This window comes from Miniopterus natalensis, chromosome 4 (assembly GCF_054644295.1).
Source record: "Miniopterus natalensis isolate mMinNat1 chromosome 4, mMinNat1.hap1, whole genome shotgun sequence".
NCBI classification, from domain to species: Eukaryota; Metazoa; Chordata; class Mammalia; order Chiroptera; family Miniopteridae; genus Miniopterus; species Miniopterus natalensis.
The window spans coordinates 68,988,417-69,056,747 of NC_142084.1; the positions used below are offsets into that span (position 1 = coordinate 68,988,417).

The 68,331-nt window shown below is 53.5% G+C and overlaps 4 protein-coding genes across 4 annotated transcripts; 2 read left to right on the top strand and 2 right to left on the bottom strand.

The window, feature by feature from the left end:
* Positions 1–410: 410 nt before the first annotated feature.
* On the top strand, positions 411–31,788 carry RFX1 (regulatory factor X1). Its single transcript, XM_087816757.1, is given in 24 exon segments — positions 411–511; positions 1,914–1,991; positions 7,430–7,632; positions 7,634–7,805; positions 14,612–14,721; positions 14,943–15,026; positions 15,649–15,756; positions 16,763–16,879; positions 17,910–18,005; positions 18,356–18,733; positions 19,496–19,590; positions 22,595–22,964; positions 25,373–25,554; positions 26,514–26,633; positions 26,727–26,842; positions 27,056–27,174; positions 27,257–27,366; positions 27,720–27,871; positions 27,955–28,052; positions 29,303–29,452; positions 29,555–29,763; positions 30,054–30,207; positions 30,288–30,333; positions 30,467–31,788. Coding segments are annotated over 22 exon segments (3,312 nt in total). The 5' UTR covers positions 411–511; positions 1,914–1,991; positions 7,430–7,476; the 3' UTR covers positions 30,637–31,788.
* Positions 31,789–31,882: 94 nt separating this feature from the next.
* On the bottom strand, positions 31,883–40,484 carry DCAF15 (DDB1 and CUL4 associated factor 15). Its single transcript, XM_016217978.2, has 13 exons — positions 40,347–40,484; positions 38,572–38,669; positions 38,343–38,478; positions 37,566–37,672; positions 37,345–37,484; positions 37,087–37,257; positions 33,845–34,279; positions 33,647–33,738; positions 33,418–33,546; positions 33,240–33,325; positions 32,936–33,040; positions 32,746–32,861; positions 31,883–32,379 (listed from the first exon to the last, which is right to left on the bottom strand). The coding sequence occupies exons 1-13, from the start codon at positions 40,482–40,484 to the stop codon at positions 32,324–32,326; spliced, it is 1,809 nt and encodes a 602-aa protein (XP_016073464.2). The 3' UTR covers positions 31,883–32,323.
* A 7,766-nt stretch (positions 40,485–48,250) lies between these two features.
* Positions 48,251–52,647, top strand: PODNL1 (podocan like 1). Its single transcript, XM_016217968.2, has 9 exons — positions 48,251–48,532; positions 49,002–49,095; positions 49,404–49,468; positions 49,584–49,693; positions 49,944–50,100; positions 50,367–50,482; positions 50,884–51,541; positions 52,206–52,354; positions 52,497–52,647. Exons 1-9 carry the CDS (start codon positions 48,251–48,253, stop codon positions 52,645–52,647), a joined length of 1,782 nt encoding a protein of 593 aa, XP_016073454.2.
* Positions 52,648–53,353: 706 nt separating this feature from the next.
* CC2D1A (coiled-coil and C2 domain containing 1A) lies at positions 53,354–68,318 on the bottom strand. The gene is made up of 29 exons (XM_016217974.2): positions 68,259–68,318; positions 66,793–66,928; positions 65,691–65,806; positions 65,532–65,597; positions 65,122–65,256; positions 64,793–65,027; positions 61,459–61,583; positions 61,061–61,133; positions 60,821–60,892; positions 60,593–60,729; positions 60,441–60,513; positions 59,621–59,754; positions 59,139–59,253; positions 58,885–59,057; positions 58,046–58,168; positions 57,901–57,959; positions 57,694–57,810; positions 56,353–56,426; positions 56,220–56,278; positions 56,050–56,101; positions 55,865–55,964; positions 55,688–55,778; positions 55,246–55,383; positions 55,093–55,154; positions 54,450–54,513; positions 54,227–54,353; positions 54,076–54,152; positions 53,946–53,993; positions 53,354–53,867 (listed from the first exon to the last, which is right to left on the bottom strand). The coding sequence occupies exons 1-29, from the start codon at positions 68,316–68,318 to the stop codon at positions 53,847–53,849; spliced, it is 2,862 nt and encodes a 953-aa protein (XP_016073460.2). The 3' UTR covers positions 53,354–53,846.
* Positions 68,319–68,331: the final 13 nt, after the last annotated feature.

Consider the following 68,331-nt stretch of genomic DNA (forward strand, 5'->3'; position numbering starts at 1 on the left):
GAGAGCAGTTTTACAGCTGCAAACCAATCCCGACCTCACAGACCCACCCCTTTATTCTTAGCTGCAGCTTCCTTGCGGGAGTGACGGGCTCTGCTGCCTTTGAGGGTTCAGTTTCCTTTGATGGACATTGCTGCCGATAAATCAGATCGCCGGGAAGTCGAGAGGGTGTTGAAAAGCGTGCCTTATGACCAATAGCTTAGCGGCAGGGCCCAGCGTCGTCCAATAACTTCTCCTGGCGTCGCCAATCACCGGGACCCGGCCCTGGCCCGTGACGTAAGTAGGGTGGGTAGCAACAGTTGCCCCGGTGAGGGAAACGGAGGCGCCATAGCCACGGTAGTCGTGGCGACCAAGCAACCCGGCAACGCGAGTCAACAACAACAACCGCCCGGCCGACCCCCATCCCCACCCCCACCCCCGGCCCGGGGACCCCGGCACGTTCCGTCCCCCTGCCAACATCGCCTCCGAGACCTCTGAAAAGCCCTTCTGCGAACAGAAGTGGGGAGAAGCCGAGGTAACCGGGACGGCCAGGGTGGCGGGCTGGGGAGGGCGGCGGGGCCCGGGTGGCGGGTGTCGCTGTAATCATAGTCCCGGGGGAAGGGGCGGACGGTCAAAATGGCGGCGACGGTCGGGGCCGTGGGGGAGGGGGCCGGGGCTCGGCTGGGGCGACACCACCCGCCCTAGGCCCCGCGGCCCGGCCCCCGCGAGGGGCGGGCGCTCGCAGGCCCGCGGCGAGTGGAGGTCGGCGGGCCGCGGCGGGGGGCTTTTATATTTCGAGAGGTGTTGAGGGGCGGGTCTGGGGAGGTTGGGCCAATAGGAACTAGGGAGGGGTGAGGCGGGGCCGAGGTTGGTGGGCGGAGCCAGGCCGTAAGGTGTAGGCGGGGCCGTCCTGTGCACCCTGGAAAATCGGGTGGGGCTGCTGTAGTGTGGGTCTTACCGCTCCCCTAAACTATGGTAGGCCACCTGTGCCTCTTCCCTTCAGAAGCCCCCCCCTTCGCTGTCGTCTCCAGGACTCAGTGCCTGCCACAGTTGAGTCCTCAGTTTTTCATCCTGTAAAATGGGGAGAACCATTGTCATACCCCCCCTTTTCTCCATTGCAGGATTTCCTAATTCCTTTCAGGACTCTCTCTAGGGTTTATCTTTGAACTTTTACCCCATTTACTGTTTTTGAATGTGTTTGATAGATTAACTGTTAGCTGGTTTTGATTTCAACTCTGCAGTTCTCTCCTAAATCTGCCTTCTGTCTGAGAGGAGGCAAAAAGAGACTAAGTTTCGTGGAGAAGCTGTGGGCTAGGAATATGGCTTTAGCCTGGAAGATTTGATTTGCAGAAATAGGAGCTGGTGGTAGGGAGGGGTGATCTTGAATGACTTGAGTTAGAGGAACAGAAACTTGATTGCTTCTCGGTGTAGTCGCAGGGCAGGGTACTTGTTACTGGAGACAGGATCATTCCTAGCTGTTCTGCCCATCCAGGTCTCCCTTTCTGGGAATGGGGAGCAAATGGAGCCTAAGGAAGTTTCTTAGATTTATTAAGTTTCTTCCCTTGGCCAGAGACATGTTTTTGTGTCAGTCAAGTTGGTGTCAATTGGGTCACATGTTACTGAAGAGCTACTGGCCTCCAGGGCCACGTGGGCAGGAGGGGGTGATCACCGAGGTCAGAGGGAAGGGGAAGTAAGTGTTCCACATTTGTTAGAGGAGAATCTGAGGGACTGCTTTGCCAGGGGACAAAGATCTGCCAGTTTGGGGAAGAATTAAAAAAAATTTTTTTTTTAAAGCCAGCCAGGCCAAGTCCACTTTCCCTAGTCTCCATCTTGCTTTGGAGCTTGTCATCAGCAGAGCTGAGTGGCTGTGTGCAAACTGCCATTTTTTTTTAAATAAGCTTTTTTAATAGGTTTTTATTGATTTTTTTTTTTAACAGAGGAAGAGAGAAGGAGAGAGAAATCTCAATCAGCTCCTCCTGTACGCACCCCAACTGGGGATCGAACCCGCAACCTAGGTATGTGCCCTGACTGGGAATTGCACCAGTGACCTTTTGATGCACAGGACAACGCTCAGCCAACTGAGCCACACTGACCAAGGCCAAACTGCCACTTTTAAAATCAATCAGACTTCAGGGAGAAGGATCCCATTTCAGGCTCTCCCAAAGCTTTCCCCCAACCATCTAAGATAAGGCTGGGGCAGGGGGTTCACTTCTGCTGGGAATTTTCCTAGGCACAGGACCCCTTGAAAGTTAGAAAATTTTCAGTAAAAATCTAGAAATAACCAAATTGCCAGAAAGATCACCAGGTGTTAGGGGAATTTTGAGCAGAAAGATTATTCCAATTGTCTAGTCTTACTGACTGTCCCCCATCTCCCATAACTTTTACATTTAAAGGGCTCAAGCTCAGAGAGTCCGTTGACTAGGGTAGGAACACTGGCTTGGTTTGCTTGTCTTTGAAACAATCAATTGCTTTCTAGCTTTGTGTGTTTGGGAAAGATACTTAACTTCTCTGGGCTTCAGTTTCCTTCAGTCTAAGCTGGCGGGTAGTGATCATTGGTAATGATTTTAATCTCGTGTTACTGTGCTATGGATTTCATAAGAGAATACAAGTTGGGCATCAGATACATAGTAATTGCTCAAACTATGTTAGCTACTACTGTTATAATGATTGTCACTTCCTGTTCAGCCCTCGGAATTATACCGTTTACATTTATTTTTATCATTTTGAATGGGGTGAGAGCCTAGTGGCTTGAAAGGTTGACTTTCTGGCTGGGCCATGTGGCTGGTGACAGGGATCTCAGGAGCTGGAATCCAGGACTCCAGTGTCTAGTGGGAAAGTGTCACTCTCTTAAGGCCTTTCTCTGGCTTTAGGAAAGTAACCAGAAAGAAAAATTGTCCCTGGGCCCCAGACCCCCACTCAACCCCAAACTTTCCAGGAGCCAGCTGGGTAAGCTGGGGGTGTGGATATCATGAGAAAGGTATCTCTGAACCCTCCCCTCTTCATACACCCCTTAGCATCTTGGAGCTGAGGACAGAGAATGGGCCAGGCAGCATCCCAGGGACATAGCCTGCAGATAGCAACCACAGAGTGCATACTCTTCTTGGCCTTGGGGTCATGGAGGGAAGAAGAATTATGAGTAAGAAAATAAACAAACAAGGAAATACAGGGCTAGGAAGAAAAAAACCAGGAGTATGTGTTCCAGAGTGCTGGGAGGAGGGGCACTCAAAATCCAAGAAGGTGACAAATGAGCTGGGACCTGAATGATAAGAAGGAGCCAGTGATGGAGGGTAGAGGTGGAGGTGAGGAGAGTATGCCTATAGCTAGAAGAGCTGGTGCAAAAGTTTTGAGGCTGGAGGAGGCCTGGAGCATTTTAGGAGTGAGAGATGTTGTGGCTAGAACATCCAGAGTGAGAAAGGCAGGAACTGGAGGGGCCAGATCCCACAGGATGCTCTAGGTCATGGGAAGGACTCTGGACTTTATTTATTCTCTGTGATGCGGAGCCTTGGAGCCTTTTAAATAGTGTTTGTGTTTTCAAAGGATCTTATACATTATAGAGGTAAGAGTGAAGCCAGGAGCCAGTGACAAGGCTGTGGCAGGGGTCCCGGCAAGAGATGATGGCAGCTCAGACTTGCACGGTGTTGATAAAGATGGAAAGAAGTGCCCAGCCTTAGGATCTATTTTGGAGGCATTATCGACAAGTCTTAGAAACTAATGGGATCTAGAGGATGAGGGAAACCCACAACCCATCAGTGTAATTATTTTCCCCATTCCCCTGAAGTTCCTTATTGAAGCCATTCTACAGATGAAGAGGGTGAATTTTCTTTCCTTTTCCTCGGAAGGGCCTCATCTAAGATGTAAACTATTCGGTTATAGGATCTGGTGTCCAAAACAGGCCACCAACTAAGGCCACCACCTATTTTTGTACGCCCCCTGAGCTAAGGATGATTTTTACATTCTTAAATGATTGGGGGGGGATCAAAAGGCAATGGGTAATATGTCATGACATGTGAAAATTATATAAAATTCAATCTCAGTGTCTAGAAATAAAGTTTTATTGGCACAGACCCACACTTACTTGTTTACATATCATCTGTGGTTGCTTTCACACTGCAGTAGCAGAGCTGAGTCATTACAACAGAGACGGCTCACAAAGCCAAAAAAATTGAGTGCCTAGCCCTTTACAGAAGTTTGCCAGCCACTGATCAGTCATTGATTCATTCTCCAAAAACATAACTATTGCCTTTGAAGATAGGTGCGGCCATTGGTGCTTTTCTTCGCAGTTTCATTGCCAAAGAACAGATTTGCTTACTGATTCCCTTAGTGTTTCATGTGCTTTGCTCCATCAAGAAAGGGGTCTTATGTTCAAAGAGATGGAGAATGCCTCATGCTGTATAGAGATCTGTGACTTAATTTCTCTCTAGAGAATACCCTTAAGAACTCTGCTTAACCTGGTCATCCACAAATGGGAGGGAAAAAAATGTTCCCTGGTCAAATAATTACAGGAAACTAGGCATCCTGTATTGCCCCTCCTGGAGACTGACAATGACAGTGCTGAGAAGTCCTCCAATAGAAAAGTTGGTTTAACTGTTTTATCCACCCCCCCTCCCCCCACCTTGGAGCTCAACCTTTCAGCCCTCATGGCCTCCTTCTGCCCCTGAGTGGAAGGGATGAGGTCTGCAGGCTTTGTATCTTGAGTAGGAGAAAGCACCAGGGTGTGTGGGGCTTTTAAAGCCCTTTTCTGGTGGGAAGGGCCATGAGGGGCCAGCTTTCCTAGGGCTGAGAAAGCCCAAGACTAGGGTTCCTCAAAAGGTGCCCCCAGGACCACCTGCCTCAGAATCATCCAGGGGTGGGCAGCTCAAACAACAGACTTCAGGGCCCTCCCAGACTCTGGGCCTGAGAACCTGAATTTAGCTCCAAGTGATGCTGATCACATCAGAATTGGATTCCCCCTCAGTGCCTCCTCCTAAGTGCTCAAGGATGGTGCCTATCTCTTTAACCCTTAATCCCCACATGGCACAGATATTTGTTGAGTGAATAATAATAATAGCAACTTCTACTTCTCAGCATTTATGGGGTGCTGGGCTGATCTCATTGAATTTTTACAGCAGCCCTATGAATCAGCTGTTCTCATCACACCCAGGTGACAGATGAAGAAACTGTGGCCAGTCATGTGTTCATGAATTAAGAGACAGGCCAGGACTCATGTCAAGGTGGATCTGACACCTGGCAGATGGGTGACGATTGGCTACAGTGACTTGAGCACTTGAGCTGTGCCAGAGTTTGGACCTGATGGTGTGAGGAGCCCCTGGGAGGTGACCTCTCTAATGCTGGCAGGAAGGCGTTTGGGGAGGGCAGAGGCTGGAGGAAGATGTCTTTTCCCTGTGTATGACAGACAGCAGCCTCCTGCCTCTCCAGGTGGGCAATCTCCCCCAGCTGCCTGAGTTACCAGGAGGGAAGCACTGAGACTGGCCACCCATCCGCAATGCCTAGTGGACAGCTCCCCATCTGCCTCTGCCCCTCTGTCCCTAATGACCTGTTCTGGTAGGTGAGGTAGCCCCAGGCTTCTGAAAGCGGAGCCCTGTGTCCCCTTCCCGGCCCACCCTGAGCCCAACAAGTGGTCACATCCAAGTACAGACAGAAGCCCCTTTTCTTTTGTATCCTGCTGCCCAGAGGCAGGACTGGCAACTCTGTCCTCTTTCCTGGAACTTTGTTAAAGGACCCTGGGAGATTATGTGAACCTGAGCTATTTCCTAAGTGCTTATCCTGTGCAGGGTGCTTGGCCAAGCTTGCTCACACGACCAGACTGAACTCCTCAGCCACCCTGCATTGTAGGCCTACTGTCCTCCCATTTTATAGACTGAGCTGTGGAGGTCTAGGGAGGGGAGGCTCTTTTCCAAGTCACACAGCTAGGAGATTGCCAAGGTCAAGTCCTGCATCAGCCCGATCCAGGACTTGTTTCTCACCTATCTTTCCCCCTCTGATTCCAACAGCTCTTGGGTCCCAGGAAGGGAGATAAAGGGGAACCATTGTGCTGCCCAGCATCCCTCAGCTGCTTGGGTGGGCTCCCTGCTCACCATTTCCACTGCTTTAACCAGGGCCCAGGGCAGGTGGCTAACCTCTGGGGACAAGGGGTAAAGGGTAAGGGTGGGAGGGAAGGGGGTCCCTCAGGTCTCCTCACCTGAAAGTGTACTGATTGTGAGAAATAAATGAGCCTGGCTGCCTGAGTAGGGCTGTGGGCTAAGAGCACATCTGGAGGTCAGAGAGACCTGGGTTCAAATCCTTCCCTCCCTTGTTGTGCACCCTTCAGCAGCTCACTCCAGAGCCTAGCTTTGCTCATCTGTAAAATGGGCATGGTGGCTCCTCCTTCACCAGGCTGCTGTGAGGAGGCAGTCGCAGCAAAGAGCTCCTGGGGCTTCTCCTCAAGCAGCAGTTGCTCAGGAGCTGGGAATGGGGTGCATTTGCGGGGGGGGCGGGGGAGAAACTATCAGTGCATCCCCTGCTGAGCCAGGGCCTAGCAAGAGGGACACCTTGCATAGCCCAGCACCTAGGAGAGGGACCATGATCATTTAGCAACCAGAAAGGCTGTCTCTGCCTGGTCAGATGGGCCTCAGAAGCAGCAGTGGCTGCTGGGCCTGCCCTGTAGCCCCAGAAGGGCACTCTCCCCATGATAAGCTCACATCTGGGGTGTTCACCTATAACTGCCCCCGGGCAAAGGCCTGGAAGTGTCTGTGGCCATAAGCCTTTTAGAGGAGAGGTTTGGACTCAAACACCTTTCTGGCATCCCACTGGGAATCATACTCAGCCAAGAATCCAAGCCCAGATAGGGGATATATAGGGAGCTAGCACGGGCTGGCTGGCAGACAACTTTTCCCAAGATTTTCCTTTCCAGCAATTAGCTGATTAATCAAGTGCTCAGAGCACCCAGGGTTCCTACTCAGCCTTGCTGCTTCCCTGCTCTGTGACCTGGGGCAAGCTCCTCAACCTCTCTGAGCCTCAGCTCATCATGTGGCAGACTAAACCCAAACCCAGATGTGATTGTTACACAGTTTAAAATGAAATAATGTAAAGTACAATGCCCAGCCTGTAGGAACCTTCGGAGAACTGTACCATTTGTCCCTGGGTGAGAGCCCGACTGAGTCGCTTGCCCCTCTGCCCCCCGGCACAGGAGTCCCCTAGGCACCAGGGGCTGGGACAGAAGAAGTCAGGAGTCCTGGGCAGGGGTGAGTGGAAGAGGTGCAGACCAGCCTTGGTCCATACTCAGTGCCCCTGTAGTGATGGGTTGGTTATATTTGGCCACCAGCCTCAGGATTTAATTAAGTTAGTGATAAACCCAAATGTGTCTCTAGGGAGCCAGGAGCTGTCCCTGGCTTCCTCTGCCTGTAGATTAATTTTTGTTTTTCCTTCTTTTGTTGTTTCTTTTTTCCTCTTCCCCCCTCCCCTTCTTCTTCCCAAGGAAGAAAAAAAAAAGCCTTATTTATTATCATTTTCCCCACTGTTGGCATGGCAACACAGGCGTACGTTACTGAGCTACAGGCAGCCCCGCAACCCTCCCAGCCGCCACAGGCCCAGCCACAGGCCCAGCCCCAGCCACCACCACCACCACCACCACCATCAGCGGCACCTCAGCCCCCCCAGCCACCTGCTACCACCGCTACCCCCCCAGCCCCAGTACGTCACCGAGCTGCAGAGCCCCCAGCCCCAGGCGCAGCCACCGGGCAGCCAGAAGCAGTATGTGACGGAGCTCCCGGCTACTCCCACGCCCTCACAGCCGGCTGGCACACCTGCCCCGTCCTCCGTGTCCCAGCAGTACATCGTGGTCACCGTCTCCGGTAAGTGGACCTGTGTGTGGGGCCAGGGCGCTCTTTGAACAACTCCAAGAGGAGCTTTTAGGAGCATTTTGGTAGTGAGAGCTGTCACTTACTGTGCCTGTCACCAGGATGGCAGCTTTCAAACTCTCCAAGATTCCCAGGTGGGACTTGAGGAGCATCTCTGGGGATAGAGTTTTCAGGACAAACAGGAAGGCCTCTATACCCCCAATTCCTCCCCACCAGGGCAGCTTTTAGAGATGTTTCTGTCTATCCCCAAGTAAGCTATCACTTGAAGAAAGGATTGGGCAGTGAAGTTAAGGTTTAAAGTTCATAAACATCTGGAGAGGAGGGCGAGCACATGGCCACTGCTCAGTAGTCCTGACCTCACTGCTCACCAGCTGCTTGGCTACCGTGCCTCAGTTTCCTCATCCAGAAAGGAATCCTAACGGTTTCATGTGCTCAGGGGATGTGTGTGAGGTGCTCATGAAGGCACTTCAGGGAGATTGGCTGGAGGGCCTGAAGGCATCACCTTCCCTCCCCTCCCGTTTCATTTTTGGCAGGACTTGGGCTAAATGGGGCTCTTGGCTGGACAAGTTCAAGAGTATGTAGCCAAGGGTTCCTGTTTCTCACTGTGACCACCCCTTACAGCCATGGAGCAAATGACCAGGAAACTTGGGTCATGGTGCCCGTGGTTCCTGCCTAAAGCACCTAACCCACGCCCCAGTTCCTCCGAGGACGGCTAGGCTGGGCAGAGGGAACCTGGAGCAGAGGGTTCCGACAGGCAGTCACTACCCTGAGGGAGAGTGTAGGACTGAGTGGTGTTATTGGTTTCCAACGTGCTGTGAGGAGGGGGGAGGATGCAGCAAAACCCTCAGTTGAGGCTGGCCCAGTCCTTTTGGAGTGAAAAAGGAAGTGGCAGGAAGGTCACAATGCTTCCTAGAGGGCTGTGGAAGGGACAGGTCAAGACTGAGTTTAGGACCATAGGTGTTAGTTAAATATGTGGCAATTGACATGGCCCTGTGGGACATGGGCAGATGTAGCCAGCATAGGGGCAGCATCCTGGAGACTCCTGGCACTGTCAGGGTCCCCAGAGAGAGCTAAGGGGTGGGGGCACGCAGAAGCTCAGAGCAGTGACACTTTGTCACACAGATGGTGTGGAGGGATGGTGTGTGAGAGCCATGTCGAGCACACTGGGTTGAGGCCAGGCCATGGGTATGGCCAGGGTTCCCAGGCCACACATCTCTGGTGGGTTCTCAGCCTTGCCCAGAGATCCTGCTACATCTTCTCACTAGCATACCCCCCGCTGTCTGAGAAACCCACTTCCCTTTCCCCCCCTCACCTCTATCACCTCCCTCTCTGTGTTCTTAACCCCTGAACCTGCTGCTGACCTCACTGGGAACAGGCTGTCATTATGTGATAAAGACTCCCATTATCCCCCCCCATCCAGCCTGCCAGCTCTCAGGATCCATCTGCACCCACCAGATTCACCTGTCCCAGCCCACCCCCTCCAGGGCTTGCTCTTGCCATCCCGGCCTCATCCCTCGATCCCTATCTTACATTCTTTCTCACCTGGCCACAAAGATGAAACAGCTCCCATTTTAACCAGGACCCCCCCCCCCAGGCCCTGCACCCCCTCCAGCTGCCATCAGTGTCTTCTCTTCCCTTTAAGTCAGAATTCCTCAAAGGAATGTCCTTTCTTCCTTATCCCAAGCTCTCTCCTCAGCCACTCACACCTTTCCTCCCAGTTGGGGTCACTGTCCTCCCAGAGATACCTTCCTGCCCTGGTCTCCACCCACCTCCCTGCCCCTCCTTCTCTGTCCCCCTTTGCTGCTTCCTCCTCTCTCTGACCTCATCAGTAATGACCTCATCAGACCTGGAGCCTCCTCTTCACTCCAGTGACTCATCCTTCATGGTGGCCTTGTCCAGTGTCTCTGCTTTTAATGCCACCTCTATGCTGACGATACCCACAATGAGGTCTGCATCCTGGACTGCAGCCCTAAAACCCAGGATCCTATGCCCAGCCTCCTGTGACCATCCACTCTGTTGAACAGGCCTCTCAAGCCACCACGGCCAAATGGAACTCTGGATTGCTCCCAATTCAAGTCCACCTTCCTTTGAGGCTTCCTCATCCTCATAAGTACCACCCCCAGGCCCAGGTCAGCCTTGGCCCCTGTCTTACCCATCCTCAAGCAAACAAGGCCTCTTGGCTCCACCTCCTAAATTCAGCCATCTCTCCTGCCTCCATGGCCCCCACCATGGCCCAGCCTCGGTTCTCACTCTTCACAGTTTCCCCCTACGGCAGTTAGGGAGCCTGTTGACAACTGTCATAGGTCCCTTAACATCCCAGCTCAACCCAGCTGATTCCAAGGCAGGTGGCTCTAGGGCATTTTCTGAGAAACTCTGGCCTGGGCTTTCTGGGCCCTAGGACATCTACTCCCTTGTGGCCCCTCCCATAGGAAAGGGCTTTAAACTCTCCCCACTCGCTGTGCCCCTGCTGCTGAACACCCAACCTCCTGTGCCCTCAACCCCCTGCTCCAACCTCACTGTCCTTCCTGCGGCTCTACAAACCCAACAGGCTTGGTCCAGCCTCAGGGCCTTTGCACTCTTGGTGCCCTCTACCTGCAGCACTCCCATCCTAGACCTTCTGGAGTTTCATCCCTCGTGTTTTTCCAATCTCCTCAGATGCTACCTCCCTGACGCCCACAACACCTCACTCTCACTCTCATTCCTTGTCTTCTTACTTTGCTTATTTTTCTTCTTAACATTCATCACCACCTGAAGTGATGACAATGACGACGTCCACCTCCATTATCCATGAGGGTGAGGCTCTGTCTACTGAATCTTTGTGGAATGACTGGTGAACGCCCACATGAATGTTGGCCTGACCCAGTGCAGCCCTCACAATCAGTCAGACTCTGGGCCACCAAGAGCAGGTGGAGGCCTTGTCTGGCACAGCTGGAGGGCTTTGCCCAGTTCTAGGGCATTGATTGGCCCTGGAGCTCGTGGGTGCTGGCTTTAGCTACCTTCTGGTCCAGGGTCTTTAGAGTAAGGGTCTAGAATGGGCACATAACTCTGGGCCCCAGAACTCCCCAAATCCAAGCCCACCTCTTCTCTTTCCTTTTGCTCCTCTAGCTCCTTCTGACACTACCCCAGGGAGGCCCTGTGCTTAGAGGTCAAGGTTATGCGTGGTCTTTTGGGTCTCGGCAGGACTCTTGCTAGCTGTGGGGCCTGGGGAGGTGGCCTTCATTCCTCTACCTCCAGTCCCCCCACCATGCTACAGGGTGCTCTGAGCTATTGGCATGACTCTTGGGATCCCTTCTCTGGTGGTGGCTTAATCATCTTCTACAGTGGTCCTGGGAGATTTCTTTTTCCCTCTGCTCCTGACTCTGGCAGGAGTGAGCCTGTCCCCAGAAGGGTGACTGGGCGATGCTTCCTAGATGTGTTTTGAGGAATGGGAGGTTGACTGCTGCCCTGCAACTGTACTTGCTGCTCTGTCGACCCCTTCTCTATTCCCTTGCAGGGATTTCCTAGGGGGGCCCTCTGTGACCCTCTCCTATGTTAGTGTCTCTTTGTATCTATGGGTGGCCTTTGGGCCATGTGAGCCAGTTCTGGGACGGAGGGGGGGAGATAAGTGACACCAGCAAATGCAGAAGGTACCTGGGGCTCCTCCAGGGCCAGAAGCAATCTGAGCTGACCAGGGACCCAGGGAGTCTCAGGGAGGGGGCAGGGAAGGGCCTGGATCTAGACTTGGAGCCCAGGCTGGCAGCTAGCCAAGGCAGCACTAGAAGATAGGTCATCCAGCTCTCTCCTTGTGGGCTCTGCCCTAAGGTGACTTTGGAGGTGATGGGAAAGCAGCTCAAGTTTCCCTGCTCAGAAACAATCCTCTAGATCCATGAATCCCATCTTCAGAGCCACCAGACTCTTCGCCAGAAACTCAAGGTGGGAGGAGGGCTGTATGGGTCCTGGCAGTGTCCCCAGGACAGTGAAACCAAGCCTGCCTGCCCACCAGGGATGGGGCTAGGCTGAAGGGGGACCATTTCTAGCCTCTCTTCCCTGCTTCTCTCTCACTTGGACTCCTTGGGAGTCCAAAAGACTTGTGTTTGAGAGAGGGACATGGAGGGTAGGGATGCATGGTTTCCCCACAGATGGGGAAACTGAAGTCAGGACAGAAAAGGGACCCAAGATCATGGGGGCAGCAGAGACCCAGAGGTTCTCCCCCCGCCCCCCAAGATCCCCTGACTGAAACCATCCCTGGTAGCAAAGGATTAGTAGGGAGAGGGCCAGACTGTCCAATCTATGGTCCATGGAGAATGAGCCTCTCTCAGCTTCCCCCAAGTAGCTCGTGACATTTGAGGTATGAATAGGTCTTGAAGGGGAAGTGTAGGGCCCAGGGAAGATGAAACACTCATCATATTGAGGGACAGGAAATCAGCTGCCACTTCCTGACTAGAGACTTGAGACAGTGGGGCCCTCCCTGATCTCATGCACATCCTAGAGTGGAGATGGCAGACAGACAGATGCAGACGCTCTCAGACTCCACGTTCCCCACTCCCACACACACATCTTGGGCAAGACACAGGCACACAGGGCGCACAGGAAGCCCCTCACCTGAGGAATAGACTCTGAAACTTTACCTGCTCATCTTCCTGCAGCCCAGCCTGCCTTACTGGCCTGGCAGACATGGGAGGGGATGTCCCAGCCTTGGGGGCCACCCCAGGGCAGAAGATGGGCAAGACAGTTGTCCCAGGCAGATGTCTGATCTTCTGAGGGTCCCGCTCAAGGATCAGCTTTGGCCTTTTTCATCAGAGCCCTGGGCCTAGGAGGTGTCTGGGGCCAGCCCACCCCCACTGCCCACCCTGCGCGAGGCCAAACCTGCCATGGGCCACCTCGGTTGGTGTCATCTCTTGGCCTGGGGCTGGCTCCCTGTGTCCCACAGACACCCAGGTGTGCTGGGCTCCTCATGTGACTCAGGGTTTTCTCAGGTTTCTTCCAGGGGGCTGTCTCAGTAAGGGCCTTCTCCCTCATGGCTCAGGGAAGCCTATGTGGATGCAAGGGAAGATTCCAGCAAAACAGGAATCTGTGCTTTCTGGAACTGGCTGCAGAAGCAGCTGGCTGAGTATGCCTGGGGTTATCCTAACTACTGCCCCACATGTGGCCAATGGGAGGCTTCCCCCAACACTTCCTCCCACATCTGGCCACTACTCCCCACTACCTAACACACACACATTCACGTGCTCTGCTCCAGACTTGGTCCCTGAGGTATTTGCATCTACCTGGGACAGCCCTTTTGCCCTGGCTAGGCCTTTTTCCTGGTATTCCCACATGGCTGAGGCCCAGCTCCTTCCTTTGGAGGCTGAGCCCCACCCTGGGATGCTCTGAACCTTGTGTTGTCCCCATAGGCCCCTGTACCCACAAGCCTGAGTCTGCACACCACTACCCTTGGGGCCTCAGCCCAGGCATGACCTGTGACTCTAGGTTCCATGCATGGTGTGTTCATGTAGGCACAGATATGGGCCTGTGTCCTGGCCTGCCTGTTCCCAGCAGAATGACCTTGGGCAAGTTACTTCCTTTCTTCCAGTCTCTGTAGCTGTATCTGAGATCAGGGGTAATAACGTTCTTTCCATCTCCAGCTATCTAGGAAGACCCTAGTGCATCTCCTGGGGCACCAGAAGCACTATAGATAATCCTAGCCCTCCTTGTCTACCACCCCGCAATCTTGCTAGGGGACCCAGGAAGTGGAGCTGGGACCCTAGCTGCTTGTGGGAGCACACTAGAGAGCAGGCACATGTGTACTCCCAGCCCCACCCCAACCTCTGGAACTGCTGGGAGCAAATCAGGCCACACAAAGGGGCAGGAAAAGTGGTTTCCTGGCTGGGGTGAGTTTCTCTGAACTCGCATCTTTCAGGAACACTCACCCTTCACGTCCTCACCCCCCAGCCCTTGTTAATCACTCAGTGAGATGTGCATGAAACTCTACCTGCACCTGTCTCATAGCATCTCTGGGTACCAGCCTCCCTCCTGACCCTGCAGTGCAGTCCCAGTCCCAGCCCCTAAAAGGCCCTGTTTAGCCACGCCTGCTGGGAGGGGAGTGTTTATTCCAAGAGGGCAGCTGGGAGCTCTGCATCTACTGGGGGGATTAGCTCTCCAAGGTTGTAGGTATAAACCCGCCTTTGTGCCCTGCTGTTCCTGAAGAGATGGGCCAGGAGTGAGAAGCACAGGGCAGGCTCCCCTGGACACAGGAGGTGGGGGGATGGACAGTGAGGTGGGCACCATGTTCTATGACTGCCTCTTCTCGGCTGCCCTTCAGCGTGAGTACGAGCCTGCTCCCATCCCAATGAGGACAGAAAGGCTGGGACAGTGAAGAGGGAGGGGGCTGTCAGCCATTGGCTATAAAGGTTCTGGGGCCACTCCTCTAATCACCGCGGTTCCTGGGAAGCCAGAGGTCATCTCAGCGTAGGTGGCTCCAGCACTTTTGTTCTTCCAGAGCTACCGAGGTAGTAGGCCAGTCACTGCCTGTCTACAAGTCCTGTCTGTTGGGAAAAGGGGGTCTAGTCCTCTGGGCCTCCACTGTATCATGGCTGTCTAGTCACCCCTTTTGGTCTGGCTTTGGGATTAGGAAGGTGGGGGTGGGGTTGCTTCTGGAAGTTAAGGGTCCTCCTGGCCTGCACCCCAGTGGGCATGGGCAGGGCAGGCCAGATGGCAGGCAGTACTCCTGCAGAGGCCTGGTCCCATCATGGATCTGCCTCACACTGCATCATCCCATCCAGATGAGCTCAGGCTTAGGGTGGGAGCAGAGACAGAGCTGACCCTGTGATTCCTCCTCCCAGAAGGTGCCATGCGGGCCAGCGAGACTGTGTCGGAGGCTAGCCCAGGCTCCACGGCCAGCCAGACTGGAGTCCCCACCCAGGTGGTTCAGCAGGTGCAAGGCACCCAGCAGGTAGGGTGCACTCCTTCCCAGGGGCAGGTGGGGAGGGCACGTGAGGGAGGCAGTAGGGGCTGTGGCTGAGGGTACCTGGCCTTCCCTCCCTGATCTGCTGCCAAAGCCATCTGCTTACCTGTCCTTATCAAGATGTTCACTTCAGCTATCCCTCCACCCACCTGGACTGGGCCTCCTGGGGAAATCAGCACAGCTCATGGCCTGCCTTCTTGCCCCCACAGCGGCTGCTGGTCCAGACGAGTGTGCAGGCCAAGCCAGGTCACATGTCACCCCTCCAGCTCACCAACATCCCTGTGCCCCAGCAGGTAAGTTTGCCACATCTGGCCCTGGCCTTCATGGCCTCCCCAGGGTGCAGAACCAACCCTTGATAGCCTTCGGGGATCTGCCCTCACCAGCATCCAGGACATGAGCCCATACAGGGCTGCCCCACCCACAGCTTCCAGCCAGTGAGGCTGTGTCAGTCAGGGCTCATCAGGGAAGGAGGAGCCACACAAGTCACCTTAACAGAAAGAATTATGGATTGGCCATAAGGAAGGTAGCTTGCAGGGCCATTCTGATATCCCCAAGCAGAGAACCCAAGACCAGTTAGGTGCTGACAGCCTGTAGCCAGCACAGGGACTGCAAGGGCTCTGTGCTCTGTCACTTGGAAGGCTACAGGTGTTGTGCCTGCTTCAGCACAGACCAGGACAGCCCTGTCAGGTTCAAGAATGAGGCTCCCTGACATAAACCCTGGCTCTGTTGCTTATGGGCTCCAAGACCTCAGGCAAGGACATTCGCTATGCTGAGATTGTGCTGTCTGGGAGGTTCCGTGAGCTAAGCATGCAGTACTAGGATGTTGCCTGGCTCAGCACAGTTGCTCATTAATCGTCGTTTAAACTGTATAGACTGTCTTCAGTGAACTGTGGTCCTTCTCCCTCCGGGCTCTAGGCTCTCCCCACGCAGCGGCTGGTAGTGCAGAGCACAGCTCCAGGTGTCAAAGCAGGCCAGGTCTCCCTGACGGTGCACAGCACCCAGCAGGTGCACTCACCCCCTGAGGTAGGTGGTGGCCCTGTCAGCTACCTTCCCCACTCCTCTCTCCCCAGGTTAGCTATGTACCCTCATAATATACTTGGAGCTCCTGTCTGCCCCACAAGCCCATTTGCTCCTCCAGAATCCTCCAGTCCTCCCCACTCCCATCTCTGATACCTCTTTGACCCCAGGCAGAGTGGCTTGGCTGCCCCATTCCTGGTCCTGCTACCTTCAGGAGATGGAGTTGGCTCCCTTCCCCATAGCAGGTTGAGATGGGCCTCTCACCTCCAGCTCAAGAATGTATTGTAGGAGGCAAAGTAGTCCTTCCCTCTATAGGGTGGGTAGAGGCTCTTCCTCAGACCATAGGGTGGAATCTAGGAACCCTCAATATCTTCAAGAGTGTTGGAGGCAGGCAGGTGTGCCTTGGGGCTGGAGCATGGGTGTCCACATTAGGAGCTTGAGTTCAGACCCTCCAGCTCAGAGGGCACTCTGAGGCACTCCTGGGGCACTCTGGGAAGGCCTTCAGAGCCTTCTGTGCCCAGAGTTTTCTTCATATAAAATAGCTAATGATACCAGCATGGCCCAGAGCTCAAAGGGGCTCTGTAGCAAACTGGCCTGGGGGCAGTGCCTGGTGCCACCATTCATAGCTATGTAGCTCTGGGGCATGTTCATTGCCATCTGTGCCTCAGCATATCTGGAAATTAGGTATTCCCTTACCTATCTTTCCTCACCTTGGGGCTGCAGATGGCCCCTGAGCTGAGGCTGGAGTCCAGCTATCCTCACTGGGGAAGATGAGTCTGCTTACCAGCACCTCTGGGCTGAAACCCCAGTCTTACCCAGTGGTGACTGCGGCTTGTGGCCAGGACTAGGCATTTGAGTATACAGAATGGATCCCGTTAACAGCTTAGATGGTTGGCACATGCCCCCACTGGCTGTTGCCTTTCCCAACAGCTCTTGGGGATAGTCCTCCTGAGAAGCATTTTGTCAGGGCCCGGATGCCCCAGGCAACACTCCATGTCTTCTTTCCTTGTAGCGGTCGCCAGTGCAGGCCAACAGCTCCTCCAGCAAGACGGCTGGGGCCCCCACGGGCACGGTACCACAGCAGCTGCAGGTCCACGGCATCCAGCAGAGTGTCCCTGTCACCCAAGAGGTGCCAGGCCAAGGCGGGCGGCAGCTGGGGCAAGGGTTCCTGGCCAGGCGGCCTCTGCAGCCTCCTAGGGCTGTGAGAGCTGGGCAGATGGGAGTCCTGCCACCTGGACCTTTGGCAAGCGCTTCTGCCTCTCTCCAGATCCAGCATCCTCATCTAAATAATGTCTTCTGCCCTGGGGCCTGGGGTCAGTGTGGTTGGAGCTGCTGTGAGGATGAAATGTGGTCCTGTGGGAGGCACCTAACACTGAGCAGACACTGGAAGCTTTGAGAAACAACTTGGGCCTCTTTGGGTCCATTTGCCTGGAGGAGCCCCAAGGCCAAGTCCTGGCTCACTCCTAAGAGACTCAGGGAGAGGCCCTAGCCTCTAAATCTATTTCCAGCATTCTGGAGGAGGTGGTGCTCTGAGCCACCAGCCAGGGCACCCAGAGCAGGTTAGGTGAGAGGTGAGGGTTGTCTGTCAACTGTTTGTTACCACTGAAATTGGTGCTTTCCCAACCCTCAGAAAACCAGATAAAAGCCATAGATCCCCTCCCCAGAGGAAAGCAGAACTGTACCCCAAAGGATTCAACAGATGTTCTGTCTGACACCACAGCCCCTCTGAACCTCCAGATCTGGATTTGAATCTGTGCTCTACCACTCACCAACCCCCCACCTACCCACCCCCAGCCTGTCCCTCACTGTGCCCTGAAGGTGATACCTGAATCCCTGCCATAGCATGGAAATGAGGACATTGGGAATCCTGGACATGGAAGTGTGGGATAAGCCTGAAGGGAGTGGAAGTAGAGAGCAGGGACTCCCTGTCAGTTCCTAGTTCAACTCAGCCCTGTCACTTCCCCTCAGCCTTGCCTTGCTGAGCCTGGGTTCCACACCTGTAACTGCCCAGAGTCAATGTTGTAATGAAGCTGGAGAAGGTGGCCTCTTTCTTACCAGGCTGCTCTCAGGCTTACATGAGTGCATGTGGGCAGGGGTGGGTGCTAGGGAGGGGTTTGCCACCATCATTACCGTGGTCTGATTCCCTTTTCCCTCCCCAGAGGTCTGTGGTCCAGGCCACTCCACAGGCACCCAAAGCCAGCCCAGTGCAGCCACTCACAGTGCAGGGGCTCCAGCCAGTCCATGTGGCTCAAGAGGTACATATCTCCCCCACCTGCCTCTGGGCAAACTGGGGCTGGTCCTGGTCTGGGCTGGGGAGGGGTGCAGGCCCCTCAGGCCGCAGGGAGGGAATGGAGCCACCCCTGGGGTCCTCAAGGGTCTAGCCCCACTCTGGGCTCCACCTCTGGCTGTGGGCTTCCCCTTCCCTGGCACCTAGCACATGTCTATTTGCTAAGAGAATAATCTGGAGTCTCATGTCCTTGAGACACGAAGCAGGGATCTTCTGGTCGGGTTGCTGCGTGAGCTCAGCATCCGGTGGGCAGCGGAGGCCTGGAGCCCCGCCCGCAGCAGCCCTGGTTACCCGCCAGTGTCTCTGTTTGTCCTCCAGAGCTCAGGCAGTCAGTTTCCCGCTAGGAAGGCAGAGCAGCGAGAGCCCAGGCCCACGCCGCCGCCGGAGCCGCCACCCCGGCCGCCCACGCCTGGGCCCGGCGCGCTGGCCCAGGAGCCACCGTCGCTCCAGCCCACGTGCAGCGGCGAGGCCCCGCAGCTAGGCAGCCCCGAGCTGCCGACGCCCCATTACGAACCGGGCACCGAGCAGTGGGTGGAGCTGGTGGGCGTGCTGCCCCCACACCTGCTCCTGCCGCAGCAGAAAGTGGTCCTCGAGCCACTGCCCGGGCTCCCGGCCCGAGCCAGCCCAGACCAGAGGGTCAGGATCCAGAGAGTCCCCCAGGTGCTAGTGTTCGGCACGGCTGCCACGGCCCTCAAAGTAGGTCCCCGACACACTGGCGGGGGACAAGGGGCGGGCGGGGGCGGGATCCGCCGGCCCCGGCCTGCGCCCGGCCCCTTAGGCCCTGGACACCCCACCTCTACCAGCCAGTCTGGGGAACCACCTTTGACCCTCTCCCCAAAGCCCATCCCAGGTCCCAGGCTCTGCCCTTACAGACGGGTGGAGGCGGGTAAGGGTGGGGAACGCGAGCCCCGCCCCTAAAGCCCTGTGCGTAGTTCCAGGTTCCGTCCCACAAACCGGGCCCCACGCCTGGACACTGTCTCAGCCCCTAAATCCTCTACATGATTTCCAGGCCCCATCCCTGCAGACTGGGGTTCAGTCCCTGATACAGACTCCATCCACAAGGCACTGTCTATAGTTCCAGGCTCTGGCTTTAGCAACAGCCTTGTCCCAGTGCTTGGCTCTGCACCTGGGGTCCAGCTTTCACATCCACAGTAGAACCCTGTCTGGGCTCCCCCTCTGTCTGCCCCACCTCAGGCCCCACCCTTGCTGTCCCTAATCAGAGCAGAGTCCTAGCTTCTGACACAGCTCTGCCTGATTCCCAGCCCTGGCAGAGGCTGCAGTTCCTGGGCCTCTGACTCCTGGTCCTGTTTACTGTGCATTTAGAGAGCCTAGAAGTGCAGCCTTTCAGCCTGGGAGCCAGGTGTCCAGGAGAGGCGGGGCTGCCACCAGCCCTTTAGAGGCAGAGGCGGAGGAGTGGGCTCACCTCTGACCCTCTCCATGCTCTTTGTCCCATGACAGGTGCAGCAGCTCCAGCAGGTACCTGTCCCACATGTGTACTCCAGCCAAGTGCAGTATGTGGAGGGTGGTGACGCCAGCTATACAACCAGTGCCATGTGAGTGTGTGTGTGTGGGGGGAAGCTGGGGGAAGAGACAGGATTAGGATCATAGGTCTGCTCGGGACTCCCCAGGACTGGAGGGCCCAGTCCCAGCCCCCAGGGGACGAGACAGCCTTCAAGGCTTCTGATGACAGACAGGTGGCAGGTGCTCCAGCAGCCACCAGGCAAAGGTAAAGCAGGGAGGACCCTTATAAGTTGGGAAAGGGATCCAGCATAGCTTAGGGCTTTGGGGTCAGATGGGCCTGGTTTTTAGCCCACCCCCCAAAAAAATTTTTTTAAATTAAAAGTTTTACAAGATAAAAATGTCTAAATAACAGGAAATGTTAAACAGTGAAAAAGAAATTGCCTTCACTCTTTAACCCCCACCCTGCCCCATGGGGGCACTCTGACCTGTTTTTTATTTCCTTCTAGAGAGACTCTGAGAATAGAAACTACCCTTTCTATGTTCAAAAATAGAGGGAGCATGTTCTATCCCTTATTTCTTTCCCCAATATGTATCTCAAACCTCATCCTCTTATTTGCTCAGATGGGTCCCAGTCACTCTCTTTAACACTGTGCAGTACTCCACTGTGTGGACGTAGCATGAATAATAAAGCCAGGCCCCACTCAGCTGACACATAGGTGACTTCCACTCCCTGGTACTGCACATGGCACAGCATTAATACCATGCCCCAGACCTGCCCTAGCCCCAGCCTGGGATCCTCCACATGCCACTTTCCCTCTTCCATCCCCCATAGTAATAATTCCAGGACTGTAGTAACTGTTGTTTCAGTTTTTAGAAGCTTCATTTGGTTTTCTTTGCATTTTTCTGATTTTTCTTATATTTCTGCCACCTTTCCCTGTGGGCGTGACGCTGGTGGTAGGTTGGCTCATGGACCATGCTTAGCTTGGTTCCTGGATCATGATGCTGTGGCTACCTCCAGGGGCATGGCCCCAGCACCTGAGTCATGGTTCATGGTGTCCAGCTACCTCACAGTTCTCTTGATATATTTCTAATGCTGCCAGTCTCCTAGCTGTGCATTTAACCATTGCTGGGAGGGACCACAGAGGGGCATTACAGAGAGGAGACAGGCCCCAAGGACCACTAGGATGTCAGAATCAGAGCTGAGCCATGGACCCAGGCCTGGGGTCCCAGGGTGTCTCCATCTGCTTCCCTTGGTAGCATCTGTCCCTTGCTTTTCTTTGAATTCTCCCCTCTGTGATTATAGTATGTGAGATGCCATGTGGTCCATCGTTACCATCAGATTTTTCTTCTATATGAAGTTCTTAGGGCAATGTATCTTCTCTTTTTTCTTCAAAATGGACTGTTACTATGTTCCCAGCCCTTGGCTGGCCTTGATCCCCACCCTGGCAAAAGCCACAGCCCCTGTGCCTCTGTCCCTGGCCCTGTCCAGGCCAGTATCAAGGATGCATACATTCATTCAGTCAGTCAGTCAACAAGTAGCTGCCAGAGCAACATTCTTTTGGAGCAATTGTTGCATGTGGGGAACTGGGCTGGTCCTGGCTGTGGTCCTTGCCACTGGAAGGGGTAGGCACTTGCTAGTGCCAGTTAGGGTCACACACCCTTGGTGTCAGTCATGTTATAGATGTGAACCTGTGCACAGTGATCGAGATCTGGATTAAGGTGACGGGCAGGGCCACACACCTCCAGTGATCATACCTCTCACTACTCTTGGACCCACCAACTCCCTCTCCTGGCTGCCCCCAGAGGCCCACAAGGCTCCCTCTTCTGCTTCCTCTTCATGAGATGGCTCCAACAGTTCCTTCTGAGCCAGGCTATCCCATACTAGCCTTCCTACCTTTCTGGATTTGTAAAATTTAATATTATTTTTAATCACTAATATGTTAAGAGGGCTCAAAAATCAAAACTATGTCCAGTGATGTCCAGTGAGGCAGCAAGAGAGGTGCCCCTGCCCATCCCCTCTCCACCCCCATAGATGGCATATAGATGGCAGGTGTAGATATGAAATTCTGCTTAGTCTCCCCTCTATTACTAAGACATCATCTGCACCCTTCCTCCCTCTTTTCACCTATTGGAATGTTTTGGAACTTGTTCTTTTGGGACCATGAGACCTTCCTCCTCCTCCCTCTTCCACTCACCCCTATGTAGAATTTCTCCACCTTTTACTTAGCCCCTAAAGATGAACCGACAGTCATTTTTACTTTTTTGCTATGATTTGCAGCCTTGAGCCAGCATCATCTGAGGCAGGTCCTGGGATAGCTGGAGAACTCTCCAGGGCAGAATAGATCGCTGGATCCAAAGAAAATGCATCTGCACTCAGGGTGGCCACTGGATTTAGTAGAGCCTCCCCCTTCCAGTCTTCTCCTTAGGGGCACTTCTGAAGTACTCTCAATTTACCTTTGCAATAGGCTGCTTTTCCAGCTCCCCAATTAGAACATTAACTCCCCCACGCGGGGCCTTTTTTGTCTCACCCAATTGCAAGTGCCTAGTACAGTACCATACCAGCATACAATAAGTGCTCAATAATTTTTTTTTTATTGAGTGAAGTATGTGACCTGTTGCAAGTTACCTAAACTTCCTTTTTAAAAATAATCTTTGGGAGGCAGGTGTTTTTGTTTTGTTTTGTTTTGTTTTATTTTTATCCTCACCTGAGGATATGTTTTTTTTATTGATTTTTTTTTTTTTTTTTTTTAGGGAGAGAGGAAAGGAGAAACATCAATGTGAGAGAGAAACATCAATTGGTTGCCTCCTGTATGCTCCCCAATTGCAAGCCACCCTGCCAGGGCACCTAGTCCTTTTGTCTTAGCTTCCTCACATGTGAGGTAGGGACTCCCATGTCAGGGTGCTGCTTTGAGGATTCAGTGAAAATTTGCCCATCAAGCACTTGGGGTGGTGCCTGGTCTGACACTCAGGCTTGCCTTGTCCAACACTCAGGTTGTGGCTTTCTGCTCCCAGCCACCCCTGTAGGCGCCTCCTCCTTCATGTCCCTTAATTGCCTGGCTCTTGCCCCTGACTCCCCTCCTTTTGCTTCTTTCTCAGCCGTTCTAGCACCTATCCCTACCCCGAGACGCCACTGTACACGCAGACAGCAGGCACCAGCTACTATGAGGCTGCAGGCACGGCCACCCAGGTCAGCACGCCTGCCACCTCCCAGGCAGTGGCCAGCAGCGGCTCCGTGCCCATGTACGTGTCTGGCAGCCAGGTTGTCGCCAGCCCCACCAGCAGCGGGGGCGGGGCCAGCAACAGCAGCAACGGTGGCAGTGGTGGCAATGGAGCCAGCGGTGGGGGCAGTGGTGGTGGCAGCAGTGGCAGCAGCAGCGGAGCAGGCACCTACGTGATCCAAGGTGGCTACATGCTGGGCAGTGCCAGCCAGTCCTACTCCCACACCACCCGTGCCTCACCAGCTACTGTAAGTACGAATCCTGGCCCCTGCAGAGGCAGGTGGTGGAGACCCCTGCAGACACCTAGGTAGCCTGGCACTAGAGTGCTCAGATGAAAATGGCCTGGGATCAAATTCTCACTGTGTGGTCTCAAACAAGTGATTCTGAGCCTCAGCTAATATGGATGAAGCTTTTAGGGTAGTACCCTAAGAAGGGTCACCTACTCTGATTATAATCGATAATAGCAGATAGATAGCGAAGAGAAGGAGAAGCAGGCACCATCATAAGGGGAGCTGCCCTGAGCAATGTTCTTTGTTCATCTGGAAGACATCAAAATAACCTTGTTCTGCTCAGAGACTGCTGCATTTAGTCACTTGGGCAGCCCTGGGTCCCAACCCCAAATGGGCCCCTCATCAGCTCTGTGACCATGGGTCAGGGCCTGGTAGTAATGGGGTGGTCTCTGTCCTCAGAGCATGGGGTCTGGAGCGATGGCTTCCCCACTTTTTTAACTACTGTCCTCTCACATGGTCACCCATTGGGGACCACATAACCAAGATGGACACTTTCTCAGAAGGCAGGACCTCCCCTGTGTACCCATGCAGCCTGGCTTCTAGTCTAGTTTTCTTTTTTCTTTTTAAAATTTTATTTATTGATTTTAGAGATAGAGGAAGGAAGAGACAGAGAAACATTGATTTGTTGTTCCACTTATTTATGCACTCATTGGTTGCTTCTTGTATGTACCCTGACCTGGGATGGAACATGCAATGTTGGTGTATTGGGACAATGCTCTAACCAACTGAGCTACCCAGCAAGGGCTAGTCTAGTTTTTCTTAATGTTGGTGTGACCCACTAACTGATTTCATGATCCCCCTAATGGGTCCGCACTCACAGTTTGCAAACATGCTGTGCTAGAACAGTGCTGTTCAATAGAACATTCTCTGGTGATATGTTTTCTCTGTGATGCTCAGTACAGAGGCCTGTGGCCACATGTGGCTATCAAGCACTTGAAATTTGGCAGGGGTCACCAGGGAACTGAGTTGAGTTGCTTTTTTAAAACTATTTTGATATGATTTTAGAGTCACAGGAAGCTGCAAAAATAGAAGAGAGAGAGATCCCATGGGCCCATTCTCAGGTTACCCCACTAGTTACATTTGGCGTAATTGTAGTATGGTATCCGACCAGCCAGGTAGCATTGGTATAGTGTGGGTGTCTGCTGCTGTGTGTGCAGATTTGGGAAACCACCACTGTAGTCAAGATGCAGAACTGTTTCAGCACCACAAAGGTCTCCCTCCTACTAACCCTTCCTAGTCACCCTGCCCTCCTCCCTCCCAACATCCATAACCCCCTGCAACCACAAATCTGTTCTCCAAATCTGTAACTTGAGAATGTTCTGTGAATGGAATCATATTCCCTGTGACCTTTTGACATTGGCCTTTTTCACTCCGCATAAGTTAATTTAAATTTGTATTTCAATAGCTGTATGTGCCTGGCTGGGCTTGGCTCAGCTGTTGAGCATCGACCTAGGATCCAGGAGATCGTGGTTCGATTCCTGGTCAGGGCACATGCCTGGGTTGGGAGATTGATCCTCGGTGTGCAGGAGGCAGCCGATCAATGACTCTCTCATCATTGATGTTTCAACTCTCTCCCTCTCCCTTCCTCTCTCTGATATCAATGAAGATATATTTTTAAAAATTATTTTAAAAAAAGAATAAATCTCATTTAAAATAAATAAATAAATAAAAAGCTGTATGTGGCTGACAGGACTATATTGGACAATGTGGTTCTAGAGAGTTCCCATGGGTCATTGTAATACGATGTGCCCTACATTGTGGTTGGCAGGATCACAATTGGAAATAGGTACAGAGAGCATTAGCAATGAGTACTACAGCCCCGCCTTATCTGGGGGGGGTATGTTCCAAGACTCCCAGTAGATGCCTGAACCCTATATAAACTGTCATTTTTTCCTATATATACATACATATGATAAAGTTTAATTTATAAGTTAGGCACAGTCAGGGATTCACAACAATAACATCATAAAATAGAACAATTGTAACAATATATTGTAATAAAATTATGTGGATGTGGTCCCTCTCAAAATATCTTATTGTACTGTACTCAACCTTCTTGTGATGATGAGAGCTGATACAATGCCTACATGATGAAGTGGAGTGAAGTGAATGATGTATGAATTGTGACTTAGTGTGTGAGGCTACTACTGACCTTGTGATGTATTACTTCTGTGATCCTGGATCATTGAGCCATGACAATGTCAATGATTGGATATCAGGAGCAGACAGTGTTGATGGCTGGGGAAATTTAATATTTTCACATTGTGACTGAAACTGCAGGAAGCAAAACCATGGATAAGGGGCGATACTGTAGTTGACAAACTGAAGCGATTCTTAGCACTCTTCCATCCCTATTCTGGCCCTAGGTCCAGTGGCTCCTGGACAACTATGAGACGGCCGAGGGCGTGAGCCTACCACGGAGCACCCTCTACTGCCACTACCTGCTGCACTGCCAGGAGCAGAAGCTGGAACCCGTCAATGCTGCCTCCTTTGGCAAGCTCATCCGCTCTGTCTTCATGGGCTTGCGCACCCGCCGTCTAGGCACCAGGTGGGGCCACCTGCCCCTGACAGCCACAAGGACCTTCCCACCCCAAGTTATCCAGCGCCTCAGCTACCCCTATCATGCCCTCACTCACTCCCCTGCAGCCCCCCTGGCCTCTCTACAGCTTCCCCCCCAGGGCCTTTGCTCCAGCTATGACTGATGCCTTGTGTGCTTTCCCCTACATTTTACTCAAACATCCTTTGGCCCCCTTAACTAAAACTGCAGCCTTTCCCTACCTCTCTGACACTCCGCCCCTTCCCCCTTCCTTGCTTGCTTTTTCTCCTTATCACTTCCCATCATCCAACATGCCTTTTATGTTACTTCCCTTGTTTCTTATCTGTCTTCTGATGCTGAAATACACACACCTTGTGAGTACAGGGGCTGCACACAGTCAGTGCTTAATCAAGGGCCTTAAGTCAGTAAATTCACACAGGAAGGAACAGGGAGCCATTCCACAAACCCACCCTTCCCTGCTTTTCTTTTGCAACTCCTACGCCTACACATGCATCTCTCAGTTCGTTTCCACCTTAGGCATCACCTCATAACCTTGGGCAAAGTGCCACATCTCTCTGTGCCTCCATTTCCTTACCTGTCCATTAAGCAGTCTTCATAGGATTGGGATGAGGAGCATGTGGATTTGTATGTGCTCAGATCTCAGAACAGCACCTAACATGTTCTTACGACTAGTAGTCAACAAGTGTTTGCTGCCTCGTGCAAGGATTGGGAGTTGAGGATGCCCCAGACACTGGCCCCGTCTTCACAGAGCTTAGTTGGCACTTGGGGGCCTCTTGGCACCCGCAGCCCCTATGCTACCCCAGCACACATCCCCGGCTCTGTGGAATGTGTCTCCTTGCTGTGGGCTGTGTTTGGTCCCCAAGTAGCAAGGAAACAGGTGTGACGTGAAGCTCCCAGTGGATGACTAGCGGCCTCTGCAACCCAGCCCTCACTTTCCACCTCACTCCCAGGGGCAACTCCAAGTACCACTACTATGGCCTGCGCATCAAGGCCAGCTCGCCCCTGCTGCGGCTGATGGAGGACCAACAGCACATGGCCATGCGAGGCCAGCCCTTCTCACAGAAGCAGAGGTAAAAGGGCAGGCTGGACCCTACACTGATGGGTAGGAGATGGTATTTTGGCTGACCCCCACCCAATTGCCCCACCCACCCCTTCTCCCCCAGGCTCAAACCCATCCAGAAGATGGAGGGCATGACCAATGGTGTGGCCGTGGGGCCACAACAGGCCACCGGGCTGTCAGACATCAGTGCGCAGGTCCAGCAGTACCAGCAATTCCTGGGTGAGAGCCCCCTGGCCTATGGGCTGGGGCCTGGGTCAGGGTTTGTGGTCCCCAGGAGGTTTGCTTGTCTTCTCTGAGCCTTGTCATCCCCCACTACACATGGGGGACTCCTGCTTAGTAGGAAAGTGATGACAATCAGATCCCAGGATGAGGCTCCAAGGGGACAGGCAGGTAGGGGACAAAGGGCCTCATGGTGTCCCTTCCTGCCCCCAGATGCCTCGAGGAGCCTCCCTGACTTCTCAGAGCTCGACATCCAGGGCAAAGTGCTACCCGAGGGCATCGGGCCTGGGGACATCAAGGCCTTCCAGGTCCTGTACCGGGAACACTGTGAGGTAGGGCAGCCTGACTGGTAGGCGGGGTGAGGGAGGGCCATGCTGTCCCCCAACACTCCTGAATGTCCAGCCTCCCCAATAGGCCATCGTTGACGTCATGGTGAACCTGCAGTTCACCCTGGTGGAGACACTGTGGAAAACCTTCTGGAGGTACAACCTCAGCCAGCCCAGTGAGGCACCACCGCTGGCCGTGTGAGTCTAGGAGAGAGCAGGGAGGAGGGGAGAAAGGGGGAGGACTGTGTGAATCAGTACCCAGGGCTGGGGGGGCTGGACCTCAGGCATCCTGCAGTTGGTAGGGTAAACATGGCCTTCTGACCCCCCCTCCATAGTGTGCATGTGTATAGGTCTGACACTGAGTGCATGGGATGGGGTGCCCCACTGAATCATTTCCTCCCTGCAGTGGGTGGGTGGGTACCTGTGTCCCAGTATGCAGAGTATAAGACCCCATCAGACCCTGGAGGCACTGGAGCTGATGTCAGCCTGATCTCAAGGGTCAGCCAGAGGCAGAAAGCACCTGCCTGACCCCAGGGGTGGGGTGCCCACAGGCATGACGAGGCAGAAAAGCGGCTACCCAAGGCCAGCTTGGTGCTGCTATCCAAGTTTGAGCCCGTGCTGCAGTGGACCAAGCACTGTGACAACGTGCTATACCAGGGCCTGGTGGAGATCCTTATCCCCGATGTGCTGCGGCCCATCCCCAGTGAGTGCACTGCTGCTGCCCCCTCAACCCCACTCCCCGCCCACAACCCCTCAGTCCTCATCAGCCCCCACTGCCACCCACAGGTGCCTTGACCCAAGCAATCCGGAACTTTGCCAAGAGCCTGGAAAGCTGGCTCACCCATGCCATGGTGAACATCCCTGAGGAGATGCTGCGGGTGAAGGTGAGGGTGTGGAGGGCCAGCCTGGGTTCAGCCCAGCTCCCCTCTCCCAGCTGCAGGGCCGAGGTCTGGGGGCTGGTGACTGGGTACCTCAGTACCCTGCCCAGTAGAGGCAGTAAGATTTGTCCCCATGCCTGTCCCCTTGGAGCGAGCTTTGGGCGTTTTCTTACAAACCAGCTTCCTCAGTTACCCATTTCTGAAACAATCCCTTTGTAGTTTTTTTGTACACAACACAGCATCTTAAAAATCAACTGCAGCCCTGGCCTGTGTGGCTCAGTTGGTTAGAACATCATCCCATACACCAAAAGGTGGTGGGTCAGATCCCTGGTTGGGGCGCATATGGGAGGCAACCAGTCACTGTTTCTCTCTCACATCTCTTTCCCTCTCTCTCTCCTCCCTACCCCCCTCTCTGAAATCGATGAGCTTGTCCTCCAGTGAGCATTAAAACAAAAAACTGCAAACTTGAAGTAGTTTTCTTCAGACATGCTCAAGAGAAAGTGCTTTAAGTGTTCAGAAATAGATAAAATCTAAAATAAAAAAAAAGACACTGACAAGAAAACAGAACAATAGCCCTCTTCGTCAGTGCTGCATATTCACTAACTAAGAAGTGAGGAATTAGATTGTAAGTGCTTGCTCTTGGGCAAAAAAGGGAAAAAAAGGGTTTTTTAGTCTGTAAACTTCTAACAAGACAACTAAACAGAACTGATGTCTAAAGAATCACCCCTGGGTACACTGGACACAGAGCAGGGCTGGGAGACTGTGGGGAGAGCAGAAGCTGGATCCAGGGGAAAACCCTTCAGAACTGACAAGACTAGTGTATTCACTCATTTATTAAACACACATTCATTGAGTGCTTACTGTGTGCCCACCATGGTTCTTAGTGCTAGCAGCACAGCAATGACCAAGATGAACAAAATTCTCTCTTTGTGGAGCTGACATTCACTAGAGTAATTGAAACAAAATAGAACAAAACTTTATTGGAGCAATGCCCTTTCTGGACAGTGCTCTCTGAGATTTTGTTGTGTCCAATAATAATAATAATGGTTGTCAGACACAAACCATTGATTATTATTATTATTATTTTTTACCCACACTTTGGGTGGTGGACACCCAAAATTTGAAATCTCCAACCCCTTGATCTCCCAACAAAAGCAACAAGGTATACTCCCACCCTTCTTAGGAGAAAGAAAAGGGCTCAGAGAGGTGGTGTGTGGGTTCTGTGGAAGCCGCAAGTTACCCCCAATCGCCCCCAGGTGGCAGCTGCTGGCGCCTTTGCGCAAACCCTGCGGCGCTACACGTCACTTAACCACTTGGCGCAGGCGGCGCGCGCTGTGCTGCAGAATACAGCGCAGATCAATCAGATGCTGAGCGACCTTAACCGTGTGGACTTCGCCAACGTGCAGGTGAGCGCAGGGCGGGGCAGGTGAGCGTAGAGCTAGAGGGGGTGGGCCACCGGGCCTGGGGTGGCGGCTGAGTCAGGGGGGCCTCCTCCCACTGTGCCCCAGGAGCAGGCCTCGTGGGTGTGCCGCTGCGAGGACCGCGTAGTGCAGCGGCTGGAGCAGGACTTCAAGGTGACACTGCAGCAGCAGAACTCACTGGAGCAGTGGGCGGCCTGGCTGGACGGCGTCGTGAGTCAAGTGCTCAAGCCCTACCAGGGCAGCGCCGGCTTTCCCAAGGCCGCCAAGCTGTTCCTCCTCAAGTGGTCCTTCTACAGGTGCCGCCGGCTAGGGGGATCTGGGGTGGGCGGGGCCGAAGGAGGCCCTGCCTCCTTGGAGGGAGTGGGACCAGAGAAGGCCCCGCCATCCTGGAGGGTTAGGTGGCCTTTTATAAAGGTAGATGTCTTGGTGGAGGTGGGGGCCGCGAGAGCCCTCTGCTCTCACTGGCACATCGCACGGAAGCCTGTGCGGTCCGACTTGGGTAGCTGGGCTTGCTGGAGCCTGCCTCGGGAATGGAGGGATGAGGGGCGGAACCCAGCCTTATGCCTTCTCTCCGCTGCTGCCCCAGCTCCATGGTGATTAGGGACCTGACCCTGCGCAGCGCAGCCAGCTTCGGCTCCTTCCACCTCATACGGCTGCTCTACGATGAGTACATGTACTACCTGATCGAGCACCGAGTGGCCCAGGCCAAGGGCGAGACCCCCATTGCTGTCATGGGCGAGGTGCGAGGCGGAGCGCTGAGGGTGTGGGCGGGGCACCCCTTGGCGGGACTCTCACCCTTTCTCCTCTCCCCTTCTTCCAGTTCGCCAACCTGGCCACCTCGCTGAACCCTCTAGACCCGGACAAAGGTAGATGGGGCTTGTCCCTGCCCCTGGCCCAAATCCGGGATAGGGCGGGGCGCAGGCTGGGGTGAGAGGTACCTGCTGCAGGGGGCTGGGGACTCCACGCCCTGCGCTCATGGTACTGACCTGTGTGCCCCAGATGAGGAGGAGGAAGAGGAGGAGGAGAGCGAGGACGAGCTGCCACAGGATATATCGCTGGCGGCCGGTGGCGAGTCTCCCGCGCTGGGCCCGGAGGCCCTGGAGCCTCCAACCAAGCTTGCCCGGACAGACGCGCGAGGCCTCTTCGTGCAGGCGCTGCCTTCCAGCTAACCCCCTGGCCTCCCTTGTCCCGCTCCCCGCCCCCTCCGCTCTCCACTCTAGGGTCCCTCACAGCTTCTATGGCTTCGCTGTCCCCACTCCAGCCTCTGCCAGGGCGGGGAGGGGGCCTCCCAGACAGGGAAGGCAAGGGGGTCCCTGCCCCGGACGGGTCCGGCACAATCACAGGGCCGGGTGAAGCCACAGCTGCAAACTGACACAAAAGACGTGCCTTAAGGAACCCGATGCTGTGCCCAGGTGCCCTTTGGGGCAGCAGCCTGGCCCCTTGACCCGAAAGGCAGCAGCCTCTCCCTCCCCGCCCTCAGGGGGCAGGCAGGCAGGCCCCCCTACCCTGTTAACTTATTCAGCTCGCTGGCTTTGCACAGCCTGTCCTGGGCCCAGCCCTGAGCCCCGGGTGGGCACAGGTGGGCATCACCTAGGGACCGCCCCTACTGTCAGCAGCAGCCCTGGGACCCCTCCCCCAGCAACCCCACTGCTCCCTCCTCCTTGGTATAAGTGCAATTAAAGCCGTGGGTGTCGCATCTTCTCTAGAGCTGGGTCCTCCCTTGCCCCATAGCCCTGGAAGGGGGCACTGCCCGGCCTGGCTCTAGCGAGGGCCACAGGGGGCACCACCTCCAGCTTCCAAAGAGCAGTGGGCTGGGCCTGGTGCCGGAGCCCGGAGGGGCCTGCTGCAGGCAGCAGGGCCTGTAAGTGGCCTGCTCCGTCAAGGCCTGGGCTCCACTCGCTCAGATCCAAGACCCCCACATCCCACAGCTGGTTTGTAATGGAACCTCCGTGCTTCTCCCTGCTGTGCGCCGCCCCCCACATGACTATTGTGCGATTTGTGAGTGCCACCCAAGCGGGGTCGGTAACTTGGGTTTTTTTCCAACCATCATGGCCTTATCTGTTCCAGTTTTCTCAGTGTTTTCAACCTGTGAGATAGATGTTTATGGCAAAAATCACAAAAAAAGAAAAAAAACAACTGACTTATTGTATAAAAATCACTATTTTGTGTGCTCCGCAGTGCTGCAAGCTTTTGGGGTGGCCGCCCACTCCCCTCCACGCCCTCCGGCCTCCCCTCCCAGCAGTGAAAGTGTGGTAGTCTAGTGTGCCAAGCGTTTTCTACCTTTTTGTAGTCTTTCTTAAACAATAAACTCTGCTGTGATATTTGGCTACTGCTGACTTGAGGGCCTTAGGGGGGTGGGGTGGGGTGGAGGGGGTAGGACCTTGCCCTGATCACAGTAAAGGGAACTCAGTAAGGTTCAGAAATAAAACATTTATTACATGAAGAGGAATAATGGGGTGAGGGGATGACCACAATGTTTGCCACTTTAGGTGGAGGAGGCTGGGGGCAGGAATCGCGGTCTATTCAGCCTCCCAGGGGGAACGTCCACACCTGTAGCCTGGGAAGGAGGCAAATACACAAGGAGCAAAGGCCCATGCCCAGTGCAGGATGAAGGCAGGCACTGAGGCTTTTTGGACGGGACACCCTCCCTCTGCCCCTTCCCAACTTAAATAGGCATAAATAAGAAGCATCCAGACTCTCAGGCCACTAGGGGCTGCCCTGCCCAGCCCCCTTCCCACAGCCTAACACTAGTGGTGGTCGTTGGGCGGCCAGCCAGCCAAGAAGAGGCTGCTAGGAAGGCGGCCAGCTCCCAGGCCGCGGAGGTAGTTGGAGTCAGTGTCCGGGCCGGCCAGACCCTCACAGCACAATCCATGTGTATCGCTCGCTGTCTGCCAGAACCTTCAGTGAGCACCCTGCGGAGAAGGGTTGGGACAGACCATGGAGTCTCTGCAGGCCCAGCTGCGGGAGGAACCTGCCTCTTTTCTAGACCTGACTTGGGCCCAGAAAGTTCTGGAAGGCAGAGACCCTGCTGTGTTAACTCTGCCTCCCACCTGCAGCCACCCAATGTCTGTTGAATGAACGAGCAACTGGCTGGGGGGGTCTCCAGGTGCCACACCTGCCAGGCTCTCTCCGAGCTGACCCCCAGGCATGCCTGGCTAGGCTGCCCTCCCCTCACCCCAATTCCACTCCATCCAGCAACACAGGACTCTGTCTACTCGGCATGGCCTGGCACTGGGATAATGACCTCTGTGCTATTATCACTAGGTCACAGGGCCCACCTTTGTGCAGTGCCTCGTTAGTCATCCTGTTGACATAGCGGCCGCTGCTCTCGGGCACCAGCCACTTCATGACCATGTCCACACAGCTCTTGCGGTATGAGCTCCAGACACTGCCGCTGAGGGCAAGAGGGTGAGAGCTCTCATCACTCTGGCCACCCGGGCCCAAGCCCGGGCCCAAGCCCAGCCTTACCTGGTCTGCCCTTTGACCTCAGTGAGATCGCCCACACTGACTGTCATGAAGATGCCCGTGTTGAGGTCCCATGCCACCTTGAGGCTGGTGTGATACGTCTTTGGTCTACAGGGGGAAACAGGAGAAAGGGGTGGGACCACCACATCCATGAGCTGCCCCAGGAGCTTTTGTCTTTGGAGCAGTAACAGAGTACCTGATCCAGGTTTGGGGGGCAGGGGGATTCTTCTCACATCCCCACTCTCCTGCACTGAAGGGTCTCAGTGTGGCCCCCTGCTGGGTGAGAGTAAGGTCCCTGCCCACTCACCGGAGCTGGCCTTCCTCTGTTGGGGATGGGAATGCCAGGAGCAGCAGGCCAATGTTGATCAGGACCTGGTTGGTTTCAGGGCAGACCTGGGGGATGAGAGGTGGATGGTGACAGCTATTGAGGGTGATTCCCAGAGCAGACAACCCCTGGACCCACTTTGTTCCACTCTTGGGCCCACCTCCAGGATGACGATGTCATAGTCACTGAAGGAACAGAACTGGTGACCCCAGGTGGCATCATGGCGAATGACTTCATTGATGACATACTCGAAGTCCAGCGTGAGCTGCTCCACTGTCAGGTACTGACCCTGTGGCAGCAGGCAGAGGGGCAGGGGGAGACCTGTACCAACGACCACCCCAGCAGGCTCCCTGGGGCTTCCCCTTGTCCTGTCTGCTGCCACCACCTACCTGGACAGAAGCCCGCTCCCGCATGGGCCTCAGACTGCGGCCACGGAGATCAGTCACCACAAAGGGCAGAGAGATCTTGTCATCCTCGAACTCTGAGGGGGCAGGAAGTGGGGGTAGGGGTGGTGGGAGGCCTGAGGCCCACTCCAGGCCAGCCTCCCATGCCCAGGGCCCTGCCTGCTGGGTGGACTCCTTGCTCACCATCCTCTGGCTCTGTCCCTTCGCCGGACCCCAGCACGTAATACAGCTTGGTGTAGTTGACATAGCCAGGCTCAGGGGCCAGCTCCTCCGCTGCAGGGGGGCTGTCCCGGGGTGCCACCTCCCCACCTGGGGCCAGAGGCTCAGGGGATGGGTGGCAGCAGCTGCCCAAGGGCCCCGTGCCAGAGGGTGGCCGAGCTTCCTCTGAGGTCCCACCCTTGGCCTCTTTGGCCCTGCGGAAGATGTCAGCCACAAACTCCTTGGCTTTGGCGATGGCAGGTGATGGCTCAGGGACCCCAGAGGGACGGGCTGGGGCCACCTCAGGGCAGAGGCTGGGGAGGGCTGGGGGCACCTCTGGGCTCTGGGGCCAAGGGGGGCTGGGAGGGGCCGGGGGGTAGGTGGTATGGTCATACAGGATTTGGCAGAAGCTGCTATCGCCTGGAATATAAAAAGAGATGTAGTTGTTGGGGGTGTGGGGGAGAGCAGTGTCAATAACAGAGCTCAAGTACAGGACTCTCTCCTGCCCTGGGGGGCTCTGAGAAATCCTATGCTAAATGATCTGTATGAAACATGCAAAAGAGAAAGTGCCTTTATATGCGTGCACATGGACACATTCATTCTAACCTTATTCTTAAGCATCTACATACGCCACACACTGAGGACACGAGTAAACCAGATAGACAAAAAAAATCCCTGCCTTTGGGGAGGCTGAATAGTCTACGCTGACAGCAGATAAATGCCACATAAAAAACAAAGCAAAACAGCCCTGGCCCATGTGACTCAGTTGGTTAGGAAAGGCTGCTGGTTCCATTCCCAGTCAGGGCATATACACAGGTTTCGGGTTTGGTCCTAGGTTGGGGCGCGTGCAAGAGGGAGCCGATAGCTCTTACATCAGTATTTCTCTTTCTCCCTCTCCTTTCCTCTCTAAAACTCAATAAAAAAATTAAAAACAAAGCAAAGCAAACAAACACAAAAAGGCACATCCTGGCAGGGTGGCCCAGTCAGTTGGAGCATTGTCCCATACACCAAAAGGTGGCAGGTTCAATTCCCGGACAGGGCACATACCTAGGTTTCAGGTTCGATTCCCTGTTGGGACACGTACAGGAGGCAACTGACCGATGTTTCTCACATCAATGTTTCTCTCTCTCTCTTCCTTCCTCTCTAAAATCAATAAAAACATTTTTAAAAAGCAACATATCCCCTGATGAGGATTAAGAAAAAAAAGCCACATAAGTTTGAGAGTTTACTATACCCCATCCTCCGCAGTGTGAGTCAGGCTGGTACAGGCAAAGCCTGGCCAATCTGCAGCCTCTATGTCTCTGCTTGACTAGGGCCACGCTCCCTCTGGGGATATGGGCTCAGTCACTGAGAGCCCCGCCACACTCACTGAACTAAGCAGCACCATGGCCCAGCCCTACACCCAGCCTGCACCACCTCCTTTGGGCCCCCCCCCAAGCAATGGGGGTTGGGGGTGAAGGTGTTCTTCTCGGTTCAGAGAAACTTGTCCAAGACCATACCATGAGATAATTCTAGCCCACCAATTCACTTCTGTCCACCAGAGCGGTGATATTTCTGAAAGTGAGAGGAATGAAAATGGAAAATGGCCAAGTCAAAATTCTTCTGGCCCTAGCCAGTTTAGCTCAGTGAATACAGTGTTGGCCCTCGGACTGAAGGGTCCTGGGTTCGATTCCGGCCAAGGGCATGTACCTCGGTTGTAGGTTCAAGTCAGGTCAGGGGGTGTGCAGGAGGCAATCGATCAATGTATCTCCCTCACATCGATGTTTCTCTCTCTCTCCCTTCTACTCTCTGAAAAACAACGGAAAAAATACCCTCAGGTGAGGATTAAAAAAAAGCAAAAACACTTTGCTTCTGTAAATACTCTCCTCCTGTGAGATGAGTGTTAGACATCAGTGACAGTGCCCCTCCCCTGGGCTGGTGCACATGGCTGAGTACTGTCTGATGTGGTCCTTCCTAACAGGACCCACAGCTGTGAGGGCAGGGAGAATCGACCCCATCCTGGACGGGCTCAACAGGATTGCAGCTCAATGAGGGGCAGGGCCTCGCCCAATTGGACACAGGTGACCAGGGCAGAGGCAGGAGGCCCCTGGTGGCCACACACAGGATGCCCTGGTCCTAGCTAGTTTGTGGGCTCTGCTTTTATCTTATTTTTTCAAATACTAAGAGAGTTTATTTAGAAAATTACAGAGGTAGAAGTGAGTCAGCTGGGCTGCATAGGCTCAGGAAACAAGGGCTCTTGGAGCTTAGGAGAGAGAAAGGCAAAAGTAAAGTGCCCGGGGGGGGGGGGGGGGGCATGAGGGAGAGCTTGTCTGTGGGCTCTGTTTTAGACATTTAGTCCTCTCTTCACGCCCACAGCCCTCCTGCCCCCGGAGCAACTGTTTTAACATTGTTAGTGGGCATCTTTTTATTTCACTGTATTCTTGCAAAACTGAAACATTTTTAATTTACACCTATTATTTGGTTATAGATCTTGTATTTATTTTCCATTTGCAAATGACTTTGAGATATGCTTCCTGGACAAGATTCTGGAGCTCTCACTGAGTCTGCTGATCTTAGGAACGTACCTGCCACATCCCTAGGAATGGACACCGGGTGGCCCCCAGCTCTCACCACTACAGCCTTGGACATGCACAGTCACAGGGCAGCTGGGCCTCAATCACTCTCTGTTGCCATGCAGCCCTAGCAGTGCTGAGGAGAGCCACCAGGGCTCCACATAGTAACCACCAGCCAGTGGCATTATCCAGCTTCCTAACAGTTGACACTCTGTCAAGGGACATCACCTTCTGATTTTCACTGGTATTTCTCTGATTACCAAAGACATAAGAGGGCCAACTATCCACCCACCACTCCTTAAAAGTTTGAATTAACATTTCTCCTTTTGAAGAGAAGGCAGTACTACGCAATCCAGCATAGTAGCTGCTAGCCAAATGTGACTTTAAACATAACTAAAATTAAATAGTCTAACACTCAGTTCCTTGGTCACATGAACCACTTTCATGTTTCTACTGGTGGCAGCTATAGTGGACACAGATATGGAACATCCCAACCCCGCTGTTCTAGAGGACACTGTTGGGGTAAGGCTAGGTTTGGATCCTACTTGAGGCTGTGTGACCTTGGATGAGGCATCTCTCCAGATCTGTCTCTTCCTGTCACATGGGGTAGTGATAGGACTGACCCAGCAGGGCTTACAGAAAATGCTAAGACTGTCGTCAGACCTGGGAGCCTACCTGCCGAGTGGACTGAGACAGCACAAGCCACCAGGGAGTAGCTGGTGTTGAGCAGTACCACCTGGTCCTTCTTGAGCTGGAAGGCGGGCTGGAAGGTGGGGAAGGGGTACACCACCTGGTACTTGGTGTGCAGCATGAAGCCGTGTCGCAGGCACTGCGCGCTTGGGTCACCTGCAGCAACACATGCCCATGGGCTCAGTCACCACCCTGGAGTAGGGAAGCAGGTGGCCCGAGCTCTGAAGCCCCCCAGCCCCTCACCTGGATGGGCCCGGCTGGCTTCCCGGCAGGCGGCACAGCGGCCTGGTGGTGGCACAGCCACTGTGCTGATGTAGATATCTCGGTGGTTCTCGTCACTCATCATCATCATGTTCATGAGCATCCCATTGGCTGAGCGGGTACTGAGGGCCAGCATAGCCTCAGCTGCCTGGCCAATGTGCCCTCCCCTAGCCAACCTCAGCCTCCCCATCCCTGAGTCTCACTTGAAGCCAAAGACGATGACCTTGGAGGCATCACTGGGCCACTCACACACAGTCAGGTACAGGTCGCTGTAGATCTCCTCATCCTGGAAAAGCCGCACCTGCCGGATCTGAGTGGCATGTTTGTGTCAGTTCGGGGTCAGAGCAGGCCGGGGCCCACAGGAGCCCACCCAAGGCTGCACAATGCTAGGCTGGAATTGAGGCTGGCAGAAGCACACCTCTGGTGATGTGACAGGCCGGGGAGTCCCAAGCAGCCTCCAGCCACACCCCTCTGCCTTCCTGAGGACAGGCTGGGGAGGCAGCCTTCACAGATGGGGGAAACAGAAGGCTGGACCCAGGATGACGTAGCCCACGGGAGCCCTGCCCTAGCAGAAGGGACTCGGCCAGACACATTGGTTTCCAAGCCCCATCCACCCCAAAACCCATTCACGTCAGAGTTCATGTGTAAACTGGGGTAATAGCACCCACCACCTGGGGTGGTGGCCCACTTGGTCATAACAAAGCTAATGGGTCCCACCTGGCCTGAGCCTGTGAGGTTCTATGAGCTGTATACACTGAGTTCTATGGATTGTATATACTGACTTGAACCACATAAAATTGCTGCTATTTACCAATTTTCAACTCTTAAAAACAGCAATTTCATGTGGTTTGACCTAACACAGAGCCTTGACCATGACCCAATGAGCATACTATCTCCGTTTTTTGAACACTGAAACTGAGGCTCAAAGGGGTGGCATGACCTGGTGGGTTCATGCTGTTGGGCGCTGGGCCTGGCCCTACCAGCTTGAGCTTGCTGTGCACGTTGAACTCCCACCAGTACAGGTGGTAGATGTAGAAGGAGAAGTCATCGTCCCCACTGCTGCTGGTGTAGGAGAGAACGTACCGGCCACACTTGGAAAAGCCCAGGAAGATATGTCTGGCGGGGCACAGGGCAGATGGGCCATGTCAGGGTCAGCCAGCCCCCCTACCCAGCACCCCCCCACACACACACCCCTGGCCTTAGACTCACCCTGCATAGAGGAAGTCCTCATCCACGATGCTCTTAAGGGAGACGCAGACCCTGGGCGGCAGCTTCCGGAAGAGTCGAGGGGAGAGCTGCCCACTGATCTGGAGAAGGGGTGGCCAGGGCTCTTGAGGCACCATTAGTCAGAAGCCACCTGCAACCTCCCAGTCCCCTCACCCAAGGTAGTGCAGCACTGAATGCAGGCCTACTCCCTGTCAGCCATAACAATCAAGGGTGGCCCAAGCTCTGGAAGGTGGGATCAACTGAGGAAGATGCATGAGCTGGACTTTTCTTGAGTCTCCGTCTCCACCAGGGACCCAGGCCACCCTCCCAGCCTCACATTTCTTCATCCTCAGAGTCCCCAGACTCTGAGGACCAGCTCTGGCATCACTCCCTTTCCCCCAGGAAGGTTCCTCAGTCACCCCTGTCCACAATGGGTCAGTCACCTGGCTGCCTTCCTGAAGGCTACCTAACGGCACACTGAGCTGTGGGTGTCAGCTGCTAAGGAGGCTGGCATGGGGGCTTGACCAACTGCACTCACCTGTCCTCAACCCACTAGCCTATACATGGGGTGCTCAGGACAGCCATGGCCTCAGCTGGGGACCAGCTGCGGCAGACAAAAGGCTGGGGCTGACCAGTGACCTACCAATTCCTTCCTGATTCCACCTTCTCAATTAACTTAGCCTCCTTTGAACCCACTCCCTCATCTCAACAGCTTCACCAAGGAAGGGTTTGGGGAGACAGGCAGACACAAGCTGGGTGCTAGGTGATCTGGATCCTCCTACCCAGCCTGATGGTGGATAAACAGTCCTGCCCTCAAGAAAGTCCAGTCTAATGGGAAAGAGAGCCCTGTCTTCAGAGCTTCCTGACAGATGGGGTAAACAGACCAGCCCTCAAAAGAGAACCTAGTCTGATGGAACAGCCCTGTCAGTGAGGCCCAGGCTGACAAAGACTACTCGATACCCAAATACCCATCCAGGGAGCTCCCAAGCTAAGGGTGGAGCCACAGCCCAGCCCAGGGAGCTCCCAGGCTAAGGGCGGAGACTGTCCGTGCCCTTGGGAGCTCCAGTCAAAACGAGGAGACACAGCCCCGTCCTCAGCTCCCAGCCTAACAGAGAAAGCATACGCCCTATCCACAGTGACACAGTCGTAACCCGACTGCTGCTGACCTGACCAAAGATTCACAACTCTCTGCCCTCCCAGAGCTCCCAAACTGATGGGGGAGAGATACTCGCACACTGGAAATTTCTCCATCTGATGGCGGAGAAAAAACCCTGCTCAGGTGGCTCCCAGTCTGAGAGGGAAGACCAGGCCCTCTCCAGGGAGCTACCTCCCATTCAGTAGGGGTGCAGCAGCAGGTACAGGAACTCCCAGCTCCCGTGTGGTTACTGCAGCACAGAGAGAGGAACACCAAACGGAGGAAGCGCAAAGCCGGTAGCAGAGGCTCTGCCAAGGGGGCGGGAAGGCTCCATAATGGAGAGGCCACAGGAGTAGGATTTTGAAAAAGGAGTCTGACCCTGGATCGCCCCCTCCCTCCTTATTCCTCCAGCGGCCCCTCCATCCTAGCCCCGTCGCTGGTGCCCCGCCTCCAACCAAGCCCCCTCCACAGCCCCCAGCATCCAAGCCTTCTCCCAGGGGCGCCGCCCAACTCCCTCCCTCAGAGCCCCCTACCCCGGGACTCCGCCCACAACCCCTCACCCCGCAAACGCCCTCCCTCCCTCAGCTTCCCTCGTCCCTCTTCCGCACCCTCCGGCGCGCTCCTCCCAGACTGTGGACCTCACCTTGACCCGCTCCAACTGCTTGAGTACGTGCTCCCGCCGCCGTCCCCCTGCACGCTTCCCGCCGGTGCCCCCGGTGCCGCCACCGCCACTCCCGGCCCCGCTGTTCCGCTCCGATTTCGAGCTGGGCGCCATTTTCATCCCCTCCCTCCACTTCCGGAGCAACCGGCCTCTTCGCCCCACCCCCGCCGTCTCCTCATTGGCCTTTTCACTAGATTGTGGCCCGCCGGTTGGGTAAAAGCCCGAACTACGGGCCTCTTCCCTCTGTGCCTGTCCATCACAGCCACCTCGGCCCTTGACTGGTAGGTACAGTACGACTCCCGCGGTTATCGACATATTCCCGCCTTCCCGCCAGTACGCACCAGTCAGAGGTCCCGTTTGTGCCTCACGCCGAGACGACTTTGACTCGATAGGCGGAGGCCCGTGTCCGTCTCGAGGGCGTCACGCCCCTCCGTAGCTGGTGGGTTTCTATGGAGACCGCAGGCGGTTTAGGCCCGTGGGCGGGGCGATAAGAGCCTGTGGTCCAGAAGGGCCTGAAGCCCCAGCCCAGAGATGTCAGCGCAGAAGTCTGGCGAGCACCCAGGAGTCACTGGGCCCGGCCGGCCGAGGAAACGGATTTACAAAAAGCAAGCAAACAAACAAAAACACAATGAGATACCGTTAAAACATCTTTTAGATGGGGGCCTGATCTGGTGGGATGAAGATGATAATCGTGATGATAGCATCAATCACTTATATGGCACTTTACATGTGCCAGACACTGTTCTGAGGTTAGAACAATTTTTTTTTTTTTTTACTATATCTTTATTGATTTCAGAGAGAGGAAGGGAGAGGGAGAGAGAAAGAGAGAGAGAGAGAGAAACATCAATGAGACAGAATCATTGATCAGCTGCCTCCTCCCTGCTGGGGATGGAGCCCACTACCCAGGCTTGTGCCCTGACCTAGAACTGAACCTTGATCTCCTGGATCATAGGTCGATGCTCAACTGCTGAGCCACACCTGCTGGGCGCACCTGTGTTCTAAACCCAGCGGATACAGCAGTGAACAAGATGGATGATAAACAAGGAAATAAATTTCTATATTATTCCAGGTAGGATTATTAACTGAGGGGAAGGAGGAAGGCTACTTAGGGCAGTCAGAGAGGGGCCCTGTGAAGGGGAGGACGAGGAATATTCCAACAAAGACAATGGTTTCAGGGGAGTGAGAGCAGTATACTTAAGAGACTGCAACAAGGCCAGTTGGGCCAGAGCAGGAATGAGCAAGGGAAACAGACAAGGACCAGGAAACAAGTAAAGAGTGTATGGGGCTCGAAGGTAAGCAAGGCACTTGGATTTTACTCAAGTGTAAAGGAAAGCCTCTGGACGTTTTCAGTAGAAGATGATGGAATCATATGAGATTTAAAAGATCATTGTGATCCAAAGAGTTAAATAAATACCCATGAGTCCGTACAGCATAAATGATTGAATAAATAAATGAAGAGAAAGGGACCACTCTTTCTTGAACAGGCCACTGTGTTCTGTTCCAGCTGTTTGCCTGGGTTGGGGGTGAAGTGGAGGGAGGAAGGGCTGACAAAGAGGCACAAGGACACTTTGGGGGTGATGGAAATGTTCACTATTGTAATTATGATAGTTTTGTGGATGCATACATGTGGAGTTTTGGAATGATGAGTTTTGGCTCATTTAAATATCAAATTTTTACTATTTAGTAAATACTAAATATTTTCATTTTATTGTATATCATGTATACCTCAATCAAGTTTTTTTAATTCAACAGATACACAAGGCTATATGGTGGCAAGGCCCGCTGTGCACTCAGCCCCCAGCCACCCAGTTCTTCCCCCAGAGACAGCCAATATCTTTTTTAATTTATAAAAATGATCAAAATTGTTAGCCTTACTCTGTAACTTTTTCCCCTCATAAGATTAGCTCTACTTACATCAATCCATGTTATGGTTTGAATGGTGACTGACAAAGAGAGATGGTGGTGTCCTAACCCCTAAAACATGTAAATATGACCTTATTTGGGAAAATAAAAAGATATAATTAAATAAAAGATCTCAAGATGAGATTATTCTGGATTAACCACTTGGGCCCCAAATCCGATTATCAATTGTCTTTATAAGAGACAGAAGAGGAGAAACACACACACATACACACACACACACACATACACATGAAAGGCCATGTGAAAACTGAGGCAGAGTTTGGAATAACACAGCCACAAGCCCAGGACTTCTGGCCTTCACAAATCCCAAAAAAAATAACTTAAACTTCTGAAATGAATACGTGTCTGCTGATTTAAGCCACCTAGTTTGTGGTCATTTATTATAACAGCCCCAGGAAACTAACACAGTATGTGTAAATCAAGGCCCTTGTACAGCCTAGATCTGTTTATTATTTTAATAGGACACATTTTAAAAAAAATCTATTCCCCTCTTATGGGACTTTTTTCATTTGCTTACTCAACACATGTTCATTGATCAGGAAGTGAAGCTGCGAGCCATTTGGGATGCAGGGCAAGAGAGAATTTTCACTAATAAATGAGACTGGAGAGAACATCCTTGTATATATGTGTTGGAGGCTGTGTAAAAGTTTTTCCAGAAGACTAAATTGCTAGTCCTTGAGTGTTACAGAGAGTAATACTCCAAATATTCTATTTGCTTCTCCCAAACCCCATCTCCTCACTTCTCTATCCCTTGTGGTCAGGCAGGACCATGTGTCTATGACCTGGCCAATAAAATGGCAGCAGAGGGTTGTGTGGTACTTCCTGCTGGAAACACTAAAAAGCTGGCTTGGGAGTCTCCTCTGTGTCTTCCACTGCACCAGCAACTGTGGAGGCTGCTTCAGCCTCTGTCGAACTGGGTGACTATGTGGCTCAGAAACCCTGCTGATCTGTTGGGATTGTATCATGTGGATGACCAACTCAAGTGTTAGTCACTGGCCTTTGGGGTCATTTGTTATGCAGGATGATCGTGCCTGCCTAATAAACATGTGAAACAGAACCAATAAAATATATACAGATGGTCCCTGACTTATGATAGTTCAACATATGATTTTTCAACTTCATTATGGTATGAAAGCAATATCCATTCAGTACCCTGCCTTGGGAACCAGAGGTCACCCTACCCTTTTGTCACTACAAAGTTTGCCTCCCACAGGCCCTGCTTCTTGTCTCTGCTCCAGAGTGCACCACCCCTGTGTGGCTTTACATGGTGTGTAGTATCCTCCTCCTCTGAGCTGTGAGTATAATAAACTGATAACGATCTCATCTATCCAGTGTTAGATATCACGTGTTTGGCCATCTTATACTGTGTAGGGCATGTGATACCCTCCTTCACCAACAGGGTAGATAGGTGGCAATCAAAACACTGGTTAGTCCAAGGATGACACAGCCTTCCATAGTATGTGAGACTCAGGTTGCTTTTATCTTCTTGCTCCACCATTCAAGGCCTTTATTCCCAAGTTGATGTCATGGCCCCAAGTGGCTGATGGAGTTTCAGCCATCACATCTATGTTCCAACAGTAAGAAGGATAAAGGCACCCCCTTTTCCTCAAAGTTGTACATACCACTTCTGCTTATAGCCCACACCTAGCTACAAGGGAGGCTGGGAAATGTAGGGTTTTTTTAATTCCAGGCAGCCTATGCCCAGCTAAATATCAGTGATTTTATGGATTGGGTTCAGATCCTACAAGGCTTATCAGCTGGATGTAGGCTGATTAAGAGGTTGGGTCTTAGACTGTGTCTTGAAATTGGATGCCATCACAGGATGAGGAGGGGTGGGCCCAAGGTCAGCCTTAAGGTCATTAACTGGTCCTGAATTAAGACCCCTTCTTTTCTCTTCTAATTGGAAGACTACACTCCCCATCAGCCTCTTGCTCCCTCCCACATCAATTGCACCCCCCACCCTGCGACTGCAACCAAAATGAGATCAGATTGCTGCAATAGCTGCTCACAGTGTTATTGCAACTGTCCCCTGTCCCCGATTCTACAGTCCTTCCTACTCTTAGATCAGAGCCTCAGAGGAACTGAGAGGAACTGATAATGATCTCATCTATCCAGTGTTAGATATCAGGTGTTTTTTCCCATGCAAATCTTCCCACATGTACAGACAATTCTGCATGCATTCCATAAAGGTGTACTAAATGCTGATTGTGCCAGGATCAATATTTGGTTGACCACACTACATCTCTGTCCCTATAGAACTCCCTGCTTGGCTGAGCAAGGCAGGACTGGGCAGGACAAAATTGGGCTGGACTGGGAAGAGTTGGGCTGGGTTGGATAAAGGAAGGGAAATTTGTTTCAGGGAGATAAAGCCAGTGGGTCATTTATGAGATTGATGGTTAGGTACCTGGCCAATCAGCACATTCTATTCCTCTGGCTACAGGGACTGGTTCCAGATGAACAGGTGACCAAAGCTAGGCCACTGTGATTCAGGCTTGGGGCTTTCAACTGGACTAAAGCTAGAAACATTCTGGCACCACGCAGAGAAACCTGCTGGTAGAGCAGAGAGGTAGAGAGAGAATCCATCATAGGATGTCACTTGAGTCCCTGGATTGAGCTAGACCTGCAGAACTCTTCCCCCAGTGTTTTGTTCCTGGATCAATAAATGCTATTGTCTGCATTTGTTAGTTTGGTTTGAGTTCTCCATAGTTTGCAACTGAAGGAGGCTTGCCAGAAATTCAAACAGCTTGGTTGGCATTGCTGCTTCCCTAGAATCTGTGCAGTAGCAGTTCAGTAGCTCGCTGGGACAAGCCATATTGCTCTGCCACACAATGTCCAAATTAGTGGCTGTCAGTCCCACATGGAGGACTTGGGGTGGGGCTTGTTCTGGCCAAGGCTAACACCTGTGTCCTGCCCCAGCCCTGAGGGGTCCTCCCTCACAAGGCTACAGTCCTGGGAAATGTGGGCAAATGACTACCTCTTTGTTTCCTTCATCTAGGTTTCCTTCTCTGTGGAAAGGAGATTAATAATACAGATACCCTGCCCTAGCTGGTTCGGCTCAGTGGTTCAAGTGTCGGCCTGTGCACTGAAGGGTACCGGGTTTGGTTCAGGCCAAGGGCATGTACCTCGGTTGCAGGCTTGATCCCCAGCCCTGGTCAGGGCACATGCAGGAGACAACCAATTGATGTGTGTCTCTCACATAGATGTTTTTTTCTCTCTCTCTCCCACTCTCTCTGAAAAGCAATGGAAAAAATATCCTCAGGTGAGGATTTTAAAAAATAATTAAAAAATAATACAGATACCCTCTCTCTACCATCCTCCCATATCTTGCTCCCTTCTTACTGCCTACCTGATGTACCTCATTGCCAACTCCTCATGGCTGGACCCCGTAGTCTGCTATAGCAGGTGTTATCTGGGACCTTCTATGCCCCCTCAGGGCTCACCATCAGGCACCTATATCTCTTTAGGATTAGAGCCTGCTCTACCCAAAGTGCAGGGGAATTCACCCCTTTGGAGGCAGCTGTTAATCAGTGATCAATGGAGGAAAATACAGGATCAATATCACAGCTCCCTTGCCCCTCAGGTGGATGACTCTGAGGTGTGTGTGCTACACAATCTCCTAGTGTTCCTCAGTGGGACTGAGCCCCAGTTGCCTGTGGCAGGAATTTGCTTGATAACAAGAGCAACCAATCACCCCAGTTAGCCCAGGACTAAAGGTTTTCTAGGAAGCCGTATTTTGTGTGCTAAGACTGGCAAGATCCAGGCAAGTTGATAACCCTAGTGATAACTCATTGATTATTGACTGCTCCCTTCCTTCCGTCACCTCCCCACTTTCCTACAGCTGCTTTCTCTGAGACAAGCACATTCAATCCTTGTCTCAAGCTCTGCTTCCAGAGGATCCCTACCTCCTTCATGCCTTTCATGCAGCCCATCACCTTAGCCACTGAGTGCTTGCGAGGGTCAGATGTGGTCTTAGAACATTCTGTTACTGGTTTTGCCTTGTGACAACTCTTTGAGGAAGGGGCTTCTGTCACCCTTATTTTATGTGTGGGAAAGCTGAGGTTGGGACAGGAGAACGACTTATTCTGAATTCATCCCACTGGTAAGTGGCATGTCTCAGGAATTAGACTGTGGTGAAATGGCACCAGAATGTTACCAGCAATTGGACCTTGGTTCAGCAATCTCAGTACTTGAGTTCTGGCTAAGAAAGCATGCAGAGTCAAGACTCAAATACAAGGAAAAGTTTATTTAGAAAGTGACAGAGGTAGAAGTGAGCCACGAAAGAAGTGAGCCAGCTGGGCTTCATGGGCTTACAAAACAAGTTATAGAGGTAAAAGAAAGGCCCTTGGAACTTAGGAGAAATAAAGCAAGGATAAGGAGAGGAGGTAAGGGGTAAGGAGAGGAGGAAAACTATGGGCATGTTCCACAGAAAAAGAGCCACCCTGGAGGGAAAAAGGGGTGGGAAAAGGTGCAGGTGTGATGGAGAGTGCTGGAGAGAGAGAGGCACGCTGGGTCCTCTATCCTGAAGGATTTTCTCCCTGCTCTAAAGGCAGGGATCTTAGGGGAGGTCCCAGGGGAAGATCTCAATAGAATATCCATCAGCTTTTGTAGGTGTGTCCTTTCAGGGTCCTGTTCTCTACGGTTTGGTAGGTGTCGGGGCAGGGAGTCATTACTCATCGCAGCTGGTCCAGATGTCAACCATGCTATCATCCCACCTGGCCTTAATGCTTTTCTAGGCCTGGAACTGAGACACAACTGAGGTCTAGATGTTATCCCTAGGGGTTAATGCTTAAGGGAGTGGTTGTGCAAGGGCCCGCATAGATGTGAGTCGCATGAGGCCACTCTTCGATGCCTTGTTCCTCCTCCAAAGGGGTCTATCACGTGACTAGCGACATGCCAGGGGAGGAAAGATCAAGGGAAGGTCCATGTCCCATGACTAGCCATATGAAAAGTCAGGGGGTCTAAACTGCATGACCAGCAACATGCTAGGGGAAGAAAGGTGACCCTGGGGGGAGGTCCTTGCTTTCCCAGTTTTGCCTGTTGCCTGGCACTTGGGCATTTTCTGCCCTGGTGACTTCTGTACCTGGCTTATGTCTGTCTATCTGCCTACCACAAGACTAGGGGTAGAGACTGATTTCCTCACCCAGTGGCACCCCACTTTGCAGAGTGGGAAACCAAGGCCCAGAGAAGTGGCTGTTCCCAGGTTGAAGCCCAGGCAGGCTGGCACTCAATGAACATCCTTTACTGCCAGGCTGGTGCCTCCATACGTGTAATTTCCTTTCAGGCAGTGATGGCTGTGGACATTTAGGGTGAGGGGCAGTGTGGCTGCCAGTGAGGACAGCTGGTGGTGGGATAGGAGGGGCACAGATAGCAGACCTGGCTGAGAGCCTCCAGGTTGGTGTCTGGGCTGGCAGGCTGAGCCCAGGCCTGCCCTGACCCCTCCCCACCAGCCTTAGTTCCTTGGGGACCCCTTCTGCGGTCTGCATCACCCCCACTCCTCTGCCTCCACCCCTATTCCTGTGGTCGGCCCAAATACCAGACAGGGTGAATCTTAGCTTTCCCCCAAACATTCCTTGCTCCTGTAGCCCGGCCCAAGCTGGCTGAGGTTACGCAAGCAGAGCTGGGGGGGTTGGGGGTGGGGAACCAAGGGGACAGGCTGGCCTTTCCTTACCACCCCATACAGCAGCGCACCCACCCTCACCAAGTCAGGCAAGGGGGTGGGCCAGCTCTCTTGAGCCACTGGGGGAATAGGCTGCAGGGAGGGTGGCCTGTGCCAAGAAATGGGGGGTGGTGGCAGCCACGGCAGAGGCTCCAGGAGGTGACCGCCTGGTTTCCATTAGGAAGCCCTGGTCGGCAGTTCAGGCAAGAGAGCTGAACTGGGGCTGGCTATGGTGAGGTGGGGTGGGGTAAGGTGTGAGGGTGGGGCCTGCCTGCCCCCACACCCCCTGTGGAATGCTCTTGTTGCCATGGTGACAAGATGCCCAACCTGGCAACACCCTGACCTGTCCCTCCACTCCCAGCGGCTAAGCCTGCTGCTGCTGCTCCTGCTGCTGCTCCCAGGCCCCCCAACCACCCCTGGCATGGAGGACACAGCTTTCCCCCACTTGGGGGAGAGCTCGCAGCCCCTGCCCAGGGCCTGCCCCCTGCGCTGCTCCTGCCCCCGGGCTGACACAGTGGACTGCGATGGCCTGGACCTGCGGGTGTTCCCTCACAACATCACCAGGGAGGTTCAGCACCTCTCCCTGCAGGTGAGGGCGGGGGACCGGGACGTTGCAGGGTGGGGTGAAGTGGGATGAGCTTGGGAAGTGCTGGAATTGAGTGATAGGTGTGGGGTCCACATACAGGGGTGAGCATTGGGCGTGTGGGTCTTAAAATTGATGGAAATTGACCTTGATGAGTTTTGGAGGTGGGGTATAGATATTGGATGTGGGAGGGGCTGAGAGTTTGGGGTCTCAGGGGGTCAAAATCTTGGCAGTATAGATGAGGTTGTCTGGGGTGAAGGTGATGGGTGTCAGAAGTCAACTATAGGGGAGGATGGGGCATTGGGATCAATGTCCTTTTGGTTAAGGGGTGATGAAGCATTTGGGATCAACTATGGGGGTAATGGGGTGGTGGGGCTCTCTTGCTTAGGCTGATGAGAAGCTGAGAATCAGGGCTGGGGCTCTGGTTGAGGGCTCAGGGTCATCCGGGTCAGGGGTGTGAATGCTTCCCCCCCAGAACAACCAACTCCAGGAGCTCCCTTACAATGAGCTGTCACGCCTCAGTGGTCTTCAAACTCTCAATCTGCACAACAATCTCATCTCCTCTGAGGGTGAGGGGGAACAAGGGGGCTGCCCCTTCCTGGCTTGCTACAGGGCTGCCCACAGACCCAGCATGGGGGAGGGAGAAGCTCTGTGGCAGTTCCGAGAACTGCCCTTTGCTGAGCAGGATGGAAACTCAGGGGATGGGGAGGGGGGGCCCTGTGGCTTTTGTGGACTGGGATGCCTGGAAGAGCCTCTACCAGTCCCAGGCCAGGAGCCTCTGCCAGTCCCAGGCCAGGAGCCCTGGGGCAGCTGGGAGCACAGACTCCCCCTGCCCCCTACCAGGCCTGGGTCCCCTCAATACCCGCTCCGCTCCCAGGCCTGCCGGACGAGGCCTTTGAGTCCCTCACCCAGCTGCAGCACATCTACTTGGCCCACAACAAGGTGAGCCCCTCACCCAAACCCCCACCCCAGCCCAGCCAGGTCACACAGCAGAGTGCAGAGGGGACAGCAGGGGGCTGGAAGGTGCCGCCAGGATCTGCACACTATGCTCCCACAGCTCTCGGTGGCCCCCCAGTTTCTGCCTCGTTCCCTCCGAGTAGCGGATCTGGCTGCCAACCAAGTGACGGAGATCTTCCCACTCACCTTTGGGGAGAAGCCGGCGCTCAGGTAGCCCCTGGCGTAATGCAGGCCCTCCAGGCCTCAGGCATCCCTATGTCACTCCTCACCCTGGGGATCTGAAGGAGGTCATGAGCCTGCCCTGGGAGGTTTGGGGGAGACAGGACCCTGGATGCTGTCTGGAGAACTCCATTCACACACACATGCACACACACACTAAAAGTAGCCCTGAGCTGGGGTGCAGAAGGGGAGTGGTAGGGAGCCAGGGGCAGGCTGGTGGCCGGAGCCTGGCTCCCCTCAGGTCCGTGTACCTCCACAACAACCAGCTGAGCAATGCCGGCCTGCCCCCCGATGCCTTCCACTGTTCTGAGGCCCTCACCACCCTCAGCCTCTCCAACAACCAGCTCAGCTACCTGCCGCCAAGCCTGCCACCCTCTCTGGAGCAGCTCCACCTGCAGGTGCCCCTCCTTCACCTTTTCCGCCTGTCCCCCACCAACCCTCTTCACCTCTCTCCTGGAAGACCCCTCTGCCTCCTAAAAATTCCAGTGGTCACAAATATCTTTCTCTGAGTCTCTACCACCGGCACAAGTCAGTCACAAGTGCTCTCTGAGCAGCCTTGCTAAAGTCAGCTCCTCATCTATCACTCCCTTACTCAAGAGCCTTCTGTGGCTCTCCACTGCCTTCTATTCTGGACCCTGGGTTTCATTCTCTCCTTCCTTCCCAGAACAACCTCATCTCCAAGGTACCCCGAGGAGCCCTGAGCCGCCAGACCCACCTCCGTGAGCTCTACCTCCAACACAACCAGCTGACAGACAGTGGCCTGGATGCCACCACCTTCAGGTGGGGCTTGGGACAAGATGGGATGGGGTATAATCTCATGGTGGCAATAGAGGCTGCCACCCTCTGTCCCCCTCCTCTGTATCACTCCTACCCCATGGTAAGCACCTACTGTGCACCAGGCTCAGCCCAGCCCCTTGTTACCCAACATCACAGCTGTCACATGCAGATCTGGACCCAGAACTCTGTTCTCATCCTCCCTGCATCTAATCCTCAGGCCAGAACCTGCCTTGATCACCCCAAGTTTACCTCCCACCCAGATCTCCCAACTCACCACCCCAACGTTGGAATTTCCAGCTTACATCTCTCAGTACCACTCATCCGCCCTCCTGCCCCCCCACTCAATATCCACCTGGTCCCTAACGCTGGGTGCCCAGAATGATGCCACCCCTCTCTCCCACCAGCAAACTACACCGCCTCGAGTACCTAGACCTGTCCCACAATCAGCTGGCCACGGTGCCCGCTGGCCTGCCCCGCACCCTGGCTGTGCTGCACCTTGGCCGGAACCGCATCCAGCAGGTGGAGGCAGCCAGGCTTCGTGGGGCACGGGGACTTCGCTACCTGCTGCTTCAGAACAACCAACTGGGGGCAGCGGGGCTGCCTGCAGGGGTGCTGCGGCCTCTGCGGGGCCTGCACACGCTGCATGTTTATGGTAATAGGCTGGAGCGCGTGCCCCTGGCACTGCCACGTCGCCTTCGGTCCCTGGTGCTGCCCCACAACCGTGTGGCTGCACTAGGGGCCGGTGACCTGGCTGCCACTCCACGCCTGGCCGAGCTCAACCTGGCCTACAACAACCTGGTCAGTGCCCGTGTGCACCACCAGGCCTTCCGTCCACTGCGTGCTCTACTCAACCTTGATCTGGCTGGCAACCAACTGACTCGGGTGCCCACCGGTCTGCCCACTGGCCTGCACACCCTGCAGCTGCAGCGCAACCAGCTGCGGGCCCTAGACCCCGAGCCACTGGCTGGCCTGGACCAGCTGCGAGAGCTCAGCCTGGCATATAACCAAATCCGAGTGGGTGACATCGAGCCCGGCACCTGGCATGAGCTAAAGGCCCTCCAGGTCAGAGGTCGGCTGGTTAGCCACACTGACTGTCCCCAGGCTGTCCCTATGGCCCTTCGATGATATCACAAAAAGAGCCCCCCATAGGGGGATAGCCCTGGGGTAGATAAGATAGATCCAGCCTCCAGGCCTTTGGCTGTGCTGTCCCTGCCGCCTGGTCCTCTGAGACACCCCCCTCCACCTCCCTAGTAAACTGTGGCCTCTAGCTCCTGACCATTATAGATTCCAGAGTTTAAAGCATCTGTGGGTGTCAGGCATTGTTCTGGGCTGGCCACAGTGACACAGCTCCTGCCCTGGCATAAATGCCCTGGTTAGGGAGAAAGCAATCAATAAAAATCCTAAGTAAATGATAGAGCATTAGAAGGGCATGAGGACATGGATTAAGTGCCATCTACGTGAGTGACTAATTGAACCAATGTCTCCCACAGCAGGTGGGAACTTGTCTGTGCCCCTAGCACCTATAGCAGGGTGTGCCCCAGAAAGAACTGTTTACCTCTGTTGAGGGGAGGATTTCAGCAGCCTCAAAGAGGGTCCAGGGGAAGGGGCAGGACTGGGCTAGACATGGAGGGGAGGAGGGTTCGGGAGGAAAGTGGCTTGGGGCTTAGCTGAGCAGTTGACCTAGGGCCTAGAGCCACCATGGGGCCATCTCTGCCCACCTGCCCAGGTGCTGGACCTTAGCCACAATGAGCTGTCCTTCGTGCCTCCTGACCTGCCTGAGGCCCTTGAGGAGCTGTACCTGCAGAACAACCGCATCAGCCATGTGGGCCCCGAAGCCTTCCTCAGCACACCCAGCTTGCGTGCCCTCTTCCTCAGGTGCCCTCAGGGCAGGTGGGCGGGTCCTGATGGGCAAGGGAAAGCCATGGCGGGCTGTGGGGGACCCCAGTTGGGCCAGGGGGGTCAGGATGGTTGTGGCCCCTACCCTTGCATCTGCCCTCATGCCCGCCTCTTGGTCCAGGGCCAACAGGCTTCACATGACCAGCATTGCGCCCGAGGCCTTCCTGGGACTCCCACACCTATGCGTGGTGGACACGACGGGTAATCCTGAGCAGGTCCTGATCCAGCTGCCACCCACGGTACCACGTCGGCCACAGGCAGGGGGTCCCTGACCTAACGGGCCTGTCAAAACGGTGCAGACCCCTGGGTTTCGGCTGGGCCATGGACTAAGGAGACATGCCCACCTGGGGCCTGAACCTGTATCTCCCACGCCTCCAGAGCTAAGGCCACCTAACCCATGCTGGCTAGGAAGCTGGGGCACCGCACACACAGGGAGGCACTGAGGCATGCAGCTCATACACCAGACGCATAGACGACACCAGCCCTGCTGGCCATGTCCTCACTTCCCGCACAGATGGAGACAGCAACAATAAAGCCTAATTCTTTCAAGCACTCACCACCAATCAGGTGACCTTCACCTTGTGGAACAGGAAGGGCTCTCACCATCCCTATATCCAGTGGGGGAAACTGAGGCTGTAGAATGCTAAGTGGATCAGGCAATTTGGTCCAGGTCCCATTGCCAGTAAGTGGCAGGACTAGATTTCGAGGCCCTGAGAACCTCGTGTCACCAAGCACCACAAGGCCTGAACACACCTCTAAACCCAAATATGTCCAAGGCCACCTTGGGCATATTTGGGTTTATACGTGAAGATTAAATGCATGGTGGGGCAGGTGTCCTCAGGCAGGTTTCAGACCCTGTGACAGATACATGGGCCTTCACATGCAAGAACACATCCTTTACAGACGCTCCCTCTCCCAGCCTGCTCCTCTTATATGTACCTTCCCTTCTACTACCCCTGGGAGTGGGGGGGGGGGGGGGGAGAAGCCCAACACAGCCACTGAGGGCAAGAAACAAAGGCAAGGTGGAGAGCCGAGTGTGGCCCTGGCTGTTTATTCCATGTATCAACCCTAGGTCCTGGCTGGGCCAGGGTAACCCCCTGGGAAGTCAGCCAGGTTCTGGCTGGTCTCAGAGGCTTCTTTGGGGTATGGGTGGGCTTTTAAGGGTTAAGGCTGGGGAGGGACAGGAAGTAAAGTGCTTACAGGGGCTCTCAGGGCTTGGTCTTAGCCACTCTTCTACCTCCAGAACAGGTCAGGTTCACAGGCTGGCTAGTGGGCACCATCCCTCATGCCCCCTGCCAGGGAGGCTTCTACCAGGCTGGGTGGGCCCAGCAGGAGACGAGTCCATCCAGAGCCGATTGTCCGCTGATTGTCTGCTTATCTGGTCTGAGGCCATGGCCACATCAGCTCCTCCCAGCACCAGGACCTTGAGCCTGCTCCCCGATCTCCAGGGGCTGCCAGCCCCATTGGCCCCTCACCTACGGAGCCGCTGCAGCTGCAGGAGAGTCCACTGGGGTCAGGGGGGCCATGGCTACAGCTGCCTACCGCCTATCCCAACACCTGAGCAGCTCACCTCATTCTCAACCAGGTTCCGCCTGTAGAGTGCCTCCTTTGCAGCTTCCTGGGGATCCAATAGGTGATCAGTGGGAAGCCCCTGGCAGCCTCGGTCCCCCCAGTGCCCACCCAAATTCCACCCAGCTCACCCTGCTGCCATCATTGCCCAGGCGCCGGGCAGCCTCTGTGTAGAACTGCAGCTGACGCTCCAGCTGGGCCATGTATTCTGAGGGTGGGAGGGGGTCAGAATGAGGCCACTGCCACTGCCCCTCCCCCATGTGCCTGTCCCGGAGCCCCTACCTCGTCTGATGCCTGGGCCCCCCTGGTCCAGCTGTGCCCTCTGCCACTGGCTACGATGCATGATGTCCTGGTACTGCTGGGCAACCTCCGGGGGCACTGGGCGCCGTGCCTGCCTCAGGGCCAGGATCTGGACGAGGGGTACAGAGGGGGCTATGAGGGCCCTGCTTGAGCCTGCAGAACCCCCCCAATCCTGCCCCACCAAGCTCAGTAGGTGGGCACCCACCTTCCGCTCCAGACGCTCTTGGTCGAAGGCCAGCACACTAAGGCTATGCAGGGGCCGGGCAGATCTATGGGGTGGGGATAGGGATGAGGGTCTGCAAAGATCCTCCATCCCTGACCCCTTTAATTGAACATGTCGGGCACTGGAGAACAGCCTGAGACAAGCTAGGCCCACTACAATGTTGCTAAGCCCACAACCTAGTGGTAATGATATATACTCAGGCAACTGTACTGTATACACAGGGAACAGTCAGTCAGGGAGGGTTTCTTGGAAGAGATGACAGCAGCCAAATTGGGAACCACAGGAGAGTTGGGCAGAGGAGCAGGGAAAAAGTATAGAGGTAGAAGTACTCAGGGCATTGTAACATAGAAGCCCAGAGGACAGTGAAAACTAGGTGTAGCCATGAACCAACAGGAGGAAGTGGAGAGGGAGAAGGCTTGATATATTCATAATGGTCAGATCAAAAAAGGTCTTAAAGATCAAGCTGAGGAGTTTAAACTGGATCTTCCAGAAGAAAGGAAGCCAGGAAAGGTTTTAAAGTGGGGAAGGGACATGCTCCAATTTGTGCCTGATGAGATATTGTCCAGGAAGGGCTGAAATGGGAAGAGAGGGGTTCTTTCCAGCATGGCCTGGCTCAGCCACCTACCTGTTTCCTGGCTCCCTTGTAGGGGCAGGCATGAGAGGGGCCTTCCCTTTAGGCCCAGCAACCTGCTTCAGAGGACAAAACCAGTCTTGTGAGTCTTGGTTCCCCTTGAACCAAGCCTCCCTCCCTGCAGTTGCTGCTGGGTGGGGGTCTTACTGTGGGCACAGCTGCTGGCACTGGATCAATGACCAGCCACCTCTCAGTCACTGTCTCTAATTGCTGGGCCGTCAGTGGCTCTCGAATCCGGACCATCACTTCTAGCCGTCCCCCTGTGGGCCGGCGACCATCCAGGACCTGCGATGGAATAGCAGAGGCTTCTGGGAAGCAGGCAGCAGCTGGAGTCCCAGGGCTGGGATCAGGGAGAACCAAGGTGATTTCCTAAGTATGAGCCCATGGGTATGACTGAGACACCAACTGGTCATAATGGAACAGGGTGCTGGAAGTATTTAGGAATGGGAGTAAGGAGGTCTTAGGCTCCCAGGGGAGGGGCTGGGTCAGCAGAGAGGACGCTTGAAAGACTCAGGACAGTAAGCATTTGAGTAATGTTAACGAGTGACACAGCCATAATGGAACGTTCAAATTGATGTCCCCCTCTTACCTCAAGGATCTCCCGGACCTCACATGCTGTCTCCAAGGCATCCAGCTTCAGCTGGGCTGTGCCCAGGACACGGTCAGTCTTGAACAGACCCCTATATATGTGAGGGGACATATGATGGTGGGCCCAGGGCAGCTTCCCCTCCCCGAGAGCCCATGCAGTGCCTGGCCCCCAGCTCACCCCTTATGGACCACTTCGAATTTGATGCCTTTGGTCTGGATTGCCCTTCGGAAGCCTCGGTGGCTGCGGTTGATGCAAAGTTTGAACTGCTCCTTGAACTCTGCCCAGGGAAAGAGGGAGGGGTCAGGCCATGGTCTTGTGTTCTTTCTGCAGGGGGTGCGGAGTACCTGTTGCCCATGAATTACCAGGGGAGTCTGTATTCTTGATTACACTGGTCTTGTCTTTCTGAGCTTCTTCCTGGGTCCAGACAGGAGGCAGGAAAGCTCAGGGGTTTGGGCCTGGCCTGGGACCCGTGCCCAACCCACTTCCCATCCTGATGGGGCTTGAGCCCATCTCTGTTTCGCTCTCCACATACCACATTGGGATAGGGGAAATCAAACCGAACGAAGACATCCAGATCACCGGGGGACAGCCCTGTAGGCAAATAAGGGTCACAGCTAGGCAGAGGTGGTCCCCACAGCCCTGACCCCTGCATGGTGCCCCCTCACCTGGAGGCGTGGGCAAGTTGATGCCCTTCACGATGAACAGGAGCATGTCATTGCTGCTGAGGTCTGGGAAGATCCTTCCGGGAGGGCAGGTGGGGAGACAGAGGTACCTCAACCTCACTGCCTGCCCACCTTTTCCTTCAGCGGGAGTAGGGAACCCCACACTGGCCTTTGGGAGTATCTCAGCTCCTGGGCTCCAGTTTTAGAATTAGACAAACTAGAGTTCTCTGTCCAGTTCCATCAATGACTAACCTTTGGGTCCTTTCTTAGTTTGCACATATTTATTTAGCACCTTCTTTGCACCAGCCAGTGGCCTCACTGCTGTGGGACCTTCCCTTCATTTAACAGTATTTCAGGAAGCTGCCAGCCAGTACCCTAGTTGCTATGGGCCTTCTCTTCATTTGACATTACTTGAGTACCTACTAAGTGCCAGCCAGTGACCTCATGGCTGGGGGACTTCCCCATCATTTAACATTTCTGGAGCCTACTATGTGTCAGCCTATATCCTCACTGCTGAGGATACAGAAGTAAATGAAAGAGACCCATCTCTGTGCTCATGGAGCCTGAGCTGACTGAGTGGAAAGATGACCAATAAATATATAAATAAACAAAGCAACTCTACAAAGAATTAAAATAGGGGAAAGACTGAAGTGTGCTCAGAAGGGTCTGCTTTAGATAGGGTTGTAAGGGAGGGTCTCTCAGGTGATATCATAGGTGATGATGCTGGATGTCAAAAGGTGCTGCATGGAGATGCTACATGGAGACCTGGGGAACAGGGTCTGGGCAGGGTGCACTGCTGTGGTAAAGGCCCTGAGTGAGAACATGCTTAGTGAGTTTGAGGGACCAAAAAGAGGTCTGTGTAGCAGGAGGCAACCAAACTGGGGACAACAGGTAGAAATGAAGTGATGAGGAGCCAGGCCATGCAGACGTGGGAAAGCCAGAGTAAACGGTGTGGGTTTTCCTAGACAGTTATCCTAGGTTATCCCAAGGGCTGCACTTAACCTTATTTATAAGTGGAAAAATGGTCCCAACTATCCAGGGTGTGGAACACTTAACTGGAGCAGGACCAACAACCACCATTCCATGGGCTCACACAGGCCCTTGAGACAGAGCACACCTCTGCACTTACTACATCTTCCCCATTTCCAAATGTGTCACTGTCAACACTCCCTCACTTGCCATCCTTCATTCACACCTCATGCCTGCCTCAGGACCCTTGCTATGCTCCCACCATCCACCCAAATTCTCCTCTAGAGGCAAGTCCTCCATCAGCTCCGGGAAGGGAAAACCCTTCTTCAAAGGGGCATCTGGTTCAAGGGGCCATTGGGGCCATCGGGGCCTTACTTGATGACGCTGAAGGTTCTCTGCTCAAAGCGGGCAGTGGGCGTGGGGAGACCCCGGGCGAAGGCCTGCTTCAGAGTCTCCATGCTCCTCTTACAGTCCTCTGCCAGTTTCTCAAATCTGCCATAAGAGGGCCCTGCTCAGGTCCCTGGTCCCAGAGACAGACTGGGGGTGCACACACCAGACAGCGGTGGGTGTAGGGACACTTACTTGCTGGTTTCAGCAATGTTGCCCAGGTGGGTGAACTGGTTAGAATGGTTCAGACACATCTGGTGAAGCAGAAGACAGCGAAGAGAGGGTTAAAGGGTCATAACCCTGGGGGAGGTCTGCTGACCCAGGCCAGAGGCTCCCTAACCTCATGCTGCTGCCTTATGAGCTTGGTGAGTTCACCATAGCGCCGGATGGACTCCTGAGACAGACCAGGGCCAGGCCGCTGGACCAGGGTGAAGTCATCCTTGTTGACAGGGGCGGGTGGCACCTGGAAAGGACAAGGCTCATGTGGAGGTGCCTGCTGGTCAGCAATGAGCAGGCCCGCCCTAACCCCTCCTTGGAGAGGCCTTCCCTGACCACTGCTTTGCCCCATGCTCCTGCTTTTTTTTTCCTAAAGAGAAAAGTGATACTTAGAGAGAAGTGGATGGTCCTGATCAAAGTGGCAAAAGCTGTTTATTTCCCCAAAATCTGACTCACACCCTCTTCCCTAATAATGGAGTTCTGACTGGGCACATGGCAGCCCAAGAGACACATTCCAGCCTCCCTTGCAGCTAGGTGCAACCATGTGATAGTTCTGGACAATGGGAGGTGAGCAGTAGTGATGACAACTCCATGTCACTTCCTTTAGAGGAAACTGGCCTGCAATTTTTCTCCCTCATGGCTTCCCACAGACTGGGTACAGACAGATTAGTAGCCCACCTGGACCATATGGACAAGGACAACCTCCTCAGCTGCAGCAGAAAAACAAAATGGAAAGAACCTGGGCTCTGGAGGGCTTTATCTTTCAGAGCCCAGAGCACCCTGAGTGTTACAGGCAAGAAACATAAACATCTGTCTTGTTTAATCACTCTCTTAGGAGGGGCCTATTTGTTACAGCAGCTTAACCTGCACCCTGACTAATATATTCCAAGTCACATGGCTGCTAAGTGACCAGAGCCTGACAGACGAGCACCTGGGAAAGTCTAGCAGGCTGAGAGGTTTCACCTTGGTGATATCCACAGGCAGCCCATTGCGTGAAGCCTCCAGCATGGGCTCCAGCCCCTTGGCCTGACGCAAGTGCATCTTGGCTCCCTCCACGTCATTCTTCTGCTTGGCTCGCAATGCAGCCTGCAAAAGCTGCTTTTTTCGGCCCTCCAGGAAGGCCAACTGCTGCTGGGCTGTGGGCATAGGGGAATCTGCAGCTGCTGCCCAGCCCATGGCCAGGTGACGGGCAGTCAGGGTAGGGAGGGGACACCTACCTCTGGTGGATGTGCCTTTGGGGGCTGCTTTGGCTGCTAAGGTTGATCCTGGCTGGGGTGCCCTTGAGGGTGGGGCCTTGGGCTGGGCTGTGGGGGCCGCAGGGCTGTTGGGCTGCTGAGGGATGGAGAGAAAGTCAGAGTTTTCCTAGCACCTATAATGAGGCCACTCCCCAAATGGTCAGGGCCTGACAATGACAACAATGACCAGCTTAGTTTTTGTTTCCTCAGCACTAAATACAATATACAGTCCTGTTCTCATTGAATCTTTGCAACAGTTTTGGGAGGTAGGGACTACGACTATGCCTACTTTATAGATGAGGAGACTGAGGCTCAGAGAACCAAATGACTTGCCAATGGCCACATGATTAGGAAGTGGTAGGGCCAGAATATGAGGCCAGTTCTTTACGGCTCAAGGCTGGGACCATCAGGATTTACTTTGCTGCCATTCCCTTGCCTTACTCCAAGGCCCCGGCCCCTCACACCTTCTTAGGCTCCTCATCTTCTTCATCATCTGGGCCTTCGTCCTGGTTGGCCAGCTTCATAGCAGTCTCTAAAACCCCCACCAGGCTTGGCTGGGTGGACTCGGAGGCCTCTAGGCCCTGGATAGGGAGAAAGCCTGGGGGGCCAGTCAGGGCCCGGTCAGGAGAGAGAAACATGTGCCATGATGGTGGAAATGTGGGTTCCTCCCCCTCCAAAGGAACCTTGGGTCTCTGAATCCTTTAAATGCAGGAAGGAGCTGCTGATGGTTTGGTGTAGACACCAAACCATGTCAACCTCTCTCTTGTCTCTTAGCTCTTCTCACCTGACCCTGGACCTTGACCAGACTCCAACAAGCAAGCACTGTGAAGTGCTGTGCTGGGTACAAGGGGTGGTCCTGGGCCTGGGGAGATTCCTAGAGTACCAAAGTGCAGAGAGATCATTGCTCTCAGCAGGGATGCACAGGCAGCTCTGAGAACCCAAAGGAGGCCCTCAACCCACTTGGGGGGGTTAACAGGAGGCTGAGTAGGTATTTGCAAAGCTGAAGAGCCGATTATTAGGGAGGAGTGAGTCAAACAAAGAAGAAAAGGAAAGATCAGACAACAGTGGGCTGGCCAACAGGCTCTTCGAATAAAACCCCCTGATTTTTAGTGTTTGCCAATTTCCATGGTGTAAACATTCCCACTGTACTGATTTTAAGTTAACAAATGCCTAACAAGCTTGCAGAATCCCTGAATGTGTAGCAATCAACTTCCTGAGCCTGTACAGTCAGAAGGAATAGCACCTGCAAAAGCTCAGAGGCTGGAGGGAGGGGGTAGGGCCTACCTGGGGGCACGGGCAGCTCAGCAACATCCACAGCTCGCCCAGCTTTATGGGCTCGAATGGCATCTTGGTATTGCTGTGGGGAACACAGGTGTTAGGACTCCCTGGGCACGGTCCCCAGGTACTGCTCACCCACCCACTTGGCCCCCAAGCACCTTGACAATGCGCTCATGCATGCGAGCCTTCCGCTGGTCCCCTTTGGTCTTAGCCTGGGCGGCGGCCACATGGTATCGCTCCATCCGCTGCTCCAGTGCCTCCAGGAGAGTCCTTGGGGGTGGGGGAACCTCTGAGCCTGATGAGGGTGAGGGGCAGAGTTAAGAGTCTCGGAAGGGGAGGCTGTCTTGCTCTAGCCTGCCTGCCCGCCCAAAGTCCCAGGAGCCTACCTGGTGTGGACAGCACCGTGGTGGGAGTTGGAGGCTGCAGTGGTGGTGATGGTGAATCTGGGGGAAGCTGATCTGGGGGCAGAGAAATCCAGTGCAATGAGGGGCTCGTTTGTGGCTGCCCCCACCTCCGGGCTGGTATGGCCTGAGTGGGTCTCCAAGCCTGACCAAAGGGGGCAGCAATATCAGGAAGTCAGTGGAGGCCTCCAATAGTCCTGGAAGGTGGGCAGATGGTGTCCTCACCAAGTGGAGGGGGCAAGCGGGACAAGTCCACAGGTTCCCCGCGGCTCAGGGCCTCCAAAACAGCATCAAAGCTCTGTGAGAAGGAAGGGGATCAGGAGAGGCTGTAGCTGGTGCCAGGACCCTATGGGGAGCCTCCATGCCCTGCCATGTGACAGAGGGCTCCCAGTTATGCCCCTTCCTTTTCCCCATCTTGTTCAAACCTCTTCTCACATTTAGAACCATTTCACAGAAAAGGTAAGCTAAGGTTTTAAGAGGTGATGCAAATGACACCTAGGGAGTGATCAAGCCAGGATTCAAATTTAGGTATGTCTGACTCCAGAGCCCACGTTCTTTGCCACCATGTAATGTTGGAAGCATCCTGTCCTTTACACCCAACCCTGTCATAAGTCTGGACACACCTTGGCCACACGGAAGTGTCTGGTGGCGGCGGAGGAATCTCCCTGCTGCTTTGCATGAAGGGCAGCCAGCTTGTATTCACGTTGGCGGCTCTGCAACTGAGCCAGGGAGCCAGTGCTGCAGGGACCTGGCAGGGAGAACAGCATACAAACCATTTATATTCTCACAAGAAAGACTGTTCTTAGACCCATTTTATAGATGTGAGAACTAAGGCTCAGAGAGGGGATGCTATCTCCCCAAGGTCACACAGCCTGAAGAATGCATGGTGGGGACTCAACTTAGGCCCAGCAGGCTCCAGAGCCATTGCTGTTTTGCACCCCCAAAATTTTGGAAAATTTTATGTACCCTTAAGCATTTTTAAGTTGACATCTAAAAATTTTTTAAGTTTCAAAAGTGGCCAAGGTTGTCATTCCCAGTATCTTGCAAATATTGACATTCGAAAAGAAAACCATCACACCACTCTTAAATCTAATGTATTTTAACTACCATGGTGATTTGGAACTTACAAATATTCACATTTTTTTAAAAATATGACAAAATACGAGTAAGGCAAAATTCACCATCTTAACCATTTTCAAGTATACAGTTCAGTGGCATTAAGTACATCCATTTGTTGTGTAACCATCACCACCATCCATCCACAGAACAGAACACTTTCATCTTTCCAAACTGAAACTCTGTCCCCATTAAACACTGACACCCCATTCCTCCTCCCCCAACCCCCTCACCCACCATTCTACTGTCTGTCTCTATGAATTTGACTCCTCTAGGAACATCACATAAGTAGACTCAGACAATATTTGTTCTTATGTGACTGACTGGCTTATTTCATCTAGCATAACATCCAAAAGGTTCATCTACATTGTAGCATGTGTCAGAATGTCCTTCCTTTTTATTTATTTATTTTATTATTATTATTTATTATTTTTAATCCTCACCGGAGGATATTTTTCCCATTGCTTTTCAGAGAGAGTGGAAAGGGGAGAGGGAGAGAGGGAGAGAAACATCGATGTGAGAGAGACATATTGATTGGTTGCCTCCTACACGAGCCTTGACCAGGGCCAGGATCAAGCCTGGAACCACAGTACATGCACTTGGTCAGAATCGAACCTGGGATCCTTCAGTCCGCAGGCAGATGCTCTAACCACTGAGCAAAACTGGCTAGTTTTATTATTACTTTAAATCTTCACCCAAGGATATGTTTTTTACTGATTTTTATAGAGAGAGGAAGGGGGAGAGAGAGAAATCAATGTGAGAGAGAAACAGTGATTGATTGCCTCCCATATGCGCCCCAACCAGGGATTGAACCTGCAACCTAGGTATGTACCCTGACCGAGAATCGAACCTGCCACCTTTTGGTATATGGGACGATGCTCCAACCAACGTTCCAAAGGCCAGGGCAAGAATGTCCTTCGTTTTCAAAACTGCATAATATTTCATTGTACAGATATACTATTTTGTTTATCCATTCATCCATCAATAGACACTTGGGTTGCTTCTACCTTTTGGTCACGCTGCTATGAACATGGCTATGCAAATATCTCTTCATGTCTCTGCTTTCAATTCTTTTGAGTACATACCAACATTTACTTATAAAATATTTCCCAGGATTCACTTTTAGCAGTTGGGAATTTCCTACTTCTTCTCTTCTGTCTATCCACGTCCCCCCCAGAATTTAATCCTAACATGATCTATGTGGGTACTTGAAAGCCTTTTTTGACCACCCTATCATACATTTGTAACCAAAACACATTTATGTGGTATGTTAGTAAAGTTGGGAAAACTGCTTTTTAAATAGTAATTTAGTTAGTTTCAAATAATACGCTCAATACATTTTCAGAGGAAGTATCTCTTAGTTGAAAGCAACAGGTACAGTTGTTGGTATGAGAAACACCACCCAGTGACCACAAATCCTAGAAACACCTGGGAAACAGCCTGCATTGTACTTTTGCAGACTGACAACTGGACCCAGAGCTTTAAGTTTTGGGGCACTTGCCTGAGAAGGTATCTACAGGTTGAAACTAAACACCTTGATATTTGATTGATTTGATTTATTATTATTGCAAGTTCCTCTCAGTGTTAAAATTTTTTCTTCTGGGGTTGAATTACTGTTACAATTATATTTAGTATGTAATTGAGCATAGTGTAAATAGGTCAAGCTTTCTGATAAATATCTTTTACAAACCAAGAGTAAAATTTTATTGGCAAGGTACCTCTTGCTGATACAGTAAAAGCTGAGTCCACCTCCTAACATTTAGCTCCTGATTCCCATTCATTCTTCTCCTATTTTAATTTTTCCTTTTTTAAAGTGTAGAAAAACCTGCTTCACACCAACAAATAGATGGGAATAGATGGAGTCTTGTTATTGCGAAATCACACGATTCTCCAAACCCCTCCCAAACCATATGCCAAAATCCCCACCGTGAAAAATTTGGGATGGTTTCGGCAAAGAATTTCAGGTGACAATTTCCAACAGTCCTCCTTGAACATTGCCAAAAACAACGGCCTAGAGACAAACCTGGCTGCTGAAAGATTTAGAGACCAGTGTCCACGTTCTTAATCCTAAGCCAGCCTTTTATGTCATCTTATTGGTTCCCGTCTGGGAGTGTTTGTCCCTAGAGCAGAGCCCAGAGTTCAAATTCTAGAAAGGAGGGGGTTGGGTACTCCTTTCCTGTAGTGGGAGGAGGGCGACCCAAAATGGGGAGGTTGGGAAGGAAAACCTCTAGGTAGGTGCCTCCTCCAGCCAGGTGAATTTTAGTAAAAAAGACAGACAAGCTGAATGCTTGAGAATTATTCACTTAAAACTCTATATGTGGGAATGTTATTCAGCCCTAAAATGGAATAAAGTTCTGACACAGGCTGCAATGTTATCCTAAGTGAAAGAAGCCAGACAGAAAAAGACAAATAGTGTATGGTTCTACTTACATAAAATATCTAGAAGAGGCAAATTCACAGAGACAGAAAGTAGAAGAGAGGTTACTAGGAGCTGGGGGAGGGATATGGATATAGGGAGTTAGTGTTTAATGGGGACAGTTTCTGTTTGGGGTGAAGTTTCGGAAGTAGAGGTGATGGTTGTGTAATGCTACTCAATTGCGCACACTGAGGTATAGTTAAAATGGCATGTTATGTTATATATATTTTACCACCACCACACACACACAGAATGGTATTAATGAACTCCAGGGGCATGAAGACTTTGGAAAGGAAGGAGTGTTTACAATATCTAATAATCAGTACAGGGCCTATACCCTCATAGAGAGTACAGGGTATATATTCAACCACTGAATATATCTTATACTCTGACATCCCATGTCAACATCCCTGCTCTTGGCCTACCTGGGGGCAGCTGGGGCTTAGCCAAGCCCAGTGACAAGGCTGGGGCATTGGAAGGAGGACCCTCCACCGTGACCCTGGGTTCTGGGGCCGGCAGGTTCACAGAGGCTGGCAGAGTGGGTGCAGGCGTGTGACTGGATGCAGCTGTTGGGCCCTTCCCCACAGCAACTGGTGGTGGGATGTCCTCTTCGTCAATGGCATTGCCCTTCCGGACGGAGGCCAGCAGGTTTTCCAGTGTCTGGGAGAAGGTGTAAATGTGGGTTTTGGAAGAGCCCAGAGCTGAGTGCAGGAGCAGTGGTGGGGTCCCAGTACCCTCTTGTCTGTTCACTCACCTTAAGTCCCCGGTCGTAGCGCCGCATTTTGGCGCTGTCTCCGGCTTGCCTAGCACTTTCAATCGCTGTCTGGTAGAGGGCCAGCCTCTCCTGCAAGGTGGCCTCCACCTCTGGGCTGGGGGCTGTGGCTTTTGGCTGTGGGAGGGGCCAGGGGCATGGTGTGGGTGGGTGGTGACCCAATTTGGCCCACACTGAAGGTGTCCTTGGTTGAGGGCCTACTGCACATCAGGCGTGTCACCCCTGGACAAGTTGCCCCCACCTTGGAGGGGCAGAAATGATCATACCCTTTCCTAGTATAGAGAACTGAAGCTCAGAGGTGTCCCATCACCTGCCTGTGGTCACATGGCTAAGAGGTTCAAGGGAAGGCTTTGAACCCTGGGCTATAGGGAACAGGGTTGTCAGAGGCATACCTGGGCCACAGGAGGGTGGGACTCCAAAGTCTTCTGCTCTTCCCCAAGGACCTCATTAAGTTCTGCCTGTAGGGACACAAGGCCAAGGGCCTGCATGGGGAACCAATGGATGGGGCAACAATGGGAGGGGAGGTCCCCGGCCCCGTCCTGGACACTCACCAGCAGGTCATCATCAGCCTCCACATCCTCCTCATCTGTCCCTTCCTCCTCATCCTCATCAGGGTCTCTCATGCACAAACTGGCCATCTTCTCAATGGCCTCCATGGGCAGAGGACCTGGCAGCAGGGGGAGGTGCCAGCTGAACTGGGATCCTTCAAGAGTCCCTGGCCTCCCATCCTGGTCACCCACAGTCCCGGAGAATAGAGTAGCAGGCAATGGGACGGCATGTCTCCCTCCTGGCACATCCATGGCATCCTACTGCCCTAGGATCGGCAGGCATGATCCTACTTCCCAGCTGACCTCACTGGCCTTATCCCTTCCTTATGAAGCCCGAGTTTAAACTCTGGCTCTGGAACTTTCCTCACTGTGGGACACTGGCCAAGTTGGGTGACTCAAACTTTTTGTGGCTCTGTGCATGTCCAAGAATGACTGAAAAAGAGCTGCATATACTGATTTGGGATTATAAATAAATTTTAGCCAGTAGGTGAATTCACTAATACTGAATTTGTGATAATGAGGATCAACTGTATTAGCTAAAAAGTGTAAAGGCTACTTTGCTGTCTGGGCTGCAGCCCTACTTGACCACTTTGGAATCCTCTGTCCACTGCCATCTCTCCCAGGGCCTTTGCATGTTCTGTGACCCCCCCAGAAGTGCTCTCCAACTCTTCATGTGGCCCTCCCCATCATGTGTGCCTCCTCCAAGAATCCCCTTCCAGCTCACGGGTCTCTCCCAATGCTCTGTGCTTCCCCCATCCCAGCCCTGATTCCAAGACAGTAGGTTACCAGGTCCTTCGTGAAGTGCTTTAAGAACAACAGATGATTAATTCCTGTAAGTGTGGTTTATTCCCATTTTATAGATGGGGAAACTGAGGCCCACACAGGTGCTGGTACTCATTAAGTCACAGCCAGTAAGAGGCTGAGCTGGGATTTGAACCCTCACTCTGGGTCAAGAGTTGATAGCTTAACTTTTAACCCAGACTGTGAGTTTCAGGACGGCAGGGCCCTTCTCTGTCTCTTTTCCCCCATCTTCCTAGCACCCAGCTCTGAGCCTGGCCCACAGTAGAGCTCAGGAAATGTTCCAGGGATGGGTTGAGAGTCTCACCTTTGCCTTTGAGCTTCTCCAAAGTTTGAGGCTGGCCCCCAACCAAAGCCAAGAACTCGGCCTCCAGTTCCTCATTGTTAACTCCATCCTCGGAGATCATCAGGCCATCTGGGGAGAGGTCAACCAGCAGGCCCAGCTGCAGGAACAGCAAGAGTCCAGTCAGACCTTGAGATGCACCCCACCTAACCAAAGGCAGCTATGATGGACCCAAAGTCCCCTTGCGAGAAAGAAAACCCAGACCTCCTGGCATAAGCCATTTCCCTGGGGAGTGTCAGAAGTCCGGAACAGGTCCAGAATGCAACAGGTGTCCCAAGATGGGCTAGGCCCTCTGCCATAGATTAACATGGGGCAAAGGGCAGACAGAGAGGTCCAGCTCCCTGCTCTGAATCCGCACCCAGGTCTCTGATAGCAGAGATCAGTAGGGAAAGCAGGCCTCACACCCTGCCCAAAGCACAGCCACTCTACACACCTGGACTTTTCCTTCCAGCATCCTCCACAGAAGGGGCCATGCAGGAAGGTTGGAGGTGTCAAAAGTAAACAGAAGCCCTGACAGTAATGTGACATTTAAAGTGGGGTCTTTGCTCTGTAACAAACTAACTTCCTATCCTATCCCATCCTGGTTAATGACCCATCATGACATGATAATATTAGGTTGAACTACACAAAATTGCCCTTTCTGTGAATCAAAAATTGCCCATTATTGGCAATTATGTATGGCTCCTCCTAATAGTAACAATGATAGTAACACTGAGTGCTGTGTTCTAGTACTTTCCATAAACTATCCCAATGATTTTTCACACCTGTCCTATGACATAGGGACTCTTAGGGCCTCCATTTTACAGATGAGGAAATAGGCTGAGAGCTGTGAGGCCAAGTATCTAATGTGCAGAGGCCAGGAGGGAACTTCAGGTTGGCCAGACTCTAACACCTGGGCACTAAGCAATGGCCTGGACTCCTTCCATCAAAGCTGAGAAAAATCAAACTCTCCTGGTGCCTGGGACAGAGGAGATGGGAGAGGGGGGGAAGGGACTCAGCCACAGTCCTGTGGGCTAATGGCAGCAGCTCTGGATTTGGGCTTAGCTCTGGCCAAGTGTTTAATTCCCATGACCTCGGGCAGGTGTCTTCACTTTTCTGGGTCTCAATGTCCTCATCTTTACAATGGGGATAAAAAGAGTCTGACCTGGCCTGGCTGATGCGAGGGTTCAAAGCTGCTCAGGCCTGGGGAGCAGTACCCGTCCTTATCCCAGGTCGAGGCCTTCCCCTCCCCTACTGGAGCTGCTACGGCAACAGGTGGCCCTGGGCCTAGGGCGCGGCGCCAGAAGCTGGGGAGCCAGGTCCAGTAGGCCGCACTTTGGGGGTCGAACCTCACTTGGGGGCGGGGACCGGGGCTCACCTGGGGGTGGAGATCGGGTCCCTCTGAGGGGTAGGGAGGATTCTTTCGGCGGGGCTGCGGGGTACAGACTCACCTGGCGGGCGGTGGCGGCTCCTCGGCCCGGGGGTCCCGGGGTTTCCTTCCTCTTGTGCATCTTTCAGGCAAGA

Excerpts from the sequence above, each read along its gene's own strand:
- DCAF15 (XM_016217978.2), bottom strand. The coding sequence starts at position 40,484 with ATGAAAATGGCGCCCAGCTCGAAATCGGAGCGGAACAGCGGGGCCGGG. Across the intron at positions 33,547-33,646 it reads GGGAGCGGGCTTCTGTCCAG|GGTCAGTACCTGACAGTGGA; the intron begins GTAGGTGGTGGC and ends CTGCTGCCACAG. Across the intron at positions 33,041-33,239 it reads ACAGAGGAAGGCCAGCTCCG|ACCAAAGACGTATCACACCA; the intron begins GTGAGTGGGCAG and ends TTCCCCCTGTAG.
- PODNL1 (XM_016217968.2), top strand. The coding sequence starts at position 48,251 with ATGGTGACAAGATGCCCAACCTGGCAACACCCTGACCTGTCCCTCCAC. Across the intron at positions 50,483-50,883 it reads CTGGATGCCACCACCTTCAG|CAAACTACACCGCCTCGAGT; the intron begins GTGGGGCTTGGG and ends CTCTCCCACCAG. Across the intron at positions 52,355-52,496 it reads TTGCGTGCCCTCTTCCTCAG|GGCCAACAGGCTTCACATGA; the intron begins GTGCCCTCAGGG and ends CTCTTGGTCCAG.
- CC2D1A (XM_016217974.2), bottom strand. The coding sequence starts at position 68,318 with ATGCACAAGAGGAAGGAAACCCCGGGACCCCCGGGCCGAGGAGCCGCC. Across the intron at positions 61,584-64,792 it reads TAAGCCCCAGCTGCCCCCAG|GTCCCTGCAGCACTGGCTCC; the intron begins GTAGGCCAAGAG and ends TCTCCCTGCCAG. Across the intron at positions 54,354-54,449 it reads AAGAGCGTCTGGAGCGGAAG|ATCCTGGCCCTGAGGCAGGC; the intron begins GTGGGTGCCCAC and ends CCCCTCGTCCAG.